At 50.8% G+C, this 69,780-nt stretch overlaps 1 protein-coding gene across 1 annotated transcript; it reads left to right on the top strand.

The window, feature by feature from the left end:
* The first annotated feature begins 31,928 nt into the window (after window positions 1-31,928).
* On the top strand, window positions 31,929-53,057 carry LOC141915818 (ATPase family AAA domain-containing protein 2-like). Its single transcript, XM_074807693.1, has 13 exons — window positions 31,929-31,999; window positions 32,290-32,381; window positions 32,768-32,840; window positions 33,283-33,391; window positions 33,616-33,731; window positions 34,986-35,160; window positions 35,851-35,939; window positions 36,405-36,564; window positions 40,218-40,463; window positions 41,024-41,042; window positions 46,163-46,343; window positions 51,504-51,630; window positions 52,964-53,057. Exons 1-13 carry the CDS (start codon window positions 31,929-31,931, stop codon window positions 52,970-52,972), a joined length of 1,467 nt encoding a protein of 488 aa, XP_074663794.1. The 3' UTR covers window positions 52,973-53,057.
* The last annotated feature ends 16,723 nt before the right edge of the window (window positions 53,058-69,780 follow it).

Raw genomic sequence — 69,780 nt, 5'->3', positions numbered from 1 at the left:
GCTTTATTAATGAAGGGAATGCACGAGCTGATGCTCTTGCAGCCCCAGCTTGGGCTGCTCCCCTTCTGGACAAATTTCAACAAGCTGTGACTTCTCATGCTTTTTTCCACCAAGGTGCCAGACAACAACAGTTTGAATTGACTCCTTCTGTTGCCAAAGACATTACAGCTTCGTGTCCAGACTGCCAACAACACATATCTGTGCCTCAGCTAGGAGTTAACCCTAGAGTTCTACAGAGCCTCCAGTTGTGGCAAACAGATGTTACTCATATACCTGAATTTGGGAGCTTGAAATATGTACATGTTTCTGTTGACACCTTTTCCACAGCAGTATGGGCCACCGCCCATTCAGGAGAGAAAAGTCGAGATGTTTCCTCGCACTGGAGATCTGCCTTTGCAGCTTTAGGCATCCCTCATCACATTAAAACAGACAACAGTCCAGGATATGCGGCAGCCCGCACCCACGCATTTTTATACCAATGGGGTGTATCTCATGTAACTGGCATTCCCTATTCCCCCACAGGACAAGCCATTGTCGAACGTACCCATGCTACTCTCAAGCAACTGCTTGAAAAACAAAGAGAGTGAATGCAAGGAGAGATGCCACACAGCCATCTTGCTAAAGCAATATATACTTTGAATCATCTTACTATCCCACAATATTCCAATAACCCTGTGATATTAACACATTTTTTGTCATTACAGAGCTCGAACAAAGTATCTGTTCCTCATGCCAAAGTCCTAGTGCGGGATCTTATTTCCCGCAAGTGGGAAGGCCCATGGGACCTTGTTACTTGGGGACGTGGGTATGCTTGTGTCTCTACAGATTGTGGTCTGCAATGGATACCAGCACGAAAGGTGTGACCGTTTTTATCGCCCTCCTCAGAAGTATCACCTCTGCAGTCTGGGTGCTAGCACAACTAAAAACAAATGTCTGGCTCTAACTTGTACCCTTTGCAGGAACCAAGGGAGGTGAATCGATATTATGGTCTGCACAAACTGTAAATGCTTTGATTGATGCTGAAGCAGAGGCTTCCTTAATATATGGGAACTCCAAGAAAAGCTGTACAAACACAAATAGAAAGGGAAATAGAAGACCTCCCTGGACAATTGTATTCAGTCATGTTTCCCTCTTTTCTGAATATATAATAGGTATACACATTCTGAAAGGACTAACTTTAAATCTTTCTGTTGGTCAGTACACTAAAGGCCTTGATTTTAAAACAAAGAAGGGGGAATTCTCAGGACACACCACATAACCAACTGGCAATGGCTTTATATACTCTTAATTTCTTTAACAGAAATCATTCTGCTTTGACAGCAGCAGAATGTCATTTTATTACTACAACAGACTCTGCAATTAAACTACGGGTGTTGCATAAGGATCCCGAAGGAGATCCGATCTGGAGAGTGGATCTGTTAGTATGGGGGAGGGGGTATGTTTGTGGTTTATCTCCCACAGGTCCCCGGTGGATACCAGCAAGGAACGTTAAGTCATATCGTGAGCTGGAAGGAACAACCCTCCAACCCGATGCCACAGACCCCTCAACTAATGAGAATTTGATCATTAATGAAATATATAGGTTTATTAGTTACTAGTGAAAGATGTAGATTAGACAATTCTATGTTTAGCAATATCAAGATTTAAGAACCCAAGTGTTTAACCTTATTAGAAACTCCCTTGGTTTTCCCCCTTGAGTGGTGGCCAGGCTCTGGGTGGAACCCAACAGGAGGATGAAATCAGATGTTTCCACTCAAAGAAAATTACCAGTTATTTTGGCCTGTTGATTTAGATATATGAAGCTGGACCTGCTTGCAGCAACTTTGGATGCCTCACCTACGGATGGATGCATTGCGTAGGATTTCCAATTTGCAAGGAAAGGTACTCCAAATCATCAGTGCAACCAGGGTTCCCCAGCAATAGCAGATCTGAATATTACTACCCCATTAAGTAAGTGTGCTATTCTGTATTTTCCTTATTTTGTAATACTTAGTCATATGCTCTAATTATTGGCAGTGAAACCAGCCTATTCTTTTCAACTAGTAACTGTGACTGCTGTATTGTTTTTAGCCTCTTGTAGAACTATTTTATGCATACCGTATTTTTTGAAGTTTGTCTAAACTTTAATTGTTAAAGCTTTGCGGGTGCAGCTATAAAACAAAGAAGTGGGAGATGTAGGAGAGGCATTGGCCTGTCAGCGCAGCCCCTGAGAAGCAGTAGGGCTTTGACGAGAAACAGGCCTTTGATGAAAAACAGGCCTTGGAAGAAAGATAAGAAAGTGCTGAGCTGTGCCGAAGTGTCAGGGAAAAACAGAATCACAGAATGCAGAATCATCTAGGTTGGAAAAGACCTTGAAGATCATCTAGTCCAACCATTAACCTAGCACTGACAGTTCCTGACTACACCATATCCCTCAGTGCTATGTCAACCTGACTCTTAAACACCTCCAGGGATGGGGACTCCACCACCTCCCTGGGCAGCCCATTCCAACGCCTAACAACCTGTTCTGTAAAAAAATGATTCCTAATATCTAGTCTAAACCTTCCCTGGCGCAACTTGAGGCCATTACCTCTTGTCCTATCACTTATTACTTGGTTAAAGAGACTCATCCCCAGTTCTCTGCAACCTCCTTCCAGGTAGTTGTAGAGGGCAATGAGGTCTCCTCTCAGCCTCCTCTTCTCCAGACTAAACAACCCCAGTTCCCTCAGCTGCTCCCCATCAGACCTGTGCTCCAGACCCTGCACCAGCTCCATTGCCCTTCTCTGGACACGCTCGAGTCATTCAATGGCCTTTTTGGAGTGAGCGGCCCAAAACTGAACCCACTCATCGAGGGGCGGCCTCACCAGTGCCAAGTACAGGGATGAGATCCCTTCTGGGGATCCCTGCTGGCCACGCTATTGCTGATACAAGCCAGGATACCATTGGCCTTCTTGGCCACCTGGGCACACTGCTGGCTCCTGTTCATCCTGCTATCAATCAACCCCCCCAGGTCCCTCTCTGACTGGCAGCTCTCCAGCCACTCCTCCCCAGGCCTGTAGCGCTGCTGGAGGTTGTTGTGGCCCAAGTGCAGCACCCGGCATTTGGTCTTATTGAAACTCCTCCAGCTGGCCTTAGCCCATTGCTCCAGCCTGTACAACGGCTATACAACATCCCTAACAACGGATAGCTGCAACAGTGAACTGTGGAAAAGTACCTAACTGTGAGAAGTTACCGCCATGTGAACAGCGCGTGAACAAGGAGGTGATTGGTCTGCACAGCGCGTGTTAGAGTGGTCTTATGCTGATAGGTGAAAAGGTTGATAACTGTCTAATTGCTGATCTGCTAATGATGAAGTAAGAGCTTTAACGAGAGCATAAGTCTGTACTATTGTAAGAACAACTGGCCCCTGCCCTGCAGAAAAAAAAAAAAAAAAAAAAAAGAGAACACTCTGACTCATTATTTCAGCTGCTACAGGCCAGAGGTACCTTGTTAGCCCAAAGGTCAAGGCTTTGGGAAGAAACCTACAAAGCTCAAATGTTTCCTTTTATATCTGGGTCCAGAACTTGGAGAAAGAGAACCTCTCTATCTGGATATTTCCATCAAGATTTAGTTTTAACTCCCACTATCTAATTCTCTTAAAACACTGTGTTTCTCCAGACTATTTCTTTTATCCATGATTGCCTTAGAAAAGAAAGACAAGCGACAAATTGGCAAGAACCGTGAAAGCGAACTTAGGAACCCTGCTTATTTCTTCATGTCCTCTGTTGTTTGAACCATTTCAAGGGATGTTTCTCCACCCCCAAATGCACCCTGCACCCAGCTGGGCTGGGGGTTGTATATGGGGCAGTGGGGCTGGACTGGGTCAGGGGCAGGAAGGCAAATGGGAGCCACAGTGCTCCAGGAAGCTGCCACACTTGTGGGATATCAGAATTACCTTCGGTGTGCAGCCAGGCAGGGGTGCCAGCCTAGACATGCCGTGAGTGGGCAGTGCAGGGTGCGCACCGTCCCCCCCAGCCCTGCCAGCTGCCCTTCTGCAGCCAGAGCAGCTCCCCACAGTCAGGACAGGACTTGCTGCTGCTCACAGTCAGGGCTCAGGGGGGAATGCTGCGGGAAGATCTCATCGTGAACACGTCAGGGAAGACCCTGCCTCTGGCTCCTGGCACCAGTTGAAGTGCTGAACCTCCCTTTTCCCCCCCATGGGGACGCCTTTGGGTAAGATCCGGACTATTCCAAGTGTTTGCTCAGAAAACTTAGAAATCTCTCTATAGAGTTGATTTTGAATTTTGCGTGCTGTATTTATCGTCTCGGTATCTGCACGTGCTTTTGCAGACAGTATATTTATCACCGGCGATCCATAAGAACCTGTACTTCTGTTGATATAATAAACCAATGGGCTCCTGGCCCCGCCCCTCCCCTCAGGCCGATCCGCAGCCACGGAGGTGGCGGCAGCAGCTGCAGAGGTGCCCGCCGGGGCTGGCGCTGGTGGGGGGGGCTCGGCCGGCACTGGCAGCGGGGCCAGGGGAGTGGCAGGGCCGGGAGGGCCCAGTGGGGCGGGCGGGGGGTGCCCCAGGGCAGGCGGGCAGGGATGGGACGCTGAGCCCCGGGCGCCGGCGGGGGGAGTAGAGCGGGGGGAGCGGAGCAGCTCTCTCGGTGCTGGCGGCGGTGAACCAGCCGCCTTTGCCGGGCAGAAACTGCATCCCGGCCGAGAACCGCCCCCCCTGCTGCCCCCACAGCCCCAGCCGCGGGAGGGGGCAGCAGGGAAACTGCCCCCCCCACGCCCGGCGCCTTCCAAGAGAGCGAAGCGCCGCTCTGTCCTGCCCCCCCCCCAGGCCCCGCTGCCTCCGACCCCCCCGTGGGGACCCCCGGGAGAAGGGAGCCTCGCCTGGCCCCTGCAAGGGAGCAGCCGCTCTGGGTGAGTACAGCGGGACCCTGAAACGGCAGGAGGTTTTTGGGGGAAAAGGGAAAAAAACAGAAAAGGGCTTCCCCCCCCTCAGGCTGTCCAGTGGCTCTTGGTGCTGAATTCCCAGGGGAAGCTGAAATGGGGGGGGGGGGGGGGGGAGCAGCAGTTTGGGGCTGGAAAGGCAATGTCCTTCAGCACTCTCCTGGTGGAGGAGCGAGCCAGCCTCATTTGGCTGTTTTAATTACATTTTGCCTCTCTCACGGTAAATCCCTGAGCCCGTGAGGTATCTCCAGCAGGTACCTTTAATTACAAACTGCTTCCGATGGATTTCAGAATGAGACTGGGATTGCTGGGAAAGGCCTAAAGAAAACTGTTCTGCTGCCAGATGGCCTTGGCTGGGCACTGGGAGCAGCTTCCCATCCCTACTCCGGCACGGGGTGAGATATTTGTGTGGGGGAAGGAACCATTTTATGGTTGAATCCCATCGCTGATGGCAGACAGAGCCCAAGGGAAAAACTGCCTGGGCTGCTTCTCCTGCCAGAGCTTAGGGCAGAGTTTGTCTAATTTTTTATGGCATTATAAAATTTTTATGGCATCAAAGCCTAATTAAAAGTTTGAATTTATTTCTAGAATATAAAAAACCCAGAGGAAAGGAATAACAAAATCCCTGCCAATGTAACTGTGACAGGTGTATATATTTTCTTCCCATTGGCGATCCAAAACAACAACACAAGAGTATTTCACTCTTGTAAAAAGTGCCAATAGCACTTTGCTCCTTACCTGTGCAGCAGAGTTCCATTATCAGCTTGTTGAGGTTCAAATGTTTCCTCTCAGGGTCCCAGGATCACACCCAGCCCTGGCTGGCTGGATGCACAGTGTGTCGCTGTCCCAGCTTCAGCCGCTCACGGACTGAGGGGCAACTTTCACTTCAGACCCTAAAAAACAGGCACTTATTAAGCTTCCAGTGAAGGTGAAGCTCAGAACATGGAGTCTGTCCATGAGCTCAGTAGCATTTGTGCACCAAACAAGTGAATTTAGTACTTAAAGTCCAGGCTTCTGCAGTCCCTTCTTTGGACCCAAATTGCGTGAGAGAATTTATGGTGTGTGGGTGAGTGGAGTCAGAGGTGGGGATTTGTGGATGGCTGTGACAGAAATGAGAAGAAGGAATTCTGCTGGGGTGTCTGAAGAGCTGTTGGGAGGCCTGTGCTGATAGGGGTCTGGATGGCAGGACTGCTGCATCTGATCTGCCTCCACGAGGAGCTGAGGCTTTACTCACCTGCAGGGGTTTGTCTCTGCAACAAGTGTCTCAAGTGTGTGTGTGAAAGAGAATGACGGGGTGTTCTTGTGTCGGTAATACTGGAGATAGAGAGAGAAGCAGTACAACCTGGATAGCATTATAGAAATGATTTTTTTGGAGCTCTACATCCTTAAGCAGGTTTTGTTCATGTCAGAAAATAAATAAAAGCAGAGCCTTGCTCCTCTGGCCCAGAGAAGCCGCTCCTCCCTTACGAGGTGACCAAAAGGGAGGGTGGAACTTTCTTGGTAACTTGAGGAAATTACCTGCAGCTTCCTTACTAGATATAATTTGCCCTGGGGAAATAATTTGGGAATGACTGTGGTTCACTCAGGTCAGTACTTTGTATTTGCGAGTGACTGGAAGTTTGTGTTTCTGAGGAGGGGACAAAACCCCTCTGAGGCCAGTTATGGAGCAATTGTAGAGATGGGAAGATTTTTTTCTTGACTAGAGCACTCAGCTTGTCCCTGTGCTTTGCAGTACTTTCTATCTCTTCCATTAAAGATGTGTAGCAAGTGTTTGGGGATATTTCTTCTCTTCCTGAAGATAACTGCATTAGAATTCATATTTCGCCCATGCTCTGTTATGTGTAGAAATAGGTAAACTGGTGAATGTTAATTTTTCTACTGAAAACTCTCAGGAAGAAGATAACCCAAACATGCTTTTTCTTGTTTGGAAAAGACCTCTAATCTTTATGAAGATGAGATTGCTCTCTTTACTGGTGTAGTGCAGTTTGCTGTGTTACAAACACAGACAGATTGATACAGGTCTCGTGTCTGACTGCAGTGACACTACGGTTGTTGCTGCTGTTCCTGTTTGTGGCTTCTGGTGGCGGATGCTGCACAGGCAGGTTGGTATCACTGGTTTGATGTGTCTGTGCTCTTGGCCAGTCTGTGCTGCCCAGCGCAGGTGTGATCTCTGCTGGAACTGGAAGAAAATGTTGCAGCTGGACGGTGGTGGTGGTGAAGGAAATAAAGCAGCAACTGCACAGTGCCTGTGCTGCCTCAGAAGTGGTGGTGGGGAAGGTAAAAGAAAATGCAAAAGACTGAAAGTGAATCTACCAGCAGCATATGTGGGTTTTGGGGGTCCTCTATAGACACCATCCTGTGTTGTGGAGACTTTGCAGACAGTTGCAGAAACCAAGTGCTGAAGCTGGGTGTCTCCCCGGCTCCATTCTGACCGAGAAGCAAACCCAAGAAATGGAAGAACACCTGCCTTCAGTTCTCTCTGTCATGTGTTTCGGCCTTCTCTCAGCCTGGCAACAAATGCCCAAGCTGCCATCCTCTGGCATCTGTCTGTGAGCTTTCCTCTCCCACATTCCCTGTGCCCGCTGAATTATCTCTGTCCACACGCCTTCCACAGCCACCCGCTGCTGGGGTGCCTGATGCTTGACGTGACAAACCAGAGCTCTTCAGTATCAGAATACTTTCTTTTGTAATATCTCTGCGGTATTTTGCTCATCTCAAAGGGAAGAAACAATTGTCTGGTTTATACTGACCTGGTTCATCTGCCTTTGTCGTGCTCCCTGTTAGATAGAAGCTCTCTCAACTTTTGGTGCCAGGCTTCTTTTTCCTTCTCTTTTCAATTCAAAAATCTTTATTCCCTCAAATCATATTCAGTGCTTGAAATCCTTTTAGATTTCTTGTTCTTTTCTTCCTCAGGATGATGCCGTGGAATTAATTTGTTATACATTCCCTTGCGAAGTAGAATATTTTGGGTTCTCTCATAGACATAACATTGAAAGAGAATTCGGAATTCCTCTGATGGGGATCTCCCAGAGGATTAGTGTACAAGCATGGTGTGTAGGAACAACTTCCAAGAGCTGAGGCACTATTTGCTCATTTCATTCCTTCCTTTATTTAACTCTCTTTTTCAGCTGTGATTGTTACTTTCTTCAGTATTATTTTCTGATTAATTTTCATAATTACTAGGAATTACCATATGATTTCTTTGTGAATCCAGACAAGGAGGTGCAGATGGTAAAGCTGAAGAGTGCTTTCTGTGACACTGTCAGGAATTACAGGAGAATATTGTTAATATTGTTAATAACCCAATAAACTCCCAGTGCCCCCTAGTTTGTCCCAGTTCATCCCAGTACTCCCCAGAGCTGCCCAGTGCCCAGCAGTTCATCCCAGTGCCCCCCAGTGCTCTGCGGTGTATCCCTGCTCTCCCATGTCCCAGGGCTCTTGGACACACACCAGGGCTTGCACAGGGCTTTGCACAAGTCCCAGGTGTTGCACCTGCATTTGCACCATCCCCAAACATGGCATGTGCGTTTGTACAAGCCTGAGCATTGCACAGGCCTTTGCAGAAGCTCCAAACTTTGCACAGGCCTTTGTACACACATTTGTACAAGTCCCAAACGTTGCACGAGCATTTCCCCAGCCCCAGAGCTCGCACAAGCCTTTACACAAGCCCCAGCCTTTGCACACCCACTTGCACAAGCCCCACCATTATCCAACCCTTTGATCCCCACCCAGGGGAGGGCAGGGGTTGGGGTGGACACAGGGTGGGACCAGCTCCACTAAAAGCAGCAGCTCCTAGTTCCCCACCCCTCTTTCTCCAGCTCCCAGTGCCCCTCCCTGCTGCCACTGCCCCCCCCCCCCCCCCCAGTCTCAGTGCCCCCCGGCCATGCCTCTTCACTTGGCCCTGCTCCGGCTCTCCCTTTGTCGGCAGCTGCAGACTGCGGTGGTGCTGCAGTGGGTCTGCTCCTGCCTCGCCCTCGGTGAGCAGCAGGGGGGGTGGAATTTGGCAATTTGGGGAGAGGGATTATGCCCCAAATCCCCCTGACCCCCCTTGGCCACCCCCTCCTCCCTCCCAGAGGCCTGGGTCCCTTAGGGCAGCGCTGGGTACAACACCCCTCCCCCCCCTCCGATGGGAGTTTTGGGGTGCTGGGGGGAATGGGGACCCTGGGAAAGGGGGTGCTGAGGGGGTGGGTAGCCCCAAGTGGAGGCCCCCTTCCCCCCTCTTCCTGGGTGTGGGGGTCCTGCGGTGCAGCGCTGCGCCTGCAGCAACCTCCCCTCACTCGAGATGTAGTTTAAGCGGGCACCCAAGAGGTGGCAAAATATTCTAATCAGTCACTATACGTGTATGAATCACCACATAACGCATTAATTCTCGTTTGGGGACAGAGATGTCGTCTAGATTTTCACACATCACTGAATTTCAGAGACCCTTTCCTACTGGTACTCTGCTCGTTACCAATAGGATTGCTTTTGTTTGTGCCTTCTGTGCTCTTTCCCCGAGGAAAAGAAGGGACCCGCATGTGGTGGGTTGATCTCAGCCAGGAAAAACCCGACCCGGGGATGGAACAGCTGATTTCAGCGGCGACCTTTGGAACAAGGACAGAGGTGGTCGGGGCTGTGGGAAAGGAGGCGGGGAGGAGGGGATGTGGGGAACACCAGGAGAGGAGAGAGAAGAGAAGGAGGCACTAAACGTCTGAGTGTAACCACTGCAAACGTAAAGTCAACAACAAACTTCATCTGTTTGTTACAGGGCGGAGAGGGAGCCAAGGGGTGACATTGCCCAGCACAGTGCTGCCCAGACACTCACGGACACGGGATTGCTTAAAACAAGCCCATTTATTGGGTATTTACTTCAGGTAGGTCCCTCCTGCGCTCCAAGCAGAAGCAGCATCACAGCTGTGAGTGGGTGCAGAGGCTGCACGGGAAGCGGGGACCCGGCTGGTGTCCAGCTCGTCACACTGAGGGGCAGAGGAGGAGGCACAGCACGTTCCCCATCAGGTGCTCCACGGTCTGGGGGAGAAGGGAGAGAAGGGGCGGCCGGTAGGTTCCGGGGAGACTATTGGAATCTTGGGGGGAAAAATGGAGAACTGGGGGGCCAGTAGGATCTGGGTGGGGGCTAAGGGGGTTTTGGAGGGACCAGGGCAGGGGGCAGCAAATGGGGTTTGGAGAGGTCACAGAGGTGATTTGGGGTCCCTGAGGGTCCCAGGAGTACCTGACCCCCCCTCCACGTGTCCCCCCTCAGCAGATGCTGCTGCCTCAGGTGTACCCCGAGAGGGTCAGCCCTGACTACCTCCAGTACCAGTGCTGGGAGGCACTCCAGGTGCTACTGGAAGTACTGGGAGGAGCTGGGAGGGGGCTGGGGGTCACCAGAAGGGGTGCTGGGAGGGGACTGCAGGGTGCTGGGAGGCAGCTGGGGGCTACTAGGAGGGACCTGGGGGGATTGAGAGGTAACTGGGAGGGAGGCAGTGTGGGCATGGGGTACTGGGAGGTAAGTGGGAGTACTGGGATGGGTTGGGGGTTACTAGGAGGTAATTGGGAGGCAGCTGAGGGCTACTGGGAGGGAACTCAGGGGCACTGGGATGACCTGGGAGCAACAGGAGAGGCTGGAGACACTGGAAGGTTGTTGGGGGCCACTGGGAAGAGCCGGGGCAGTGCTGGGAGAGACTGGGAGGTAACTGGGAGGGAGGTGGTGTAGGTGGGGGTAACTGGGTGGTAACTGGGAGCACTGGGATGGGCTGGGGGTCACTGGTAATTGAATGTGGTGGGGGACTACTGGGAGGTGTCTGGGGGTTAAGGAGAAGGACTGGGAAGTAGCTGGGAGGGAGGTGGGGCAGGTGGGGGTAACTGGGAGGCAACTGGGGGTGACTGGGAGCACTGGGCAGGTGCTGTGCAGACCCCGATGGGTGCCCTGGCCACCCGGGTGGTCCTCCAGGCCGTGGGGGTGGGGGACAGCGCTGCCACCATCACCAGGGCCAACCTCACTTGGGTGCTGTGGGGTGAGACCCCCAAACCCCCTTTTTACCCCCAAATCATCCATGGCCCCAGGATCCATGTTTCACCATCAAATCCCCCAATTTTATCACAAAATTTCCATGTTTGACCCCCAAATCTCCCATTTTTGAATCCCAAATCTCCAATTTTTGATCCCAGAATTTCCCACTTTGACACCAAGTCAGCTTCAGCATCCCCAAAAATCCTATTTTTCATCCCAAAATCTATCTTGAATCTCAAAATTCCACAGTTTTACCTCAAAATCTCCACCAGCACCCCCAAAAGCCCCCCACTTTTGCCCCAAAATTCTCTTTGGACCCCAGAATCCCCCAGTTTGACCCCAGAATGTTCTAGCAACTAACCAGTGCCCAGTCAAAACCAGCCCAGCTCCCCAGTGCAAGAGAGGATTTTGGTGCTGGGACAAATGGGGACGTGCCAGCTTGGCGCACGGGTGCCTTTTTGTGCCCTGAGGTGTCTCGGGATGGGCTAAAGCTTCCCTCCTCCTCCTCCTCTCCGGGCTGGGTCTGGGTGTGCAGTCCTGGGGGCAGCAGCAGAGGCCGGGAGGGACCCTGCTCAGCACACTCAGGGTGGTGCCCGTGGGAAGGACACTATGGAGTCCCAGCGGCTTGTGGCTCTGGCTTTATTTAAAAAAAAATAATTATTCCAGTACAGCCTTTTTCAAGAGAATTTCGTCTCTCCGAGGCTCACCAGAGCCAGCAGCACAGCAACCGCAGGCTCCATCTTGATATCGGAATCTGCTCTGTTGTCAGGATGCAGACGGTCTCGGCTGCCAGGGACCCGATGGAGAGTTCAGAGTCTTTCCCCAAGGGCAGGAGCGCTGCGAGAGAAGGGAGCAGAGCAGACGTGAACCCCCACTGCCCGCAGGGACCCCCAGGACCCCCCTCCAGCCCATGCCAGTCCCATCCATCTCCTTCCATGGCCAGGAGGAGCCGGTGAGACAACCAGAGTGGCTGAAGCTGCTGCTCAGGAATGACCCGTGTGCCCCCGACACACAAAAGAGCTCAGGACTGGGCCAGGCCACAGAGTCATTTTTTCGTTTGCCATATGAGCTAGTCTAGAGTTGTGTGTGCCCTCAACGAGCCCGTGTATTGAGCTGAGCATCACAATGTGGAGTCTGGACATCAACAGCCTCCTGGCAAGGAGCAGGACAGAGACGGCTGTTCTTTCCCTGCAAATTCCCTTCTTTTTTGGTGAGAAAACAAAATTCCTCCAATTTCAAGACCTTGCTAAAGAGACATGCTAACCTATGTGTTAAGACACAAACAACTTTGTGAAACTGCTCTTGAAAAAAAGCTTCTGAAACTGCCCGTCTGCCCCCGGAACGTTTTCCTGGAGCGGGGCCGGGCACGGCAGCACCTGCCCGGGCTCTGTCCCCTACTCACCGTCGCAGATCTGCCACAGCTTCTCCTGGCTGAGGATCCTCTGGCGCCGCACAGCAAGCCCTGGGGCACAGAGCTAATGTCAGAGCCCTGCTCCCCCTCGGCAGGGCTGTCCCCCAGCAAGGACAACTCCCGAGGGCTCTGGGACCCAGCAAGACCCCCAGCGAGCCCCACCACTGGGGACTGGGGCCGGGCGGCCAGAAATGGGTCCCCGGGGACTCACCGATGAACCTGACGGCCGCCTCTCGCACGGTGGCGTGACGGTCCTTCAGGTAGGGCAGGCTCTGGAGCAGATACTCATCCACCCTGCTCCTGTTGTGCGTTATCTGAGGGAGCACAAGGGCACGGGGCTGGTACGGACCCTCCGCAGCCGTCCGGACCAGTCCCTCCTGCCAGCACCCCCACTCCCTCTCAGTGATTCCCGTCTCCCAGCCAGGAGCCCCATGGGGCTGAGGGTCAGAGAGCGCTGCGGGCAGAGGGGGCTGGGGGTGCTGAGACCCCTGCGTCCCGCTGCCAGGGCCCAGATGGGCTGGGGTCTCCTGGAGAAGAGCCCTTGGGGGCTGCATGCTGGAGGGCAGGGAAGGAGGATGCAGCTGGAGCAGCGGGGCTGGAGCAGGGCAGCGATGCAGAGCGGCACAGCCCCCCCACGGCATGGCTGCAGCCCCCGTCCAGCCTGGCCCTGGGCTTTGGGGGTTGTCCTCACCAAGCACTCTCCGATCAGGAGTGTCTGCCCTGTCTTGGCCACGGAGCTGAGTCTCCTCCGGCCCAGGAACTCTGCACAGGTGCTGAGGGTGTCCCGGGAAGCCTGTGGAGAAGCAGAGGCTGGGAGATGGCACCAGAGCCCAGGGAAGGAGACCTGGCATCCTCCTCCTCTTCTGGGCCTGGCTTTGAGCTGGGGGGAAGGGGTGATCCCGGGATTGGATCCCCCTTCATTCCTGGGGCCATGCCGCGCTCTGGGAGCTGGCCCCGACTGAGCAGGGAACTGTCTGTGCCAGGTCCTCTGGCTCTGCTCATGCTGGGGCTGCAGGGACCCTTCCTGTGGGCTGGGGGTACCCCACCTCCCCCTCCAGCTCTGCAGCAGTGGGACCAGTGCAGTGGGACCCTGTGGTGACACACAGTCCCATTTTCCCTCACGCCCAGGCCACCCCCGTGGTGTCAGCACACCCTTCCCCACGACACTGATCGCTGGTCGCTGCACCTTGGCCACGCTCTCGACCTGGTCACTCATATGGAAGAACAGTGGGAGCAGGACACTCTGCACCGTCTTCACCATTTTTTTCTTGTTTCTGCCCACCGCAGTCTTCATCACGTCTTTGAAGAGGCAGATAGAGACCTCCCGCAGCCGGCTGGACTCCTGTGGGAAGAGGACGGAGGGAGCTCAGCATCCTGCCCACGGGGAGCAAGGGCGTTAGCGTGGCTGATGGGAGAGGAGCTGCTCCGGGGTCGGATCCTGAACGCAGGAGCCGTCGGCCAGACCTGCAGCTGTGGCTCAACGGCCCCAGAGCCCTGAAAGGCCCCGGGAGAGGGAGGGGAAGAGCCCCAAAAAGCTACACAAGAGGAGCAAGGGGGGGACCCCTGCCCAAATGCTTCCCACATGGCCACACTGAACGGCAGCCATCTTGCAGCCATCGCCTAGGCTCAGGCTCCCATGGCAGCCTTACATCATCGAAGAGAGGCCGGAGCTTCTCCGCCACCCTCAGGGAGATGAGGTTGGCCTCTTCCCTCTCCATGTGACCCATCACGTTGATGAACAACACCAGAGCCTTCATCTTCACATCGGCGTTGGCATCCGTCAGGGTCTCCAGTACATCAGGCAGCAGCACTGGCAGTTTTCTGGCCTGTACGAAACACACCGTTGCCTTTTTGTGAAGCGGTGAAAGACACCCCGCCCCACCCTAGCCCCCGGCTGCCGATGTGGCTCCCCTTGCCGACCCCCTGCTCACCGTTTCGGGTGTTTTCGAGAGTGTCACGAGGCCTGTTAGCACCAGTGAGAGCATCACCGGGCTGGGACGCCTCAGGTACCTCTGGGTTTTGTAGAGGGCAGCAAACTCCTTGTCATCAATGTCAGCGCTGGCCAGCAGCTAAAATGGAGACAGTGGTGAGAGACCAGCAGAGCTGCGGGGCTCCCTCCCCCATGCTAGCACGGCCCGTGGCAAGTGTCTCCTCTCCCCTTGAAGCCACCTCCGAGTTCCCACGTCTCTGTCCTGGGGCCAGAGCTGGGCAGGGGGATGCAGGCAGGGGGGAAGGCAGAGCACTGCCTGTGCTGGGACAGGCTTGGTGGGGCCAAACCAGCATCAGGTGGGCCAGAGCATGTGGCACGGGGGTCTGGGAGGAGGAGGAGGAGGAGGAGGAGGACGAGGAGGAGGAGGAGGAGGATGAGGAAGGCAGAGTGCTGGGACTGGGCGTGGGTTACTCACAGCCAAGGGGTAGATGCAGGCATCCTCCGTGGCAGAGCTGAACACCCTGCGCAGCTGCCAGTCCTGCAGCACGTCGAGCAGCTCTGACACGACTCTCCCCAAAGCCCAGGGCACGGAGATCATCGCCTCCCACATGGCCACGGCAGCACTGTGGAGCCAGAGCCAACTCAGTCAGCAGAGCTGCCTCGGCTCCTCCGGACCCCAGCCCTGCCCACCCCCCTCATTTTGGGGTGCCCAGGGAGGCAGAGGGGGGTGAGGTTCTGTTCCCATGGGGCAGGGGCTCCGCTTGGGCTATCTATGGCTGATGGGGGAAGCGTGGTGGGATGGAGAGCCCTGCTCCTTGGGGATATCCCACAGTTTTCCGTGGGTCTGGCAGCCAGAGAGTCTCTGGGCCACTCTCCCCATGGGAACAAGCGCTCAAGGCTGTCGGGGCCAGTACCTGTCACACGTTGGAGAGATGCCCAACAGGCTCCTGACCACCTCCCTGGGATGCCACTTGGTCAGCAGCAGCAGCAGCGAGTCCAGGCTGCACCGGGCCGGCTCCGTGCGAATCTGCTCCATGTTTTTGTGGATGCATCTCAGGACTTCTGGCACCTGGAGGGGACACGGGTGAGGATGGTGCTGCCTTTCCAATCCTTCCCTGCTGCCTTGACATGGCTTTGGGTGCCCGAGAGAGCCGGGTTAGGGCAGGAGGGAAGAACAAGACTTGACACGTCTTGACATGGAAGGACAATCCAGCCACGGGGCACTTACATCCGTCAGCCAGGATGCGGGGTCCCTCACGGCCATGTCCACGACGTCGCTGCCCATCTGCCTGTCATGGACATCGTCTGCCGTCAAGGCCTCGACGGCCACGAGGAGAACGTCCATCTTCTGAGAAGGCCGGAGGTATTCGCCATACACCTACAGGAGAAAGGACAGGGGCAAGATGTGCCATGCTGAGCTTGGCTGATCAGCTCGACCACCTCTGGGTCCCCTTTGCTCACACAAGCCGATGCCACGGACAAGGGTCCTGGCAAGGGAGGAGCTCGTTACCGTTGTCTCATTGCTGTCGAGTGTAGAAAGCAACCAGGTGCTCTCAGAATCCCATCCCAGTTCCTCTGGAATCTCCTCCGGCAGGGTCTCGTCTACATGGAAACACGGAAGAGTCAGTAAGACAATGGCCATCTTGGCCAACCAGCCTCCCAAAGGGTGAAAAGGGCTTGAAACGGGGGAAACGGAGTCCTGGCGTCGGCCCCCTCACTCACCGATCTGCAGCGGCAGGACCATGGACACCTCGCAGGGTTCCGGCGGAGAGCTGCTCTCCTGGGGAGCCCCCACCTCCTCCCAAACCACCCTGGGGCAGCTGGGGGGTCTCTCCGCCATCCTCAAAAATGGGTGAGGGACAGTGGGGGGGTTCAGCTTTAGGGAGTGATGGGAAAAGATGTGGGCTGTGCTCAGCAGTCTCCTCGCTGTGCTCCTGCCCTGTCCCTTCCCCGTCTTGTCAGACACTGTGGGGTCGCGTTGCTTAGATACGGTGCCGTGGGGTGACACGGAGGGGTGTCACAATGGATTGTCACAAAGGGGGGTCACATTGTGACCCGTCACCCAGGCTGGGTGGGGCAGGGGTTCCGCTGCAGGGGGTAGGGACCCAGCTCACCACTGGGCCACGCCTCCTCTCGGGGTTCCCCCAGGCCCCCATCATGTCCCCTCAGCACCTTCCTGTACCCCCCGGCTCGTCCCAGAGGGTTCACACACCCCGGCACGGCCCCCGGACATTCTGCTTCGATCCCGACAGAAACACTCCAGACTGCCCCATCTCTACTTTGCGGTCACCTGAAGCATTTGCTCGCCTGTGTCCAGTTCACTCCCACACTCCCAGAGTAGCTTTAATCTGCTACAACAGTGTCCTGGTTTCAGCTGGGATAGTTCATTTTCTCGAGCTGGGAGGGAGCACAGCCGCAGTGCTGTGTTTTGTGACGGCGGGATCATCGTTCTGTCGGGATCGCTGGCCGGAAGCGGGCTGTTGGTCAGTGGGTGGTGATCAGTCGCCTTGTGCATTACCCATTTGTACTTTCCATTGTTATTTTGTTTTACTACAATCACTAAACTGCTTTTTTTAATCTCAACCTACGAGTTTTCCTTGTGTCCTTCCACTCTCTTCCCCCATTCCCCCGACAGGGGCAGGGGGAGCGACCGGCTGCGTGTGTTTGGCTCCGACCGAGTTCAAACCACAAGAGTCCTTTTTGGTGCCCAGCGTGGGGCTCGAAGGGTTGAGATAACGGCAGATCGGGTCAGTGTGACATAACCATTTGTTAGAAGCATTCATTATATTGGCTTATCAATTGCTGGTCATAATGTTGATCACTTGGCTCCTTAGAATTTCCTCTCATCATTTGCTGTATATAGTCCCCGTGCTGCTGCTCACCACCCGTGGGAACTGGATTAACATTTTTGTTTTGCTGTACTGTGTAACACTGATTGATGGCACGATGAAGTTGTTGGTCCTGAGGCTACTTACAACCGTGTTTGGGAATTTGGGGAATTTTGAATATCCTCGGAATGCTGAGACTAACGTGGTCGTCTTACCGCTGGGAGCCAGCGTGTTCCTGCATGGGTTCAGGCTTTGTTCAGGGTTAAGCAACTATTTAAGAGTATCCCCCAGAGATCTACCCCAAGGATGGAGAATTATGAGTGGCTGGGGGTGTGGGACAGCATGGGCAAGTGCCTAGGACAGTGGGCACCTCCGGTGTATTGGAAGTTCACTCCCGAACAGGTGCAGTATCCCAAAAAACTAGTAAAATATTGGGAAAACGTATGGTGTCACCCGGGTAATTCCAGAGAGACACAGCTCACTGCAACGTGCTGGCGCCTGGCCCGTGCCTGCCGAGTCAGTGTGCAGAGGTGAAAGCCGTCCAGCTGGCCTTGGCTATCGCCGAGCGAGAAAGGTGGCCAGTGCTCTGTCTCTGCACTGACTCATGGGTGGTGGCAAATGCGCTGTGGGGTGGTTACAGCAGTGGAAACGGAGCCACTGGCAGCGCAGAGGCAAACCCGTCTGGGCTGCTGCATGATGGCGAGATACTGCTGCTGGGGTAGAGAACCTGGCTGTGAAAGTACCTCGTGTAGATGCTCACGTACCCAAGAGCCGGTCCACTGAAGAACATCAGAACAACCAACAGGTGGATTAAGATTAAGGTGGCTCGAGTGGATCTGGACTGGCAGCATAAGGGTGAACAATTTATGGCTCGCTGGGCCCTTGACTCCTCAGGCCCTCAGGGAAGAGATGGAACATAGAGATGGGCTCGTGACCGAGGGCTGCACTTAACCGTGGATGCTATTGCACAGGTGATCCATGAATGTGAGACATGTGCTGCGATCAAGCAACCAAACGGTTAAAGCCCCTTTGGCACAGGGGACAATGGTTAAAATATAAATATGGGGAGGCCTGGCAGATTGATTATATCACGCTCCCACAAACTCGACATGGCAAACACTATGTGCTTACAATGGTGGAAGCAGCCACCGGTTGGTTGGAAACTTATGCCGTGTGCCATGCCACTGCCTGGAACACCATTTTAGGCCTTGAGGAGAAAGTCTTATGGCGGCATGGCACGCCAGAAAGAATTGAGTCAGATAATGGGACACATTTCTGAAACAACCTCATAGACGCCTGGGCCAAAGAACATGGCACTGAGGGGGTGTATCACATCCCCGATCCCACACCAGCCTCTGGGAAAATTGAGCAGCACAAGGGGTTGCTAAAAACTACACTGAGAGCAATGGGGGGTGGAACTTTCAAACACTGGGACGTGCATTTAGCAAAAGCCACCTGGTTAGTCAGTCCCAGAGGATCTGCCAAGCAGGCTGGCCCTGCTCAGTCAAACCTCCTACGTACTGTAGATGGGGATAAAGTCCCTGCAGTGCGCATTAAAAATATGCTGGGGCAGACAGTCTGAGTTATTCCTGCCTCGCGTAAAGGTAAACCCATGCGTGGGATTACTTTTGCCCAAGGACCTGGGTGCACTTGGTGGGTGATGCAGAAGGACGGGCAAGTCCTGTGTGTGCCTCGAGGGGATTGGATTTTAGGTGAAAAGAGCTGATAAAAACATTTTTGGTTCTTCAAACACAGCATTTTTTTCCCTTTCTCCTATCACAGTTCTCATCAGGGGAAGTGCTGACCGAGAGCACAGTGTTACCCAAACAGTTTTAAAACTCTCAGTACCGATACTGTATGTCTTAGCTGCAAGACCTCACACAGCAGTCTATCTCTGCACTAGCAGCACGTGCACTACCCGGGAAAAATTGCTTTGCTTACTTGTGACAAAAAGAAGATCTTTTGCTTCCAGCAGCAGACACGTGGACTTCAGGCGCTAAAATACTGTGCATGCCTCTTGAAGAGCTGAAATCAGCTTCACTCCCTGGAAAGAAGGGAAGAGTAAAAACATGACGGAAATTAGAACTCAAAGACTCTTTGCAAATCCCAGTGAATCATAAGCATCCTTTTTTCGTCCGTCCTCCCGCTGCAGAAGCCACGTTAGGACTTGGCTGGGAACATTTGCTGTGATGACCTGTTTGCCTTCTCCCAGCCACCAACGCATGTGGCTGGATTAGGCTCAGAATACTTTAACCAGGGAATCAGAAAGCTGTTGTAAACATTGATCAATAATACAGATTGTATTTATTTCTGTGGAGGTAAAGCAAGCTGAAAACCACAGGAAACAGCCAGGAAGAGCAGAAAATTCGCTGCAGTAAATACACAAATTGCAAAGCATGTCCTAGCTTGACCTCACACATATTTTAAAACAAAGACTTAAGAGTGTGCAGTGTGTACAGCGCCGGCTTCTTGCTTTGGCTCATATTCCATACTGGATTAGCAGAGGAGAAAAAAAACCAGCTTGAATATACAAAATTTTTTTCTGATTAAAGATCACAGCTATTGCCATCTTCCATACCTGCCTCAACCCTGACCTCTAAACCCCAGCGCCCTTCTCAACCCAGAACTCATGCTCCAGAGGTAGGAGCACGTCCCCACTGCCCCCAGGAGACCGGCATCTCTGCCAAAAGGCATTTGGGGCTAAAAGGCGAATTGGCTGGCACGGGTCTGCCCCCGCCCAGCACCCGGCGGCTCAGGCGCTCCCTGCACAAGCCCCACACCCGCATCCCCCCCTCACTGGGGTTTGCAGCCGGAGCCGCGGCTCCTCACGGGCCAAGCGCAGGGCGAAGCGCGGGGCTGCGGCGTCCTGAGGCGAGAATCTCCCGTTAGCGGTGGGCGTCCCACTGGCTGCACATCTGGAGCAGTACCGGGACAATCAGCGGGCAGAGAGAGCAAGGAGTTATGGTGTGCCTGCTGGGAACTGGCTTCTGACCCCCAATAACAGCGACTGAGCTACACACAGTGGCGCAGCTCCCCGGGGAGCAGACTCCCCGCATGCCCTCAGCCTGCCCAGCAGCTGCTGTCAGGGCACTCTTCTCCTTCGGGCTCGGGCCCGTCCTCCAAAAGAGGCAAACAGACCTCAAGAGAAGTTGCTTTTCCCTTCACTGAACTAAGGAACAGGCGTCTCCTTTTACTGGTTTATGTTTAGTTTGTGAGGAAGGAGGGAAGTACAGACCTGCAGAAGATTTGTGCCCAAGACCTTGAACTGCAGGAGGCCTGTGCGGCCAGCCCGGAGCTGAGCAGTTCGTTATTTAGGACAGACAGGATTCAGGCTCCTGCCTTTTTCTTGCCCATTCCTCCTTTGTGTCTTGCTGACTTCTCTTTTGGATCATCCGTGTTCGCTGTGACATCTGGGCGCTTGCTGCAGCCTGAGAGTCTTCTGAACAAAAGGAGATCTGTGTCCTGAGAGGCCACAGCCCAACCACTGATCGCCTGCGTCTCTACCACACAACTTCGACAAAAATGTTTTAGAAGGGGGTGGATCATAACATTTGTGACACAGAATTAAAAGATCGCTTTTCTAGGCCACTTTGATTTAACAGGAACTTGTAGATTTGGCTTCAAAAATACAAAACGCTTTACAACCAAAACACTCTTTGTAGCTGCTACTTTGCTTATTCTCGTTTGAAAGAAATACTTGGTGATTTGAACGTGTTTTCCACATCAATTCAACTAAGCTTGTTTAAATTCAAACTTTATAACAGATAAAAATACAAACTAAAAAAAATAGTGCTGCACTCATAATTTTTACCTAACCTTTGAAGCATCTTTTGCTCAAGATATTTATATCCCACTGTTCTCTCTCAGAAGTTACAGAGAAGTTATGAGATGCAGAATCTCCCCGGGCAATGCCAGGCGCCTCGGGCAGCGGTCCTCAGAAACAGGACAGAGAGGGCCTGGGCTTATCAGGGATGAACAGAAGAGGAAAAGGCATCTAATTAGACCTGCCTGGAGATCCAAGCGTGATCTTCAAACAGAAGCTTCTGCAACTGAATGTCTAAGAATCGCCTTTCTGTTAAAAACAAACATACAGAGAAAAAAAGATGCAAATAAATGAGACAGAGACTGTACTTGGCTTCAGTGAGGGCCAACAGCAGAGTGGTCAGAGACCTGGTGAGGAACACAGGAGCCTGCGGTGGGATTCATCTGCCTCAACGTGGATGTCTCTAATGGAGGCACCCACGTCCCAGCCAGCCCTGGTCCCATTTTAGGCAACGGGGAGTTAGTCAGTATAACCAGTGAGTTCAAGGAACTGTTTATCTTACCCTAAAGTAAATGCTTATGCGTTTGGTCAGAGAGACCGTGCCCTGGATTCACTGAGTTTATTCATTATATCTCCTTTAAAACAAAATAGGCCCCCAGGCCACTCGTGCAGGCAGAGACGATTACAGCTACAGCACAGACACACCGCTGAGGTCAGAGAAATTACAGCCCATCTCTGCTCTACCCAGTCTGGCTCAACCGGTGAATTTACACCTCCCTCACCCCCAGAACAGCTCCTGTAACCCCCAGAAGAAGGGAAATGGCACATTCACCTGTTAAAGCTCTCCCCTTCCTGTGAGCAATGGGACCAGCCACTGGACCAGAGACAGAGAGCCTGTCCCCCCGCAGCCCCCAGCTCCTGAAGGTCGTCTAAGGAGACCTGGGGGTTCAAATTTTGCCTCTTCTGAATCACAAGTACCGAGGGATTTCTGCCAGGCCGAGCAGCTCCCACCACATCTCCTGGCTGCACTGGGTCCATTGACCCAACTGGGAGGGACCGTTCAAAACCTGCCCCAGGGACCCAGAGATTCCCCAGCGGGCAGGGGCGGGGCTGTGCAAATGAGGGACCCCAACAGCCGCTGCCACCCCGCTGCCATCCCCCAGCCCTCACAGCGCTGGTCGCCTGCCAGCCCTCACAGCACCGACTGCTGCAACACACCAACCCCTTGCGGGGTGACGCCCTCCCTGCTCACCTCGAGGACACAAGCTCTGGAGACAGCACGGGCTGCAACCCGGACACGGCATCCTGGCTCCTGGAGGTGAGATGTGCACGGTCATCTCCCGCTGAGAGAGGAAAAAATGGCATTAGAAACCCTCCACCTGACACAACAACAGCTTTACCTCATTTAAACCAGGCACAGATGTTTCTTATGAACTTCTGACCCTAGTTTTTAAGAACAATACACACTTTACACTACTATGACTAATTGGAAGAAATCACACTAGATAATCTGAATGGCACTTGAAAGAGGGTTTAATGTTTAAGCAAGCTGGGAGGGGATTTTGTCAGCCTGGAACCCATCAGCAAGCACTTGGATCTTTAAGGGAACCCCTTTTTGTAACATTGAATGGAGATTTTTAATTACAAAGACATTTACTCCATGTAGGAGGAGATTACTCACTGTATACTAGCACGCAGCTATTCATACGCACACTATTTTTATTTTTAAAACAAGTGCCACTAAGCAGTATTCCAGATGGAAGGCAGATGTGGGTAATCCTTCCAGGAATATTGGCAGCTCAAAGCAATTGTCCTCCTGTCCCACAGAGCATCCCCAAAGAAGACTGAGCTCCCCAACAGGTCTTGCCCGGCTGCAGTCCTTCCCCAGGAAGCCCAAAGACAAACATGATGCTGTCATGACACACGGGGACACAGTGGGACACGGGGGGGACATGGGGATGGCCCCACATCAGGACACTGGGAGAGCTGGTGGCTCCCGATGCGTGTCGTTATGATGGGGATGAACTGGTGGAGACTGGGGACATGGCAGGACACGGAGGGGGACACAGGGGGGTTTACAGCAGCCCTGGGCGACCAGGACAGGCTGGTGACATCCCCCAGGGGGTCCCAGGGGAGGGGACAGTCTGGGGGGTGGTGTTCCCCAGACTCACGTATTTCTCCAGGGAGAGGGTGGAGTTGTCCATCAGAGCCTTCACCATCCCCATGAGGTAGATGAGCAGCACCAGGTTGTTCTGCACCATGTTGACATGGACCTGGGGGAAAGGGGGACCCCAAAAAATGTGGGGGGGTTGTCACAAGGGACACCCCACCTTTGGGGACACACCTGTGTCACCCTACATGTTGGGAACACCCATGGGACTCACCCCCTCCCAGATGAAGGTGCTGAAATGTGAAACCTGGTAGAGACCAGGGTCAGCGGCAACGCTCTGGAGAGCTTGATGGGGGGGACACATGGGGGTGTCCCCCCAGGGACAAGGGGACACTCCAAGTGACGTGGCAGGGGGGTGGGGACATGGTGGGGGGGCAAGAGGGACCCATAAATATGATATTAAAGGTGGGAGGAGAGAGGGAGGCCACCAACCCAAGAGGTCAGTGTCGAGTTGGAGAAACCAGGATGTCCCCAAAAAAGGGGCTGGAGACCCCCTGAGATTTTGGGGACACCGCGGGGACACTCACGGCGCATTTGGCCTGGCAGGAGACCACGCAGGCCTCGGGGATCTCCTTGTAGCAGAGCTGCTGCTCCACCCAGAGCTCGTGGGCGCGGCGGGGTTTGAGGCACAGTGGGGTCCCCTCCAGCAAGGGCCCCTCCTTCTCCTGCCCTGGGGGCACCGAAAGGGGAGACACGGTCACCAGGGGCGTGGGGAGACCCCAAAATCTCAACAGACACCCCAAGTGTGCTGCAGACCCCTCCGGAGCTCCCTGATCGCCTACAGACAAGGGAGTTTTGGGGAGAAATTGGTGGATTTTGGACAGAAAAGTTTTGGGATGAAATCGGAGGATTTGGGGTATGGCAGGAATTTTGGGGTGAAATGGAGGGATTTTGGGAACATGGGTTTTGGGATGAAATTGAGGGATTTGGGCCATGGTGGAGTTTGTGGTGAAAAGGGGCAATTGCAGGTATGGGGGGATTTGCGGTGACATGGGGGAATTTGGGGTACAGGGGGGAAAAAGGGATTTTGCATACAGGGATGTTTTGGGGTCAAACTGAGGGATTTGGGGATGAAACTGGGGGGTTTTGGGAGCACTGGAGTAATTTCTGGGGTTAAACTGGGGAATTCTATGGATCCAAGAGAGATTTTGGGGTGAGTGTGGCAGATTTGACAGTCAAACTAGAACACTTTGGGGTAAAACAGGGGGATTCTGGGGTCCAAGGAAGATTTTGGGGTGAAACTGGAAGGCTTCTGGGGTTGCTAGAACAGAGTTTGGAGTAAAACTGTGGGGTTTTGAGTTTCAGGATAGATTTGGGGGATGAAATATAAGAGTTTTGAGGGTGCTGAGGATGATTTGGGGGTCAAAGTGGGAACACTTGGGTTCAAAGTGGGAGATTTGGGGGTGGAAAAATGGCTTTGGGGGTCAAATGGAGAAATTTTGGGGTAAAACTGGGGGTTTGGGGATCAAACAAGGATCTGGGGACCAAGAGCCATTTTGGGGTGAAAATGGGGGTTTGGGATCTGGGGAACTCACCCCACAGCACCCAGGTGAGGGTGTCCCTGGTGATGGTGGAGGCACCGTCCCCCACCCCCACGACATCCCAGCACTGGTACTGGAGGTAGTCGGGGCTGATGCTCTCGGGGTACCCCTGGGGCAGCAGCACCTGCTGGGGGGGGACAGGTACCCCTGGGAACCCCAGGAATCCCAAATCCCCCCTGCAACTGTAAGAGTCGGTCAGAAGATCAGCATTGTCTCAACATTGTCATCAGGGACATGGACAGTGAGGTACCCGACAACGGCCTGTTTGGAGCGCAGCTGCCGACCCCTGGAATGGAATATGGTGCAAAGGCTCCTGAATGCAGAACTGTGTGGCACAGCCAGTGCTGTGCTGTTCTCCTGAGTACTGAACCGTGTGGTGCAGGCAGTGCAGTGCTGTTCTTTGGTGCCTGAGCCGTGCAGTACAAAGAGTGTTGTGCTATTGTTCGGTACCTGGGCCTAGCCAGAGCAGTTAGTGGTAATTGCATAGCCATTGTCAAAAAGATGGATCGTGACTGTTGCCATAACACCGATGAAGAAATCATGAACCTCAGATGAACTTTGCTTCATTATAATACCAAAACACACCTCCTGGTTGAAGGTTACCCGCCTCTGAGACTGACCACACCTCGGACACTCCCCCCCGCGCACGCGCGATGGCCTTGCTCGAGAGGGGTGGAGATATGGTAATTTAATTCTGAGAAGGGCGGAGACCCCTGAGGCAGAGGTGGAGCAAGGTGTGTTACTAAGCATAAAAGATTACTTCTGGACAACGAAAATTGGAAGCTTCCCCACCAAGGACCACGACAACGACGCAGCATCAGCTGGACCCGGGACCGTTAGGACGTCGTGAGATCAGCGGTGGTAGCTATAACCTCTCTCCTTCTTCTCTCTAAAACTTAACTTTACTTTTTTCCTTTCTTTCACCCATCTCTAACTATCGCGTGCCTCTTCACAGGCAACCCAATAAAGTTTCACTGTTTGATTACTGCTATCCCCTTTGGTGTTGGTCACCTTAATTTTGCACTTTCGAGATCGTAGCAAACGAATCATCACGAGTCCACCGAGTGGACCGTGACATTAAACTGGCGTCACGGACAGGATCCTGAGAGACAGGGGGGTGCAGGCTGTGTGTGGTCTGTAACAGGGGAAGAACTTTTCGCTCCAGCCGCACCTGGCCCTACACCCGAAAGGGTGAGAGGTGTCCAGAAAGCAAGGGGGGTGATTTGAGATTCCCGCACACCACACACACCTCGGTGTATTGCACCCCAAACTCGAATTGAGGGCTCTGTCTATCAGGATCAAGTGCAAGGATCTCTTAGTGCAAAAGGGGGAACTGCCCTCAATAAATGAGGTCGACTACCTGGGGAAGTGAAAGGGACAAACTGAGAAAGTCTGCAACTAAGTTTAACCTCCCCGTGGTAGATCTTGGTCCCTTCAGCCACTCGGGGAAGAGAAGGGCGACGCAGCAGCTGTTGCGTCTGTGGTGTAACTAAGTTTTCCTCCCCGAAGTGAGTTCAGCCCCTTCGTAATAAGAATGACTGAAAAAGATGTTTATCAAAACCCTCCATTAGTAAAAAATCTTGACTCGTTCTATGCACTCTTGGCAAAGTATGGAGCTCGACCCTCCCCGCCCGGGGAAGAGTGGGCTCGAGACAATTGGGCAAATTTACAGAGTGTAACAGACCGAGTGATTTCCATACATAATGAGGCTAGATTATGGTCAGGTAAAGGCAAAGCGATAATCTGTGCAGTCCTTGGAGCCTGCCTGGTTGCAGCAATTGAAGACCGCTCTAAGCGGCGTAGCCATGAAAAACAAATCATAGAATCCCTTGAAAATTTAGCACAACTTTTGCAGAAAACAATCTCCAACCTGGAAGAGCAATTAGCAGAGAAAGAAGAGCAGTTAGCAAAAAAGGAGAAAGTAATTTGTTTGTTAAAACAGCAGATAGAAGAAAAGGAAGAGATAGAGGAAGAAAATCACTTGTTAAAAGATGCCCTTAAAGAAAGGGGATGGAAGGGTTCAGAAGGATTGTTGTGGACTCTTGGGACACCGCAGCTGAATATCGGGCTACCTCAAACTGCACCCCCTTTGCCGCTTAACAAAGTAACTAATGTCAAACAATATCCCCTCCCCCTGGGAACAAAAGAAGGTATCAAACCAGTTATGCAGGAAATTCAGGAGCAAGGAGTGGTGATAAATACTCATTCTCCTTTCAACTCGCCGGTGTGTCCAGTGAAAAAACCTAAGGAGAAGTGGAAGCTTACAGTAGATTTTAGAAGACTGAATGCTGACACAGACCCTCTAACTGCCGCAGTCCCTAACATGGCTGAACTGGTAATAACAATTCAGGAGAAAGCTCATCCAATCATGGCAATCACAGATGTTAAAGATATGTTTTTCATGATACCTTTGCGACCAGAAGACAGAGATCGTTTTGCTTTTACGTGGGAGGGTCAACAATTTACCTTTATCCATCTGCCTCAGGAATACAAACATTCCCCTACACTATCTCACCACGCTTTGGCCCAAAAACTGGAGAAAATACCAAAAGCTGAAGGCATAGCAACCCAACAGATCATAATCTCTCATTTGGAGAACTTGGGATTGCAAACTCCCCTAGAAAAGATCCAAAAGCCCTCACAAGAAGTGGAGATGATCACACGTCAACAACCAATCGTGCTAAGAGGCCCGTTTAAAGTTATTAAAGCAGTCACTAGCGGGACCCCCCCTCCTGACGGGGTGGCCCAGAGAGCCTCAGTACGAAAGTGGTATTCCCAGATTGAACACTATTGTAACCTTTTCCCAGTGACTGAAGGAGCTTTAAAAAACTTAGCTGTCCAAGAAACAGAGAGCCTGGACAGCAGCCAAGACAAACCTATCTCAGTTATTCGGGTGGCCCCTCCTTTCCCCTGCAACCCACCCAAACCTCATTTGACACCCCCAGGTCCCTCCAAAACACTCTCAGCCCCTCAACACCCCCCCAACCTCATTAGTGCCCCCACAGATTCTATTGGCCCCCCAGTTCTCCATTTTACCCCCCAAGACCCCAAATATCTCCCTGGGACCCTACCAGCCCACCCCCAGGACTCCCCTAAGCCCCAGGAGACCCCCCAGGAGACCCCCCAGGACCACAAGATCCCCCACAAGATCCCCCCCAGGACCCCAGTAGCCTCCACTGGACCCTTCTTGCACCCCATTACTGTCCCCCAGGACCCCAATATCTCCCCCAGAAACCAGCCCCAGGAGCCCATTAGATATCGCCCCCCCCACACACACACACACTAATAACCCCCTCAACTCCCCCAGGACCTCAATATCTCCCCCAGAACCCCCTCCAGGACGTCACCAATCCCCCCACCTCACTCAAGACCCCCCCCGAGGACCCCAATAACCCTCCCAAACTCCTCCAGGACACCTCTCACCCGACTCCATTACACTCCCTCTAGGACCCAAATAAACTCCCAGGACCCCAATAACCCCCACAACTCCCACAGAACCCCAATAACACCCCTCCAATAATCCCCCCAGGTCCCCAATCCCCCCTCACGGCACAGGCAGAAGTGTGGGCAGATGCTGGGGGGGGGGTCAACGTGCTGGAGCCCCCCCCGGGGGTCCTCCTGGCCCCCACAGGGCCTACCTCCTGCCGACAGTCTGCCAGGGCTCCATGGTCTGCAGTGAGGTGGCCTAGGCAGGAGGTCCTCCAGCTCTCTGGGGTCTGCACTGAGGGATGTTCCAGGCAGAGATTTGGTTCACCCAGCAAGTGGGAATTCCTCCTTTTCAAACACTCGCTTTGTTCTGGATGGCTGAATGAATTTTTCTCCTGCAAAGGTGGCACCAGCCCCAGCCCCAGCCCCAGCACTAGTGGTGGTGTCCCCGGCCTAGCAGTGGGTGAGCGCAGGGGCTGGGGCCGATTTCCCTGGAGGGAGTGGTGGGATCGCCGGGGAAGGGGAAAGCTTTCATCTAAAAACCCCAACTTTTTCATGGTTCTGATTTTTTTTTCAAAGAAAAGGTTTGTTGTCACAGTTCAGGCTGTTCAGACGTTCTGATGTGTGACTGTGCTTGTCCTTTTACCTTGAACTTGGTGGGTTTTTGCTGTCTGTAAGGGTCTGTTGTGTCTGCGGGGTTTATCTGTCAGGTTACCCCAGGGAAAGTGAATTTTAGCCCTTTATTTTTACTTCAAGTGTGAAAGAAGTGACACATTTAATATTTTCTGCTCTCTGTGGTGATTTGGGCTGGGTGGGTTCAATCTGCTGAAACCCCTCAGAGTGGTGCTTCAGAGGGTGCCAGTCACCAGAGCCAAGAGGTGCTGATCACAAACCGGCATTAAGCCCGAGGGCGAGCGCTGGCCCAGGCGGGCTCTTGCCTTTTCCCAGCTCAGAGGTGCTGGGAGCCATGTGGGGGGTGAGCAGGGGGGTGTGCTGGAGCCCAGCCCCTTTGCAGAGCCCTGCTGCTCCTCTGGCTTTCTGGACAAAGTTCAGTTTCTGAGCTGAGCTTCTCATTTGCACCTTTGCCAAAAGACAAATCCTGTTTGTTTCAAGTTGGAACGACCTGCTCCACTTTCAGAAAAGTATCTCTTGACGTCTGCAGGCAGAGCAGAAATCTCACACCGTTCAGGTACAAGAAGTAATTGAAAAGCAATTAAAGGACAAGTTTCTGTGTGCTGGGATCCTGGGAGTGCTTCTGGTTGGGAAATCCGGCAGCACCACCTGCTCTGAGGCTGCAAACAGCCGGCAGAGCTCCTGCCGTGGGTGGCACTGCTTCAGCCTCCCCCGTCAGCTGCTGCTTCACCTCCACCTCTCTGCTCTGCACCAGCTCTGCAGAAAATAGTCGCTTTTCACTGCATGTGGCTGTGGATTGCTGGAAACGTGATGTAACCGGTTGCCACCGTGTTTCTTTGCCAGCTTGTCCCGCCCGATGTGCTGTCAGTCTGCAGATCGTCACCTCGTTCCTGGGTGAGTGTTGGGGCTTCTCCTGGGGTCTCCTGTGCATCTGCTTAAATGTTGACAAAATGCCCATGTGAAAATGGAATTAATCATCAGAATAACTGATAGGGAAGAATTAATCGAGACCTAACCAAAACCAGGCTCCTGTCCAGAACACCTGTGTAGTTCATCTTGCCTGTTTTTTCTTCCTGTCACCTTCAAGCTCCTGTTCAGTTCTGCTGTGCCCTGCATCTCTGCTTGTTCTCATCCCCATTTCATGTAGCCAGGCAGACCGACTTCCTCCTCCTCCTTTTCCCTGGTTTTCTCCCTGTGGAATCTCTTTTCTGTAACTGCCTGGTCTTTGTGGAAACACATTTAAAAACTGCTGTCGCAGGTTCCCCCCTTTCAGGAGGTGCCTGTGGCTGCAGGGATGCCGTGTGAAGCAGGTGGGACAGGGCTGGTGTCTGCTCCGGGTCGGGGTTTGCACCCCTCGGGTGCTGCGGAGAGGCAGGGTGCTGTGGGCTCGCGGCGGTCGCTCGGGTTCGGAGCAGAACCGGGTCTTTGGGGAAGAGGTGAGTTTTCCTGAAGTGACTCCCTGTCCCTAAGGCTGGCTGGCGGCCTGCAGCCGGCGTGTGCCCTGTGCCGGGGAGCTGGCCGGGGGGCTGTCAGGGGAGCGGAGAGGTCTGACAGCACCTTCCTGGGGCGCTGGCTGGGACAGGCTCGGGAGGGCTTGAGCTTTGTGTGTGGAGGTCTGTGGGAGACAGGCGGGTCGGCATCGGCCTGTCAGCTCTGCACAGCCCCGGAGAAGCAGCAAGGCTTTGGTGAGAAACAGGCCTTGGGAGAGAGAGAAGAAACTGCCGAGTTGTGCCGAGGTGTCAGGGAAAAACAACGGAGAGCTGCAACACTGAGCTGTGGGAAAGTGCTGAGCTGTGAGAAGTTACCGCCGCGTGAACAGCGCGTGAACGAGAGGTGATTGGTCTGCACAGCCGTGTTAGAGGGGTCTGATGCTGGTAGGAGAAAAGGTTGAGAGCTGTCTAATTGCTGATTTGCTAATTATGAAGTAAGAGCTTTGGCGAGAGCATAAGATTGCCCGGTGCAGAGACACCTTCATAGTCGAGCGTCTCTGGTGTGTGGGCTGGTGGATTTATGTGTTGTCTTGTGAACCAGAATGATCACTTCGTGTTGTGACTTTAACTTGCCCTCTGACTTAACCTGAAATTACGGTTAAGAGAAGAACAAGCAACCTGTTTTCTGACTGCTTTGTGCGTACCATATTAAAATGACATACTCATTATGTGTATATTTTTGGAATGAAAATATACACACACGCTCAACTTCTTACCTTCACTCTGCAGGTAAATGTTATGAAATGCATGGATCATGTACACGTTATCTTTCTTTGCCCTTTGGCACACTTACTGTTGATTTTTGGTCAAAAAATGACCTACGTATCCTTCAAAGAACAGTAATTAAACATGCTTGATAATCTTACTCTTGTGTTTTTCAGTTCTCCTTAAAAAGCAGGGGGGTGTTTTTTCACTTCTACTGTGCACTGATTTAAAAAAAAAAAAAACAAATCCCCTTCCCCAAATCCCTTGAAACTTCTTTGAAATTAGAGATGGGTGAAACACATCCCGTTTTCTGCCTCCTCCACTATCCTGCTTTCTCTTAAACTTGTTTGTAGCAGTGTTGTAAATTCTTTGCTTTCAACAGAACCAAAACAACGTAGGATGTCTTTTTCGGGCCAGTCTTCACCTGACAGACGTTCCTTTAGAAACAGTCAGTCACGAGGGGCTTCCGGAAGAACTAACAGGTTGGTGTCTAGTTCTTCTGTCGAATAGTGATAGTTCTTCTTTATCAATAGTGCCCTCAGTCACGTCACTGAATAAAGCTTTCGAGGGTTTCTGTACTGGTGGTAATTACAGGTGAATAGTGGGGTTATTGCTGTGGTCTGAGGGTATAAAGACAACGAATGTTGGCGGGGAGGCTCTGCTTTTTATTAGCCGTTAGATTTTTTAAAAGGCAGTTTTCCTGCCTTTTCACTGATGCTGCCTTATCACTGATAAGGTGGTTGTGGAGGTTGTGGCTGAGATTGTGGAACTGAGATTCTTTTATTCTGGAATTGAAGCCAGAATATCTGTCTGAAAATCGTAGACTATTGAACCTTGAGGGATACAAATTATTTTCTTAAAATTGAAGATAATTGAGTTAGAGGGAGAACCTGTATGGAAGTTTTAATTTTTGTTTTCATCTCCCAAGTACTGATTCTGGTTTCTCTCTGGAATCAGTTAATGTTTCTGTATGAAACTATCCTTAAACAAGAAAAATGCTAAATGAGATTATAAATTGCAATAGTAAAGACAGAGAGATTTTGAGCCAGTTAGAGCATGGAGAATGGGGTCTCTTGCTAGATAGGAAGCACTTTGTTTTGCATCCCTGAAAGCAGACAGTTATGGAAGGAAGGGTTTTTGAAGCCAAATTTTTAAATAAGTTGAAAAGGTTTCTGTTTCCTGGGGTGGATACGTAATGCCAGGTGAAGCTCTGTCTGTGTGTGTGTGTGAGAGAGAAAGAGATTGCACACAACGAGTGATCTGTTGATGAAATTTTGCAAACTGGTTAAACATTTTACCTTCCTAAGAAAAACTAAATTTTGCTGTCACAAGGAAAATCACGTAATGTAACTTGAAATCAGACTCATAAGAGTGCAATGATCTGGAAACTTCATAGATCTCAAAGTAAATTCTGAGATCGAATTCACTTAGATTTCGATGTGACTTAGGGCGTACCTCAGTTTTGTTACTTGCTTGTTTCAGTGTCTGCAGACGGAGCCGGGCAGCCCACAAGAGTGATTCCGCATCCTCATCTGATGATGGAGGGCAGCTTGAGAGGTGTGGGAAGCGCAGCCGTAACAGAGATTTAAGAAAGTTAATGAAATTGGAGAGTCTGGCAGGGGTTTGCAGCTGCCTACCTGTGAAGTCACCTTGTCACTTTCTAAACAGTGGCAATATCTAATCGTATCTGTTGGTACTGACAACTGTAACCGGACTCTCTAAAATGGGATTTTTAGAATTGGTTTTTAATAAGCAGTTTGGTTTCTAGGCAGGCATGGGGGGAGGAACATGTAATGTTTTAATTACTGTGCTTTACAGGGGTTTCTTCAGAAAGAAAAGCACCGTAACAGAAAATGTTATAAATAGAGGAAATGACCGAGGTTTTGTTTCATAACAAATGCTCTAGAAGAACTATTTTAAGGACAATCTAACAGATGAGTTTCAGCCTGATGTCTTTCAGACATGTGTGTCTTCTGGCACGTGTATCCCAAAGTCCTCAGCAAGTACCAGCAGTGGGGGGCAGCCTTTAGAATGTAATGTCAGTAAATTATAATTTATAAATAGATTTCAGCCACACTGAAATAAGTATCCCCTCGGGCTGTGACTTTTTGAATGTAAAATCTTTGCAAGATGTCAGTGTGTTTTGGGGGGTTCTTCCATCACACAGGTCAAGGTCGGTTGATGGTCTCCCTGTGCAGAATAACTGTTTCTTGCATTCGTACTGGCATGGGTATTCGTAAGTGCAAAGAGTTGTTAAAATAATTAACGGCTTAATGTCTGGAGTGACCATTTTCCTTTATTGACTCACGGATATTAAATGTAAACCCATTTGAAGGAATCTTTAAGGATTTAGGAAGTTTATGGTCATTCGTTTATGGTTTTCTGCATTCACTTGCCATCGTTATAAAAGCAAAAACCTTCTAGCTGCACCCTAAGTTAGAAAGCGCCTTTCTCTTTCTCCTTCATTCAAACCAGGTGTCTTCCACTCAACTTTGGGAAAGACGAGTTAAAGGGAATTCGCAAGAATCAAATGAACATTGGAGCAAGTCTGTCTGATGGTGCTCCAGTGCAGACAGATTGTTCGGTGAGTATTTTTAGTTCATTGTCTCAGCGAGGTGTTTCCAGGGTTTATCAAAGCTTTCAGTAACGTGCTGCCTACAACTACCTCGGTTTACGGTTTTCTCTCGAGCAATTTGAGAATTGCCCAGAACGTTCCCCTTGTGCTGACGTGTGGTTCCTGATGGAACCTCACTGAGGACGCAGCTTTCTTTAACACGCAAAAATGTGTTGTGTTGACTTTCTCTTTAGGTCCGATGTGATGGTGTGGGTGGTCTTTCTGACCACATCGCATCTTTAAAAGGGATGGTCATTTTTCCGTTGCTGTACCCAGAAGTCTTTGAGAGATTGAAAGTCCAACCACCAAGGTAACAGATGTTGTTTAAAACTACAATTCACTTGTGTTCTGGAGAATATTTGACTGAGGTATCGATCCATTTTCATGCTTCAAACTTTTCAGCAGCGTTGATGGGGGTTTTTAGCAGTAGCAAAAAGTAATTTCTTAAAAATGGATAGAAACCAGAATATAGGTGGGTTCAAAGATTGAGTGTGTGGTGAGAATACACTTTAAAGGTGTCTTGCCTATAAAAGGTGGGGTTGTGTTGTTTTTAGTTGGAGTTCTATGTGCAAGTCAACTTGATTAGTTTGTAAGCAGGAAGGAATTACCTACTGGCAGTCACCTGTCGTTTGTTGCTTGGAAGTCCACTTGTCTCTCCCACTGACTCTTTTTCTCCAAGTGCTCAAGTAGACATTTTACAACCGATAGGACTTGCAACTAGAACCTTGCAGTGGGTGTTTGTGCTTGGGCTAAAATAAGAATGTGTCCACTTCTTACACAGCTGAATTAGTTCTGCGTTATAAGATGAAATTATTAGAGATTTAATTGTTAGCTTTATATATTCTTGGTCATCAAAACTCGATCATGGATATTGAAATATGACTTTAAATTCTTTGCTTGCAGTAACTTAAAATATTACGAATCATGAAAATAAAATCTTTCAGTGTTTTACTTCTTTATTCATTGGCATTCTCTTTGAAAGAGCAGTGTATTGGTTTTTTTAGATGAAGAGTAAGTTTATCTGGAAATGCAGAATACCCTCCCAGCTTTAGACTTCCTCCTCATTTATCATCAGCAAAGGATGGTCTGGGAGACCAAATCCAGTAACTCAAAGCTTTTTGAAGGAGAATGAAATGCTTCACTGTCAAACCTTGCTTCTTGTGAAAACAAGCATGAATACGCAGTGCGTCACTGAAACATGAACTGGTGATTCATGTTAGAGCCCAGTCTCATCCTTCACTGGAGTTGTTCTTGTTTGGCTCCCCCGTGCTGTAACCACCCTGTTGGTTTGTCAGCAGTTTTGGAAGTGTCCTTCTGGGACACTGTGATCTTTTCTCAAGGTTTTGTACATCTGTGTTATCCTCTTTGTTCATGTTGTTTGCTGCCTTGTTGAATTGTGTAGGAACACAGAACTTCCACCCGTTTTGTCTTTTCTCACACTTGAGCTGTTCCCGCTGTTGTAGAGATGAAGTCTTTTGTTTAGGAGAGAGGAGTTGTGTGTTTTAAGGTGGGGGTTGTAACGGGTTTTTTTCTTACTTAATTTTTTTTTTTGTTGTTGTTGCAGAGGCTGCCTATTCTGTGGTCCACCAGGGACTGGAAAGACACTGGTGGCTCGTGCACTGGCTAAAGAATGTAGCCAGGGTGACAGGAGAGTAGCCTTTTTTATGAGAAAAGGTGCTGACTGCCTGAGCAAATGGGTGGGGGAATCCGAACGAGAGCTTCGTTTATTATCTGATCAGGTAAGGTTGAAATGTGCCATGTGTTCTGTCCGAGTTGGCACTGTAATTTTCTGTGGTCAGTATTTTTAAGGACAGTTCACTTCTTTTCGTGTTTTGTCAGCTCCTTCCACTGAAATGGGATTGCCAGTGTTTCCTTTTTCAGTGGGTTTTTTAGGGGCTTGAAATCTTGAGATGTACTGGGAAAGATTAATAAACAAGAAAACCTCGCAAAGCAAACCCCCACCCTCCACCACAAAAAAAAAAAAAAAAAAAAAAAAAAAAAAGAAACAACACACAAAAAAAACCCCCACATAAAACAGCCACAAAAAGGGTTTCAAGAGGCAAGAGATATGGTGGCTTTAGATCAGAGGGAAGGAGATGCAGGCTAAAAGCACGGTCATTTAAATTCATAATGGCAGCTTGCTTCCAGAACCTGTAGTTGAATTAAGTCCCGGCTCTGTTCTCAGGGGCTGCCAAAGAGCTGTAAAAATGCCTGGTGTGATTTGTGTCCTGCCACCCGGTCTCGGGGGTTGACAGAGGCTGCTGTCTTCTGTTACTCGTGCCTCTTCATTCACCCAACTACTAGAGATCCCTGATGCTGGTCTGAAAAATCTAGTTGCAGTGACTTTCCAACCATAACGTTTTTCATGCATTTTCCCTTTCAAATAGTGCTGGTTTAGTTCTGTCAATATTCCTGTGTTTTCATTCCAGGCCCACCAGATGCGACCTTCGATTATTTTCTTTGATGAGATAGATGGTCTCGCTCCTGTGCGGTCCAGTAAGCAAGACCAAATTTATAGGTAGTACATTTTTTGTACCTACGTAGAAGCTGCTTGATCTTTGTGAAAAGACCACAACCTATTTAACTTTGTGACACATTCATTTATCCTGAAAACTAGTAATTCCATGCTACTAAATTTCCAATGATTTTTAAACAAGAATTGAAAACAATTCGCTAAGCTTGAGATTAGCACAAGGCTTGTGTTACCTAGTCTGTTTTTTTTTCTGTCTTCAAATGAGCCACTAATCTGTTAAAAAATCAATTAAAAGCTTGTCCTTTCTGAGTGATCATTGGAGAAGGTCATGTAGAACGTAACAAAATTTTGGGCTGACCCAGCGCTGAGGGGTATGGTGGAGTTGGGAACTGTCGGTGTGAGGTTAATGGTTGGACTTAGTGACCTTCAAGGTCTTTGCCAACCGAGATGATGCTGTGATTCTGTGAAAATTTGCTAAACCAGTGAATGAAAATGCTATTTTCCTGTTAGCTCTGTTGTTTCAACACTTCTGGCACTCATGGATGGCTTGGTCAGCAGAGGAGAGGTTGCGGTGATCGGAGCCACCAACAGGCCGGATGCCGTAGATCCTGCTTTGCGAAGACCCGGACGCTTTGATCGAGAGCTCCTCTTCAGCCTGCCAAATCAAGAGGTAAGAACTTAAACTCAGTCTTAACGCTAATGTGGCAGAGTCCATCTTTATAACAAAACCACGTAACGATGCAGCGTCACAGAGCTGTGAAAGTCAAAACCAGTGTTGTACAACTGGGACAGAAGAGGGATATCTGGAGAGACTGTGCTGTGCTGTGAGGGCAGGTCTGGTCCTGAGTATATATGATTAAGGTGACTTCACCAAAGCTCTAGAGTTAGTTTTGGTTTCAGTGTGACCAGCCAAGAAAATGGGATGCTTCTAGTCAAATGTTTAAGGAAGATTGAATGCATGAATTAGCTATAAATCACTGCTCTCTCATCTTGGAAACGAAAGAAATGTTTCCAGGCCCAGCGCCCAGCCCCAGCTCAGGCTCTCCTGGCTGTGCCCCAGCTGCCCTGCTGCAACACAGCCCGTCCCTCTGCACATCCGAACTGCAGGCGAGGCAAGCTGGGAACAGGACGGAGGGGCGGTGCTTCAGGGAAACAGTCCTCCAGCCAAGGCAGAGAGCGGCCGCCTGCCTTTGGTCTGTCCGCGAGTAGGCAACCAAGGCTCAGGACCGTTTATTTCCAGAATTATTGCTGGATTGTTGAACAAAAGCTCCATTTCAAATATCCTACCACTATTTCTTATGGTTGCAAAATGCTGAAGACCTGTTTCTGGAGGATTAGCAATATGTTAATCTCTCTGTAGAAAGAATTAAGTCTGTACACTCGCGGGATGTCTATACAAACTACTGAAGGGAAGAATTCAAAAAGGGGAAGAGCCTTAGGCTAAATTTGAAAAGATATTTAAATGCCATAACTAGACTTCCTTGATTATTGTTAATGGATCACAGAAGATAATAAAAGACAGCTGAAGTTAAATTTAAATGGCAGAGAAATGGAAAATTCTGTTGGCCTGGAATTCATTGATTTGATAATAACCTGAGACCCGATGGAAGTAAGACTTGAGATGGCAACAGATAAACCTGTCTAATCTCTGGAAGAGCCTCTGAGAAATACACCCTCTGACAGATGAATCGGGGCTTCAGGACAAGCTGTGGTAGACACTGTGGAAGTTGCAGCAGCCTCATGAGGGGGAAGGTGAGCACAGCCCCAGGAGGAGGAGGAGAAAGCATCACGGGTGGCGACGAGAGCAATGCCAGCCGCACTGCGTGTAAGGAGAGACTGAGACTTCTCATGAAGTTTTCATCGTTTTATTTTCCTTCTTTCATGATGAGGCTCTAACAAGCACCTCCAAGTCCCCTTGGGGGCTGGCGCGCACCCCAGCTGCTGGCCCGGCCCTGGTTTCGCTGGCTTCTGGCCACCCTAGCGTCGCCGGCGGCGTGGCCGCTTGTGGGCTGAAGAGTCCTGGGAGCAGCTGGCCTTCCTCTTGGGGCTGCGCCGGGGCCCCCCGGGTGAGCAGTCTGTGCCCTGGCCAGCAGCGGAGGGACCTGCCACCGCCTGCCCCAGCTCCTCACGGGGCTCCTCCTGCGCTCTGGGGTCGGGGACAGGAGTGTCCCCCGGGGCGGCGGTAGGGCCAGGGGTGGCCGCGGGGCTGTGCTCCTGCTCCTCGGCAACATGGGAGTCCCAGGGCTCCAGCTGCCGCATGAAGCGCTCCCTGCACCGCTCTGCCACGACGGCGACCAGCTGGCGCACAAACGTCACCGTCCGGTGCTCCAGGAAGGGCTGCAGCTTCCGCACCAAGGCCTCCTCGTCCGGCCCGTAGCGGCACAGATGTGCGATGATGGTGGCCTGCGCCAAATCCGCCACCCACCAGCCCTCCCTGTACATCTCCAGGAGCTGCTGCCTCAGCCAGGGCATCAGGGGCTCCAGGATCTCCGTGCGGTCCCGGAAAAGGCGCGCCCAGACACGGGGCAGAAAGCCACCCACGGGCACTGGGTCCGCAGCCCGCTGCTCGTCCTGGTGGCCGGCAACCGATGGACGGGAGGAGTGCTGCCGGATAGTCATCTCCAGAAAATCTTCCTCTGCCCGCACAGAGTAGACGACGGACTTGGCAGTCTGCCTGCAAAGGGGGCACGACGCTTTCCTCTTGGCCCACCGCACAATGCAGCCCAGGCAGAACCGGTGCAGACAGGGGGTCGCATAAGCGGCGCCATCTCGGGTCTCGCCGCAGATGGGGCAGCTCCACTCGCTCTCTTCAGCCATGTTGGCTTGTTGCGGCAGGCTGGGGAGAGCTGAGGACGAGGAGCTGCTCCCCCTCGCTGGCATCACATGCTGCAAAATGGAGACAGGCCCCGGTCACTCACTCTCCCGGCGAGGGGAGGAAGAAATGCCCAGGCCCCTGGCGAAGGACACCCTCGGGCTCCCTGAGCCCCTTCGCCCGCCCCGGGGGGACGATCCCCCGCACAGCTCACCTCCGCTGCCGCGAGCGCGCCCGGCGGTGCCCGGCTGCCTGACCCAGGCAGGGCCAGGGAAACACAGGGGATGGCTCCGGGACGGGCACCGAGAGCTGCTGCCGGCAGCCCCCAAAGCACCACCCAGCACCCGGAGCAGCCTCGCTCGACCCTCCAGACCTCGCAGACACGCTCGGCAGGAGTCCAGGCAGGAGCCAGACTGGGCGGGGCGCAGGCAGAGCCTGCAGGGAGGGACGTGAGGTCACATTCCATCGCTCGCTGACGTCACAGCCCACCGCACGGTGACGTGGCAGTGGGCCGCCTGTCTCCATGGCGCTTGCCCGTGTCGGGGCCTGGCTGGCACTGGCACTTGTGCAGGTGGAAAATGTAACCGTTCCCCTGTTCCTTGGACGTAGAAACGAGCCACTCTTCTATGGCTTGTACCTGTTCCACTGCAAGCACAAGGGCTCTAGAGAAGACACAGCTGAAGCGCGGCAGATGAGAAGGAGCCGTCAGTAATCCATGTGAGGAAGCTCGAAAGCAGAGGCACAGTTTGCACAGAAAATGCCCTGGTTATGGCCGAAACACAGTTCTCACTGTCAGAGATTTGTGGAGAGTTGCTCATTACAGGGAACTGACGCCCAAAAAGGGTTTCTCTGCGTTCCTTTCCCTGGTCATCACATACAGCTTAAGTTAAATTTAAATGGCAGCACAATGGAAAGTTCTGATGCCTGGAATTCCTCCATTTGATAAGCTGAGAGACACGTTGGAAGTGGCCTTGAGATGGCAATAGCTGGAATAGTAAAATCTCCTGAAAAACCTGTGAGAAATCGACTCTGATGAGTCGGGGCTTCAGGGGAAGCTGTGATGGACAATGTGGGAGTTTCAAAGCTGTTTGTAAGAGGGTTTAGCACCAAGTATAGAAGAATACTTTTTAAAAAATGGTGGGTTTGAAAAGGATTATTGGATTTGCCAAGTTATGCCAAGGTTTGAAAAACAGTTAAAGCCTGGCTTTAAAACCCTGCTTTGTGCATTTCCAACCTCTGGCCCGTGGATCACACCACCCACCTCCAGCTCGCAGAGGGAGAGATCCTGGTGCTCCTTTTTGGGGTAACACTGGCTGTGAAACCAGTGCTGGCACCTGTGAGATCTGAAACCTTGCCACGGCACCACATTCCATAAACAGATTAAAGCCTTTGTTTTACGAGGCAACAACGTTTCGGCTTACCATTTCCCCCACACCTCGAATTAACCCCCTCCAGAATTTGCTCTGCTTTCCTGCATTTTCTGCGTTGGTCACGATTTGCTCCTGTCCCAGAGCAGGCAGAAACACCCCGCAGAGACACAGTCCCGGTGTTGTGAGCTAACGGCATGCCAGCAGGGCCAGGAACGTTTGGATAACAGATTTCCCCGAACGGCCCGAGCCTCCGCTCCCTTCTTCCCCACGCGCTGCCCTCTGACCCACGCTAGCTGCTGCCGCGTCTCCCACTCGTGGCACTTGCCTCACCTCAGCCACCTACGGCCGATTCGGCTTTCCCGTGTGGGCCAAAACGCGGTGCGCAGAGTAATGAGGTGAAGGACAGCACAAGTGTGTGCACCTGGAGTCGCGTGCCACAGCAGCTCTGAGCTGATATGCCAGCAGATGTCACAGCCTCCCCTGACATTCTTGGTCATGCCCAGTACATTCCTCCAACTTCTCCTTCCTTTAGCTTCCAATTTCTTTGCTCTTAGAAAAACACTTTGTGCAGCACAACCAGAGCTCCTGACTAGTTTTTCCTTTATTCGATCTATATCACTCTACAGGAGATCAACCCTGACTTCTGAGCTCTCCTCACCTTCTGAAGACCCACGGTAAGAACGTCGCTGTCTGAACAGGGAAAAGTGCTCCACAATGACACATCCTTTGCACTGCTGTGAAAGAGTTGGGTTCAGTCAGAGCAGTTGTGAGCACCAAAGGACACGGCAGTATAGAAAATTTCCTTCTAGGTAATAAGGAAATAACAGAATAGTCTGCTAAAAGGACAGACATAAATGCTAATGAGCAGGAGAGAGCAGCCGTTACCAGTAAGACACAAGGAGAAGGTTGTGTGCAGAGAAGCAAAAGATGATTGTGTTTGTTGACAGCAAAAGAACATTGAACCAGGTAAAGGTAGCAAAGAACTAGGAAATTAAAGAAGAATTCAGGAAACTATTATATTGTCCTTTAGGTTTTTATCTTTAAATATAAATCCCTTTCTTTTTTTTTTTTTTTTTCCTTTTTTCACAAGGCAGTGAATTCCTTGCCCCAGTTGTTGCTTTTGAGCCCAAAAGCTCTCTAAATGGATATTTCTGAGCCCAATATCTCCCCAAACAGGTGTTTCTGAGCACAAAAGCTCCCTAAAAGGTTGTTTTGGAGGCCCAAAAGCTGCCCAAGTGGGTGTTTCTCGGGCCCAAGACCTCCGTAAATTGCCGCTTTTGGCCCCAGGGCTTCCTAAATTGCTCTTTCTCACCTAAAAACCACCCGAAGTTGCAGTTTCTGAGCCCAAAAACTCCCTCAATGGGTGTTTTGGAGCCCAAAGGCTCCCTAAAAGGCTGTTTTGGAGGCCCAAAAGCTGCCAAAGTGGGTGTTTCTCGGGCCAAGAGCTCCCTAAATTGCTGCTTTGGAGCCAAAAACCTCCCTAAGTCACTGTTTCTGAGCCCAAAATCTCCCTAAGTCGGTCTTTGGAGCCCCAAAGCTCCCTAAATTGCTGGTTCTTACCCCAAAAGCTCCCTAGGTGGGTGTTTCTGAGCCCCAAAGCCCCCAAATTGGTGTTCCTGAGCCCAAAGGCTCCCTAGCTGGGGGGTTCTGAGGCCCAGAAGCCCCATAACTGGGTATTTCTTGGCCCAAAACCTACCTAAATTGCTCCTGCTGAGCTCCAGAGCTCCCTGCATTGTTTTTGCTGAGCTCAAATGCTGCCTCAACACATGTTTTGGAGGCCCAAAAGCTGATTAAGTGCCTGTTTCTGAGCCCCAGAGCTCCCTACATTGCTGTTTCTGAGCCCAAAAGCTCCCTAGGTGGGGGTTTCTGACCCCCAGATATCATTAAATTGCTGCGTTTGAACCCAAAAGCTCCCTCCATGGGTCTTTTTGAGCCCCAAACCTCCATAAACAGGGGTTTCTGAGCCCAAAAGCTCCATAAATGGGTGTTTTGGAGGCCCAAAAGCTGCCGAAGGTGGTGTTGCTCAGGCCAAGAGCTCCCTAAATTGCTCGTTTTGAGCCAAGAACCTCCCTAAACCACTGTTTCCGAGCACAAAAGCTCCCTAAATCGACATTTTGGAGCCCCAGAGCTCCCTACATTGCTCGCTCTTAGTGCAAAAGCTCCCCAGCTGGGTGTTTCTGAGCCCCAGATCTCATTCAATTGCTCGTTTTGAGCCCCAAGGTTCCTGAAATTGCTCTTACTCAGCTGAAAACCACCCTAAGGTGCTGTTTCTGAGCCCAAAAGCTCCCTAAGTTGGTCTTCTGGAGCCCCAAAACTCCCTCCGTTGCTGTTTCTTAGCACAAAAGCTTCCTAAGTCGCTCCCTGTCTTGGCTTTTCTGAGCCTCAAAGCTCCAAAATGGATGTTCCTTAGCCACAAAGCTCCCTGCAGAGTTTTTCCTGAGCTCAAAAGCTCCCTAAAAGGCTGTTTTGGAGGCCCAAAAGCTGCCCAAGTGGGTGTTTCTCAGGCCCAAGACCTCCCTAAATTGCTGCTTTTGGGCCCCAGAGCTCCCTACACTGCTGTTTCTCAGCTGAAAACCACCTTAAGTCGTTGTTTCTGAGCCCAAAAGCTCCCTCAATGGGTCTTTCTGAGCCCAAAAGCTCCCTAAAAGGGTGTTTTGGAGGCCCAAAAGCTGCCCAAGTGGGTGTTTCTCAGGCCAAGCGCTCCCTGAGTCGCTGGTTTGGAGTCCCAAAGCTCCCTACATTGCTGGTTCTTAGCCCAAAAGTTCCCTAGGTGGGTGTTTCTGAGCCTCAAATCTATTTAAATTGCTGCTTTGGAACTCCAAAGCTCCCTAAACTGCTGTTTCTTAGCGGAAATCCACCCTAAGTTGCTGTTTCGGAGCCCAAAATCTCCCAAAAAGGCTGTTTTGGAGGCCCAAAAGCTGCCAAAGTGGGTGTTTCCTGGGCCAAGAGCTCCATAAGTTGCTGGTTTGGAGCCCCAGAGCTCCCTAAAGTGCTGTTTCTCAGCTGAAAACAACCCTAACTTGCTGATTCCGAGCCCAAAATCTCCCTCAATGGGACTTTCTGAGGCCAAAATCTCCCCAGACAGGTGTTTCTGAGCACAGAAGCTGCCTAAAAGGTTGTTTTGGAGGCCCAAAAGCTGCCCAAGTGGGTGTTTCTCGGGCCCAAGACCTCCGTAAATTGCCGCTTTTGGCCCCAGGGCTTCCTAAATTGCTCTTTCTCACCTAAAAACCACCCGAAGTTGCAGTTTCTGAGCCCAAAAACTCCCTCAATGGGTGTTTTGGAGCCCAAAGGCTCCCTAAAAGGCTGTTTTGGAGGCCCAAAACCTGCCAAAGTGGGTGTTTCTCGGGCCAAGAGCTCCCTAAATTGCTGCTTTGGAGCCAAAAACCTCCCTAAGTCACTGTTTCTGAGCCCAAAATCTCCCTAAGTCGGTCTTTTGAGCCCCAAAGCTCCCTAAATTGCTGGTTCTTACCCCAAAAGCTCCCTAGGTGGGTGTTTCTGAGCCCCAAAGCCCCCAAATTGGTGTTCCTGAGCCCAAAGGCTCCCTAGCTGGGGGGTTCTGAGGCCCAGAAGCCCCATAACTGGGTATTTCTTGGCCCAAAACCTACCTAAATTGCTCCTGCTGAGCTCCAGAGCTCCCTGCATTGTTTTTGCTGAGCTCAAATGCTGCCTCAACACATGTTTTGGAGGCCCAAAAGCTGATTAAGTGCCTGTTTCTGAGCCCCAGAGCTCCCTACATTGCTGTTTCTGAGCCCAAAAGCTCCCTAGGTGGGGGTTTCTGACCCCCAGATATCATTAAATTGCTGCGTTTGAACCCAAAAGCTCCCTCCATGGGTCTTTTTGAGCCCCAAACCTCCATAAACAGGGGTTTCTGAGCCCAAAAGCTCCATAAATGGGTGTTTTGGAGGCCCAAAAGCTGCCGAAGGTGGTGTTGCTCAGGCCAAGAGCTCCCTAAATTGCTCGTTTTGAGCCAAGAACCTCCCTAAACCACTGTTTCCGAGCACAAAAGCTCCCTAAATCGACATTTTGGAGCCCCAGAGCTCCCTACATTGCTCGCTCTTAGTGCAAAAGCTCCCCAGCTGGGTGTTTCTGAGCCCCAGATCTCATTCAATTGCTCGTTTTGAGCCCCAAGGTTCCTGAAATTGCTCTTACTCAGCTGAAAACCACCCTAAGGTGCTGTTTCTGAGCCCAAAAGCTCCCTAAGTTGGTCTTCTGGAGCCCCAAAACTCCCTCCGTTGCTGTTTCTTAGCACAAAAGCTTCCTAAGTCGCTCCCTGTCTTGGCTTTTCTGAGCCTCAAAGCTCCAAAATGGATGTTCCTTAGCCACAAAGCTCCCTGCAGAGTTTTTCCTGAGCTCAAAAGCTCCCTAAAAGGCTGTTTTGGAGGCCCAAAAGCTGCCCAAGTGGGTGTTTCTCAGGCCCAAGACCTCCCTAAATTGCTGCTTTTGGGCCCCAGAGCTCCCTACACTGCTGTTTCTCAGCTGAAAACCACCTTAAGTCGTTGTTTCTGAGCCCAAAAGCTCCCTCAATGGGTCTTTCTGAGCCCAAAAGCTCCCTAAAAGGGTGTTTTGGAGGCCCAAAAGCTGCCCAAGTGGGTGTTTCTCAGGCCAAGCGCTCCCTGAGTCGCTGGTTTGGAGTCCCAAAGCTCCCTACATTGCTGGTTCTTAGCCCAAAAGTTCCCTAGGTGGGTGTTTCTGAGCCTCAAATCTATTTAAATTGCTGCTTTGGAACTCCAAAGCTCCCTAAACTGCTGTTTCTTAGCGGAAATCCACCCTAAGTTGCTGTTTCGGAGCCCAAAATCTCCCAAAAAGGCTGTTTTGGAGGCCCAAAAGCTGCCAAAGTGGGTGTTTCCTGGGCCAAGAGCTCCATAAGTTGCTGGTTTGGAGCCCCAGAGCTCCCTAAAGTGCTGTTTCTCAGCTGAAAACAACCCTAACTTGCTGATTCCGAGCCCAAAATCTCCCTCAATGGGACTTTCTGAGGCCAAAATCTCCCCAGACAGGTGTTTCTGAGCACAGAAGCTGCCTAAAAGGGTGTTTTGGAGGCCCAAAAGCTGCCCAAGTGGGTGTTTCTCAGGCCCAAGACCTCCCTAAACTGCCGCTTTTGGCCCCAGAGCTCCCTACATTGCTGTTTCTCACCTAAAAACCACCCGCAGTCGCAGTTTCTGAGCCCAAAAGCTCCCTCAATGGGTCTTTTGGAGCCCAAAGGCTCCCTAAAAGGCTGTTTTGGAGGCCCAAAAGCTGCCAAAGTGGGTGTTTCTCGGGCCAAGAGCTCCCTAAATTGCTGCTTTGGAGCCAAAAACCTCCCTAAGTCACTGTTTCTGAGCCCAAAAGCTCCCTATATTGACATTTTGGAGCCCCAGAGCTCCCTAAATTGCTGTTTCTTAGCACAAAAGCTCCCCGGGTGGGGGTTTCTGAGCCCCAAATCTCTTTAAATTGCTGGTTTTGAGCCCAAAAGATCCCTAAAGAGGTGTTTCTGAGCCCCAAAGCTCCCAAAAAGGCTGTTTTGGAGGCCCAAAAGCTGCCTAAGTGGGTGTTTCTCAGGCTAAGAGCTCCCTAAATTGCTGCTTTGGAGCCAAAAACCTCCCTAAGTCACTGTTTCTGAGCCCAAAATCTCCCTAAGTCGGTCTTTTGAGCCCCAAAGCTCCCTAAATTGCTGGTTCTTACCCCAAAAGCTCCCTAGGTGGGTGTTTCTTGTGGAATGGCTGGAAAATAACAGACATATTATGAGCGATCCAAACCGAGGGGCCTCACTGTAACAACAAGCTGCAGCTGTGTTCAAGGACAAAAACAAGGCCGAGACGGCCTGAGAATCTACATTCCTTCCCAAGAGATAAAGATGTTGGAATGTCGAAAACAGGGGGTCTACCTGGGGGGAGAGCATCGCGTGGACGCCACACCGGGATCAATCATAGGGGGCAAAAGGGCGCGTGAACAAGTAGCTTTAGCCTATTAGCAATAAGATAGCGGCGCGTGAAGTTTGAGATAGAGTATAAATTGCTGTGTAACCTTTAATAAAGTGGCATCAACTTGATCACATTGGTCATCTAAGTTGTGTCCGAGACTTCCGCGTCGGCAACTGGCGCCTGAAACAGGGACCCGAGGGAGCCTCATCGAATACGCGGGACTCAAGCCCTGGGGAATCGGGACCCTCCCGTCGGTGCTCGCCCGAGCAAGAGAAGACGGTCCGGAGGGGGCGGAAGCCAGCCGTAGCAGGCGCTGCCCCGGCGCCTGGGAAGACGCGCGCGAAATCGTCGGGAATCTCGCCCTGATCAGGTGAGCGGCTGGGGAGGAGATGGGGTCCACGCTGAGTAAAGAAGAAGCGGCAGTGGTTAAGCTCCTCCAACACATACTCGCTAAGAGAGGAGTTTCTTATGATGAGGGGAACCTGAGGAGGTTGCTGTTGTGGGCTCGGCAGCACGAACTAATTGCTTCAGAGACCGCAGCCTTCGAGTTAACTACTTGGGAAAAGATTGGCGCGGCACTGTGGGATGACATTAGTTCAGGTTCCAAAGACAGTAGGAAACTTTCCACCGTGTGGAGAGTGGTCCTAGACACTCTGAAAGAAATGAAAGCGGAACGGCAGACCCCCGCCTCCGCTTTCGCTGCCTTGTCAGCAGAGGCAGAAAGTGCTGGTGCCAAGGATTCCGCTACCGCTATGACGTTCGCGGGATCCCTGTTCCCTAAGGTGGCTCCAAAAAGGAGGGACGGGGACGCTGCACGCGCGGCACCCGTACGGCACGAGCAAAAATCAGCCGATTTGCTCCAGCTCGACTCCCCTCCCTCAAGCCCAAAAGATCAATCACCGGAGCGCACGGGCCGGCCCCGCTCTCGCCGGCCCCCGCCCGACCCCCCCGCTGCCGCCGCCGCCGCCGCAGCCGCCGCAGCTGCTTCCTCTTTAGAGGACGGCGCCTACCCACCCCTGCCCCCGTCCTCGCCCCCGACACCTCAGTCGCCGCAAGAACAATCTCGTTACGGTTTACAAGATCAGCACTTGCAAGAGTTAACGAGAAAGTTAGAGCAACTTGAAATCCGAATGCAGCAAGCGGCTCAGCCCACCCCCACAGCACCGCCGCCTCTTCCTTTTAACCCCTTCTTCCGCGACACGGGGGGGGGCGTTGGTCAGAGGGAAACAGTGGCTATCGGGTCTCCGCCACCACTGGCCCAAATGGGAGGGGGGGCACTGGCTCAAAGGGGAGGGGGGGCACTGGGACGCGCGAGTGGTAATAATAATCCGGCAAATCATTGGCGGGGAGTTATTCGGGATGCTATAATAGAGGGGCAGTTTAACGAACTTGGCCCAATGACGTTCCCGGTAATAGTGACCCCACAGGGCAATGAGTGGGAAGCCTTAGATTGGAAAATGATTAAAGAAGCAAAATTAGCCGTAACACAATATGGGTTGAAATCACCATATACAAATTCGGTAATTCAGCATATCTTTACAGCACATTTATTGACTCCGTATGATGTGCGCATGATTGTACAAACCTTACTAACAGCTTCACAACAATTGCAGTTTTTCCAGCGCTGGCAAGTGGCCTGCGACGCTGCCGCAGCCACACCCCGTCAGCAAGGAGACCCTCTATATGGGGTGCAAGCTCAGATGCTGATGGGGGCAGGTCCTTTTGCTAGCCCAGATTGGCAAGTGGGATTTCAACCAGAAGTGTTACGGTTAACCCAGGAATTGGCTCTCAAAATCATTCTAGCCGTACATGATGAAAAAGCGGCGCCAGCGTTTACAGGCGTGAGACAGGGGCCCACGGAGCCCTACCCAAAATTCATCGACAGATTGCATGCCGCCATTAATAGCAATCCTGATTTAAGTGATGAAATGAAAGTTAAATTCCTTGATATGCTTGCTTATGACAATGCTAACGACAAAACTAAGAAAGCTTTAAGCCTTCTCCCACGACAATCTACTGCAGGTCAGCTGCTGGAGGCAGCAGAGCGAATGCTTGATCAGGAGAAAGCTGCCTTTATGGCTGCTGCGGTAGGAGCTGCAGTAACACCAATTGTCAGAGGCAAACACATCAAAGGCAAGCGAGATAAGAAGTGCTTTAACTGTGGACAAATGGGTCATTTTAAATCAGAATGTCGCGCTCACGTGTCTCGTAAGAGGGGAAACGGGAGGCAGAGCGCGCCCCACCCTCGCGCGACGACACAAGTCCAGGGTGCTTGGACCGCTGCTCCGCTGCCACCTCAGGAAGCGCAGGAGTGGACTTGGCAACAGCAGTAGCTATTACACTTACAGACACTACAATACATCTGGTTGATTCTAATCTGGTGGGACCTCTGGGACATGGTTTAAGTGCCTTATTAATTGGACGTTCCTCAGAATCTAAAAAAGGTATTTTTGTCATCTCAGGACTTATTGATGCTGACTTTGAGGGAACAATTAAAATCATGGTATACACACTTACTCCTCCTTTGACTATCATGGAGGGATTGAAAATTGCTCAGCTAATTCCATTTGAATCAAAAGTGCCTAATGCAGAACAAAAGAAGAGAGGTGAAAAAGGCTTTGGGTCCACCGGACAACCAGATGTTTTGTTAGCCCTGGACATTAGTCGGGGGAAGCCAGAGGAGCAGATGGAGATGAGACACCCTAATGGACAGACGAGTAAATTACGAATGCTCGTTGACACTGGAGCAGATGTCACAATTGTACCACTTTATCTATGGCCTAGTCAGTGGCCTTTACTGCCTGCTAATACAGGAATTCTAGGGGTTGGAGGAACTCAAGTCACATCCATCAGCAGAGACACAATAGCATTTATGTTTCCGGATGGCAAGCTAGTAACCACACATCCCTGTGTGATGCACTCACCTGTGGCACTGGTGGGCAGAGATCTGCTCAGTCAAATGGGAGCTCGATTGATTACTTCGCCTTTTTAGGTGCGGCCACGGTAGAGCAGCCAATCGTACAATTAACCTGGAAAACTGATGATCCCATATGAATCGACCAGTGGCCGCTAAAACTGGACCGGCTGCAAATTATTAAGGATTTGGTACAGGAACAGCTAGATGCCGGACATATCCTGCCTTCAACTAGCCCATGGAACACACCAATTTTTACAATCCAGAAAAAGTCTGGGAAATGGCGTCTGTTACATGATTTGAGAGCGATTAATGCGGTTATCTCTGACATGGGCACCTTACAACCTGGTTTGCCTTCCCCAGTAATGTTACCTGAAGGCTGGGATCTGGTAGTTATCGATCTAAAAGATTGCTTCTTTACAATCCCCTTACATCCAGAGGATGCTGAAAGGTTTGCCTTTACAGTGCCATCGATTAATAAGGCCGAACCAGCAAAGAGGTATCACTGGGTGGTGCTACCGCAAGGGATGAAAAATTCACCCACGATCTGTCAGTCTTTCGTTGCGTGAGCTCTGGAACCCATCCGAAAACAGTATCCTCATTTACTCATTTATCATTACATGGATGATATCTTAGTAGCAGGAAAACAACTAGACTGCGAGACAATATTGGGCCAGCTAACATGCAGTCTCAGGGAGAGGGGATTAGAGATAGCACCAGAGAAAATTCAGAAGCAGGGACCATGGCTGTATCTGGGCTGGATTATTACAAACGCAGTGATTCGCCCTCAAAAGGTTAAAATCAACACAAAAATAGAAACATTGTCTGATGCGCAGAGATTAATTGGGGATATCCAGTGGGTTCGTAATATCTGTGGAATTACGAACGATGATCTGAAACCTTTGATGCCACTCCTGGGCACGTCTGTACAAGCTCAGGAGCGCCGTCAACTGGATGAGGATCAACAGTAAGCTTTACAAGTAATTAGCAACAAAATCATGACGACTTATACTCACAGGCGACTGGATGATAAAGCTCTTTCTTTTATGATAGTTAACTCTGGGGGTAAACGTGAACACCCATTGGGGCTTATTATTCAGTTGAGTGAAACAAAACCAAATTTACGAATTTTGGAATGGATTTTTCTCTCTTTTCAGCCCAGAAACACAGTAGTTACACGTCCTGAATTATTTTCACAGCTTGTCATAAAAGGAAGGCAGCGAATTTCAGATATTTCAGGCATCGAACCAGAAGTCATCTACATACCTGTATCTCAGTTTTATTTAGATTGGTTATTATCTGCTTCAACTGTCTTTCAAATAGCAATTGCTGATTTCTTAGGTACTATCACCAATAGTTATCCATCGGATAAGCTTTTGTCATTATTATGCCATCAGCGGTTTGTACATTTACCCTTGCGATCAGAGGTTCCAGTAGAAGGGATAACTGTCTTCACTGATGCTGGACGAAAATCTCGAAGGGCTGCAGTCACTTGGAAGGAAGGGGACACCTGGAAACATCAATTACTCCCTGGAGCGCCTGGTGACTCTTTACAGACTTTAGAACTTCGAGCTGTTATCTGGACATTTCAACGCTGGTCTCAAGAACCTCTTAATATAGTATCAGACTCATTGTATGTGGTACGTACAGTACAACGTCTGGAAAACAGCATGGTGAAACCTGTGCGAAATCCTGTATTACATACTTTGTTGTTACAATTGCTGACACTTTTGAACCAACGTCAGGATGAATATTTTATTATGCACATCCGCAGTCATCAACAATGTGGAGGCCTTGCGTTGGGAAACGCTCAAGCCGATCAACTTGTCGCTCCAGCCTGGACGGGCCCTGCCGTTAACACCTTTGAACAGGCCAGGCTGTCACACCAGTTTTTTCACCAATCAGCAAAAATGTTAGCCAGACAATTTCACATTCCTGTGGCTGATGCTACAGGAATTGTGCAATCCTGTCCCGATTGCCAGAAGGTGGGAGTAGGCCTCGGTTTGGGAGTAAACCCCCGAGGACTCCAACCTTTACAACTCTGGCAAATGGATGTGACCCATATCCCAGAATTTGGCAGGCTTAAATATGTGCATGTTTCTATTGATACCTTTTCTCTAGCCCTTTGGGCAACAGCGCAAACAGGTGAAACAGCACGGCATGTCATCAAACATATGCATGCTGCAATTATGGCACTGGGCGTGCCTGCAGAGATCAAAACTGACAATGGTCCGGCCTACACTTCCCGGAAATTTACTCATTTTTGCCAACTCTGGGGTATACGTCACATCACAGGAATACCGCATTCCCCCACGGGACAAGCCATCGTGGACAGAGCGCATCAAACCTTGAAAGCGCTTTTGCAAAAACAAAAAGGGGGAGAAGTCTTGGCTGCTGCAGAGCGACTTGCAAAAGCGGTGTATGTGTTAAATTTTTTGCGGTTCACAGGTGATAGAAATGAACCACCAGTAATAATACATAGTTTGGGTTTGAAATCTGGTACAAACCAATGTGACAGTAATGTTTTTGTTCAATACAGGGATGTCGTTACAGGAGAATGGAGAGGACCTGCAGAACTAAGAATGACCGGTCAGGGATATGCTTGTGTTGTTACAGATACCGGCGTCAGATGGGTACCGAGTCGATGGGTGCGGCCCTGGAAAGGGGAAGTCAGGAAGAACGACGCAGAGCACTAGGCTCACTCACAGGTCCTAGGCAGGGGTTCCTGCTTGTGTTTTTACAGGTAATAATTCATCTACGTAGGTCTCTGCAAACTGGACGGAGGACCCTGTGTTTTGAGGCACTTCAGAGACATGAACATCGACTGCACCTGGTTCTGACCTCGTTGCTGACAGCACTACATCCAGCAAACAGAGAAGCCTTTTGTCTTTTCCTGGGCTTGCAGTCGTTTTGCACGGCTGTTCGAATACAGCCGCTTATCACAGTTCAGAAGTTTATACTGAAGCAAGCTGGTTGTCTGAATTTGCCAACGAGCCAACATATCAGCAATCCACTTTTAGTTACAGAAAGGCAGGCTTAATTTTTTAGAAAACAGCGGTAGTTTGTTAAAGTTATAGGCTTAATTGAAAACCTTAGATAAAGGATTCTAGCAGAAATTGAGTTTGAAGCTTTGTAGACGTTTGGCTTTGCAGTGTGTTAATTAGAACAATAAGATAGTAGATAAGAGTTGTGGTGTTGGGAAAGAATGGCTCTCAAAGCTGGCAGGTGTACCAGGACACCTGAGAAAGGAAAGTGAAATGATGACTACACGTCAAATGTGGGCCACATTTGTTCTAGTTTGGCTCACATTAAGCCATGAAGGGATTCTTGACATCGAACCCAGAGCAACCATTTGGGTAACCTGGGCAAACGCATCTGGGATAAAGGATTTCTGTTTGAGTCTACAACAAGCAGATGATCCTTTTAGGACCTGTTTAATTGGCATTCCGTTGCAGGAAAATGAAACTGATTTTGAAGGATATTGGAAACAACAGAGAGTGGACCTGATTGGCAGACCAGATGATGATAGTTGTTTCATTTTAAATTGGCCCTCCATGCGTAATGCAGCTTGGCAAAAGACAGTCATTGAGAATCTAAACCAGTTAACTTCTTTACCCTTGCAAGAATTGGATTTGTTGGCCAGTGTTACACCTGTTAAGTATGTTGATGTTACGGAGACGCCAAATGGCCATAATGTGGTTCCTCAGCTGCAGCCAGTGAATGGCACAGGAGTGGTTTGGTTTGGTGACCCATGACATATTTGGTTAGCTCAGAATGGTCACCGAGATTTATTTGTAGGTTGTCAAAATGTGACAGGGCATTCTTCTTGGAATAATTTGAAAACAGGAGGATTCTCCGTAGAAACCACCGGAGGCTTTAAACTTCCACCTGGAGTGTTTTCTGATTTGTGGGGATAGAGCATGGCCTGGTATTCCTGTACGACCTGTCAGTGGTCCTTGTTATCTTGGACGACTAGACTCGGGATGAGGGGCTGGTTGCAGACCTTGGTCAAAAGAGTATTGATAGTGCTAGTAGGTTTACTAATCTTGATGTTGCTTCTTCCCTGTCTGTTTCAGTGTTTGTGACGGATGTTGAATAGTCTGGGTGAACAAATGTTTAAGAAAAGAGAAGTCTGGATCGCTCAAAAACAAAAAGGGGGATTTGTGGAATGGCTGGAAGATAACGGACATATTATGAGCGATCCAAACCGAGGGGCCTCACTGTAACAACAAGCTGCAGCTGTGTTCAAGGACAAAAACAAGGCCGAGACGGCCTGAGAAACTACATTCCTTCCCAAGAGATAAAGATGTTGGAATGTCGAAAACAGGGGGTCTACCTGGGGGGAGACCATCGCGTGGACACCACACCGGGACCAATCATAGGGGGCAAAAGGGCACGTGAACAAGTAGCTTTAGCTTTTAGCAATAAGATAGCGGTGCGTGAAGTTTGAGATAGAGTATAAATTGCTGTGTAACCTTTAATAAAGTGGCATTAACTTGATCACATTGGTCGTCTAAGTTGTGTCCGAGACTTCCACGTCGGCAGTTTCTGAGCCCCAAAGCCCCCAAATTGGTGTTCCTGAGCCCAAAGGCTCCCTAGCTGGGGGGTTCTGAGGCCCAGAAGCCCCATAAATGGGTATTTCTCGGCCCAAAACCTACCTAAATTGCTCCTGCTGAGCTCCAGAGCTCCCTGCATTGTTTTTGCTGAGCTCAAATGCTGCCTCAACAGATGTTTTGGAGGCCCAAAAGCTGATTAAGTGCCTGTTTCTGAGCCCCAGAGCTCCCTACATTGCTGTTTCTGAGCCCAAAAGCTCCCTAGGTGGGGGTTTCTGACCCCCAGATATCATTAAATTGCTGCGTTTGAACCCAAAAGCTCCCTCCATGGGTCTTTTTGAGCCCCAAACCTCCATAAACAGGGGTTTCTGAGCCCAAAAGCTCCATAAATGGGTGTTTTGGAGGCCCAAAAGCTGCCGAAGGTGGTGTTGCTCAGGCCAAGAGCTCCCTAAATTGCTCGTTTTGAGCCAAGAACCTCCCTAAACCACTTTTTCCGAGCACAAAAGCTCCCTAAATCGACATTTTGGAGCCCCAGAGCTCCCTACATTGCTCGCTCTTAGTGCAAAAGCTCCCCAGCTGGGTGTTTCTGAGCCCCAGATCTCATTCAATTGCTCGTTTTGAGCCCCAAGGTTCCTGAAATTGCTCTTACTCAGCTGAAAACCACCCTAAGGTGCTGTTTCTGAGCCCAAAAGCTCCCTAAGTTGGTCTTCTGGAGCCCCAAAACTCCCTCCGTTGCTGTTTCTTAGCACAAAAGCTTCCTAAGTCGCTCCCTGTCTTGGCTTTTCTGAGCCTCAAAGCTCCAAAATGGATGTTCCTTAGCCACAAAGCTCCCTGCAGAGTTTTTCCTGAGCTCAAAAGCTCCCTAAAAGGCTGTTTTGGAGGCCCAAAAGCTGCCCAAGTGGGTGTTTCTCAGGCCCAAGACCTCCCTAAATTGCTGCTTTTGGGCCCCAGAGCTCCCTACACTGCTGTTTCTCAGCTGAAAACCACCTTAAGTCGTTGTTTCTGGGCCCAAAATCTCCCTCAATGGGTCTTTCTGAGCCCAAAAGCTCCCTAAAAGGGTGTTTTGGAGGCCCAAAAGCTGCCCAAGTGGGTGTTTCTCAGGCCAAGCGCTCCCTGAGTCACTGGTTTGGAGTCCCAAAGCTCCCTACATTGCTGTTTCTTAGCCCAAAAGTTCCCTAGGTGGGTGTTTCTGAGCCTCAAATCTATTTAAATTGCTGCTTTGGAACCCCAAAGCTCCCTAAACTGCTGTTTCTTAGCGGAAATCCACCCTAAGTTGCTGTTTCGGAGCCCAAAATCTCCCAAAAAGGCTGTTTTGGAGGCCCAAAAGCTGCCTAAGTGGGTGTTTCCTGGGCCAAGAGCTCCATAAGTTGCTGGTTTGGAGCCCCAGAGCTCCCTAAAGTGCTGTTTCTCAGCTGAAAACAACCCTAACTTGCTGATTCCGAGCCCAAAATCTCCCTCAATGGGACTTTCTGAGGCCAAAATCTCCCCAGACAGGTGTTTCTGAGCACAGAAGCTGCCTAAAAGGGTGTTTTGGAGGCCCAAAAGCTGCCCAAGTGGGTGTTTCTCAGGCCCAAGACCTCCCTAAACTGCCGCTTTTGGCCCCAGAGCTCCCTACATTGCTGTTTCTCACCTAAAAACCACCCGCAGTCGCAGTTTCTGAGCCCAAAAGCTCCCTCAATGGGTCTTTTGGAGCCCAAAGGCTCCCTAAAAGGCTGTTTTGGAGGCCCAAAAGCTGCCAAAGTGGGTGTTTCTCGGGCCAAGAGCTCCCTAAATTGCTGCTTTGGAGCCAAAAACCTCCCTAAGTCACTGTTTCTGAGCCCAAAAGCTCCCTATATTGACATTTTGGAGCCCCAGAGCTCCCTAAATTGCTGTTTCTTAGCACAAAAGCTCCCCGGGTGGGGGTTTCTGAGCCCCAAATCTCTTTAAATTGCTGGTTTTGAGCCCAAAAGATCCCTAAAGAGGTGTTTCTGAGCCCCAAAGCTCCCAAAAAGGCTGTTTTGGAGGCCCAAAAGCTGCCTAAGTGGGTGTTTCTCAGGCTAAGAGCTCCCTAAATTGCTGCTTTGGAGCCAAAAACCTCCCTAAGTCACTGTTTCTGAGCCCAAAATCTCCCTAAGTCTGTCTTTTGAGCCCCAAAGCTCCCTAAATTGCTGGTTCTTACCCCAAAAGCTCCCTACGTGGGTGTTTCTGAGCCCCAAAGCCCCCAAATTGGTGTTCCTGAGCCCAAAGGCTCCCTAGCTGGGGGGTTCTGAGGCCCAGAAGCCCCATAAATGGGTATTTCTTGGCCCAAAACCTACCTAAATTGCTCCTGCTGAGCTCCAGAGCTCCCTGCATTGTTTTTGCTGAGCTCAAATGCTGCCTCAACAGATGTTTTGGAGGCCCAAAAGCTGATTAAGTGCCTGTTTCTGAGCCCCAGAGCTCCCTACATTGCTGTTTCTGAGCCCAAAAGCTCCCTAGGTGGGGGTTTCTGACCCCCAGATATCATTAAATTGCTGCGTTTGAACCCAAAAGCTCCCTCCATGGGTCTTTTTGAGCCCAAAACCTCCATAAACAGGGGTTTCTGAGCCCAAAAGCTCCATAAATGGGTGTTTTGGAGGCCCAAAAGCTGCCGAAGGTGGTGTTGCTCAGGCCAAGAGCTCCCTAAATTGCTCGTTTTGAGCCAAGAACCTCCCTAAACCACTGTTTCCGAGCACAAAAGCTCCCTAAATCGACATTTTGGAGCCCCAGAGCTCCCTACATTGCTCGCTCTTAGTGCAAAAGCTCCCCAGCTGGGTGTTTCTGAGCCCCAGATCTCATTCAATTGCTCGTTTTGAGCCCCAAGGTTCCTGAAATTGCTCTTACTCAGCTGAAAACCACCCTAAGGTGCTGTTTCTGAGCCCAAAAGCTCCCTAAGTTGGTCTTCTGGAGCCCCAAAACTCCCTCCGTTGCTGTTTCTTAGCACAAAAGCTTCCTAAGTCGCTCCCTGTCTTGGCTTTTCTGAGCCTCAAAGCTCCAAAATGGATGTTCCTTAGCCACAAAGCTCCCTGCAGAGTTTTTCCTGAGCTCAAAAGCTCCCTAAAAGGCTGTTTTGGAGGCCCAAAAGCTGCCCAAGTGGGTGTTTCTCAGGCCCAAGACCTCCCTAAATTGCTGCTTTTGGGCCCCAGAGCTCCCTACACTGCTGTTTCTCAGCTGAAAACCACCTTAAGTCGTTGTTTCTGAGCCCAAAAGCTCCCTCAATGGGTCTTTCTGAGCCCAAAAGCTCCCTAAAAGGGTGTTTTGGAGGCCCAAAAGCTGCCCAAGTGGGTGTTTCTCAGGCCAAGCGCTCCCTGAGTCGCTGGTTTGGAGTCCCAAAGCTCCCTACATTGCTGTTTCTTAGCCCAAAAGTTCCCTAGGTGGGTGTTTCTGAGCCTCAAATCTATTTAAATTGCTGCTTTGGAACCCCAAAGCTCCCTAAACTGCTGTTTCTTAGCGGAAATCCACCCTAAGTTGCTGTTTCGGAGCCCAAAATCTCCCAAAAAGGCTGTTTTGGAGGCCCAAAAGCTGCCTAAGTGGGTGTTTCCTGGGCCAAGAGCTCCATAAGTTGCTGGTTTGGAGCCCCAGAGCTCCCTAAGGTGCTGTTTCTCAGCTGAAAACAACCCTAACTTGCTGATTCCGAGCCCAAAATCTCCCTCAATGGGACTTTCTGAGGCCAAAATCTCCCCAGAGAGGTGTTTCTGAGCACAGAAGCTCCCTAAAAGGTTGTTTTGGAGGCCCAAAAGCTGCCCAAGTGGGTGTTTCTCGGGCCCAAGACCTCCGTAAATTGCCGCTTTTGGCCCCAGGGCTTCCTAAATTGCTCTTTCTCACCTAAAAACCACCCGAAGTTGCAGTTTCTGAGCCCAAAAACTCCCTCAATGGGTGTTTTGGAGCCCAAAGGCTCCCTAAAAGGCTGTTTTGGAGGCCCAAAAGCTGCCAAAGTGGGTGTTTCTCGGGCCAAGAGCTCCCTAAATTGCTGCTTTGGAGCCAAAAACCTCCCTAAGTCACTGTTTCTGAGCCCAAAAGCTCCCTATATTGACATTTTGGAGCCCCAGAGCTCCCTAAATTGCTGTTTCTTAGCACAAAAGCTCCCCGGGTGGGGGTTTCTGAGCCCCAAATCTCTTTAAATTGCTGGTTTTGAGCCCAAAAGATCCCTAAATAGGTGTTTCTGAGCCCCAAAGCTCCCAAAAAGGGTGGTTAGGAGGCCCAAAAGCTGCCTAAGTGGGTGTTTCTCAGGCTAAGAGCTCCCTAAATTGCTGCTTTGGAGCCAAAAACCTCCCTAAGTCACTGTTTCTGAGCCCAAAATCTCCCTAAGTCGGTCTTTTGAGCCCCAAAGCTCCCTAAATTGCTGGTTCTTACCCCAAAAGCTCCCTACGTGGGTGTTTCTGAGCCCCAAAGCCCCCAAATTGGTGTTCCTGAGCCCAAAGGCTCCCTAGCTGGGGGGTTCTGAGGCCCAGAAGCCCCATAAATGGGTATTTCTTGGCCCAAAACCTACCTAAATTGCTCCTGCTGAGCTCCAGAGCTCCCTGCATTGTTTTTGCTGAGCTCAAATGCTGCCTCAACAGATGTTTTGGAGGCCCAAAAGCTGATTAAGTGCCTGTTTCTGAGCCCCAGAGCTCCCTACATTGCTGTTTCTGAGCCCAAAAGCTCCCTAGGTGGGGGTTTCTGACCCCCAGATATCATTAAATTGCTGCGTTTGAACCCAAAAGCTCCCTCCATGGGTCTTTTTGAGCCCAAAACCTCCATAAACAGGGGTTTCTGAGCCCAAAAGCTCCATAAATGGGTGTTTTGGAGGCCCAAAAGCTGCCGAAGGTGGTGTTGCTCAGGCCAAGAGCTCCCTAAATTGCTCGTTTTGAGCCAAGAACCTCCCTAAACCACTGTTTCCGAGCACAAAAGCTCCCTAAATCGACATTTTGGAGCCCCAGAGCTCCCTACATTGCTCGCTCTTAGTGCAAAAGCTCCCCAGCTGGGTGTTTCTGAGCCCCAGATCTCATTCAATTGCTCGTTTTGAGCCCCAAAGCTCCTGAAATTGCTCTTACTCAGCTGAAAACCACCCTAAGGTGCTGTTTCTGAGCCCAAAAGCTCCCTAAGTTGGTCTTTTGGAGCCCCAAAACTCCCTCCGTTGCTGTTTCTTAGCACAAAAGCTTCCTAAGTCGCTCCCTGTCTTGGCTTTTCTGAGCCTCAAAGCTCCAAAATGGATGTTCCTTAGCCACAAAGCTCCCTGCAGAGTTTTTCCTGAGCTCAAAAGCTCCCTAAAAGGCTGTTTTGGAGGCCCAAAAGCTGCCCAAGTGGGTGTTTCTCAGGCCCAAGACCTCCCTAAATTGCTGCTTTTGGGCCCCAGAGCTCCCTACACTGCTGTTTCTCAGCTGAAAACCACCTTAAGTCGTTGTTTCTGGGCCCAAAATCTCCCTCAATGGGTCTTTCTGAGCCCAAAAGCTCCCTAAAAGGGTGTTTTGGAGGCCCAAAAGCTGCCCAAGTGGGTGTTTCTCAGGCCAAGCGCTCCCTGAGTCGCTGGTTTGGAGTCCCAAAGCTCCCTACATTGCTGTTTCTTAGCCCAAAAGTTCCCTAGGTGGGTGTTTCTGAGCCTCAAATCTATTTAAATTGCTGCTTTTGAACCCCAAAGCTCCCTAAACTGCTGTTTCTTAGCGGAAATCCACCCTAAGTTGCTGTTTCGGAGCCCAAAATCTCCCAAAAAGGCTGTTTTGGAGGCCCAAAAGCTGCCAAAGTGGGTGTTTCCTGGGCCAAGAGCTCCATAAGTTGCTGGTTTGGAGCCCCAGAGCTCCCTAAAGTGCTGTTTCTCAGCTGAAAACAACCCTAACTTGCTGATTCCGAGCCCAAAATCTCCCTCAATGGGACTTTCTGAGGCCAAAATCTCCCCAGACAGGTGTTTCTGAGCACAGAAGCTGCCTAAAAGGGTGTTTTGGAGGCCCAAAAGCTGCCCAAGTGGGTGTTTCTCAGGCCCAAGACCTCCCTAAACTGCCGCTTTTGGCCCCAGGGCTCCCTACATTGCTGTTTCTCACCTAAAAACCACCCGCAGTCGCAGTTTCTGAGCCCAAAAGCTCCCTCAATGGGTCTTTTGGAGCCCAAAGGCTCCCTAAAAGGCTGTTTTGGAGGCCCCAAAGCTGCCAAAGTGGGTGTTTCTCGGGCCAAGAGCTCCCTAAATTGCTGCTTTGGAGCCAAAAACCTCCCTAAGTCACTGTTTCTGAGCCCAAAAGCTCCCTATATTGACATTTTGGAGCCCCAGAGCTCCCTAAATTGCTGTTTCTTAGCACAAAAGCTCCCCGGGTGGGGGTTTCTGAGCCCCAAATCTCTTTAAATTGCTGGTTTTGAGCCCAAAAGATCCCTAAAGAGGTGTTTCTGAGCCCCAAAGCTCCCAAAAAGGCTGTTTTGGAGGCCCAAAAGCTGCCTAAGTGGGTGTTTCTCAGGCTAAGAGCTCCCTAAATTGCTGCTTTGGAGCCAAAAACCTCCCTAAGTCACTGTTTCTGAGCCCAAAATCTCCCTAAGTCGGTCTTTTGAGCCCCAAAGCTCCCTAAATTGCTGGTTCTTACCCCAAAAGCTCCCTACGTGGGTGTTTCTGAGCCCCAAAGCCCCCAAATTGGTGTTCCTGAGCCCAAAGGCTCCCTAGCTGGGGGGTTCTGAGGCCCAGAAGCCCCATAAATGGGTATTTCTTGGCCCAAAACCTACCTAAATTGCTCCTGCTGAGCTCCAGAGCTCCCTGCATTGTTTTTGCTGAGCTCAAATGCTGCCTCAACAGATGTTTTGGAGGCCCAAAAGCTGATTAAGTGCCTGTTTCTGAGCCCCAGAGCTCCCTACATTGCTGTTTCTGAGCCCAAAAGCTCCCTAGGTGGGGGTTTCTGACCCCCAGATATCATTAAATTGCTGCGTTTGAACCCAAAAGCTCCCTCCATGGGTCTTTTTGAGCCCAAAACCTCCATAAACAGGGGTTTCTGAGCCCAAAAGCTCCATAAATGGGTGTTTTGGAGGCCCAAAAGCTGCCGAAGGTGGTGTTGCTCAGGCCAAGAGCTCCCTAAATTGCTCGTTTTGAGCCAAGAACCTCCCTAAACCACTGTTTCCGAGCACAAAAGCTCCCTAAATCGACATTTTGGAGCCCCAGAGCTCCCTACATTGCTCGCTCTTAGTGCAAAAGCTCCCCAGCTGGGTGTTTCTGAGCCCCAGATCTCATTCAATTGCTCGTTTTGAGCCCCAAAGCTCCTGAAATTGCTCTTACTCAGCTGAAAACCACCCTAAGGTGCTGTTTCTGAGCCCAAAAGCTCCCTAAGTTGGTCTTTTGGAGCCCCAAAACTCCCTCCGTTGCTGTTTCTTAGCACAAAAGCTTCCTAAGTCGCTCCCTGTCTTGGCTTTTCTGAGCCTCAAAGCTCCAAAATGGATGTTCCTTAGCCACAAAGCTCCCTGCAGAGTTTTTCCTGAGCTCAAAAGCTCCCTAAAAGGCTGTTTTGGAGGCCCAAAAGCTGCCCAAGTGGGTGTTTCTCAGGCCCAAGACCTCCCTAAATTGCTGCTTTTGGGCCCCAGAGCTCCCTACACTGCTGTTTCTCAGCTGAAAACCACCTTAAGTCGTTGTTTCTGGGCCCAAAATCTCCCTCAATGGGTCTTTCTGAGCCCAAAAGCTCCCTAAAAGGGTGTTTTGGAGGCCCAAAAGCTGCCCAAGTGGGTGTTTCTCAGGCCAAGCGCTCCCTGAGTCGCTGGTTTGGAGTCCCAAAGCTCCCTACATTGCTGTTTCTTAGCCCAAAAGTTCCCTAGGTGGGTGTTTCTGAGCCTCAAATCTATTTAAATTGCTGCTTTTGAACCCCAAAGCTCCCTAAACTGCTGTTTCTTAGCGGAAATCCACCCTAAGTTGCTGTTTCGGAGCCCAAAATCTCCCAAAAAGGCTGTTTTGGAGGCCCAAAAGCTGCCAAAGTGGGTGTTTCCTGGGCCAAGAGCTCCATAAGTTGCTGGTTTGGAGCCCCAGAGCTCCCTAAAGTGCTGTTTCTCAGCTGAAAACAACCCTAACTTGCTGATTCCGAGCCCAAAATCTCCCTCAATGGGACTTTCTGAGGCCAAAATCTCCCCAGACAGGTGTTTCTGAGCACAGAAGCTGCCTAAAAGGGTGTTTTGGAGGCCCAAAAGCTGCCCAAGTGGGTGTTTCTCAGGCCCAAGACCTCCCTAAACTGCCGCTTTTGGCCCCAGAGCTCCCTACATTGCTGTTTCTCACCTAAAAACCACCCGCAGTCGCAGTTTCTGAGCCCAAAAGCTCCCTCAATGGGTCTTTTGGAGCCCAAAGGCTCCCTAAAAGGCTGTTTTGGAGGCCCCAAAGCTGCCAAAGTGGGTGTTTCTCGGGCCAAGAGCTCCCTAAATTGCTGCTTTGGAGCCAAAAACCTCCCTAAGTCACTGTTTCTGAGCCCAAAAGCTCCCTATATTGACATTTTGGAGCCCCAGAGCTCCCTAAATTGCTGTTTCTTAGCACAAAAGCTCCCCGGGTGGGGGTTTCTGAGCCCCAAATCTCTTTAAATTGCTGGTTTTGAGCCCAAAAGATCCCTAAAGAGGTGTTTCTGAGCCCCAAAGCTCCCAAAAAGGCTGTTTTGGAGGCCCAAAAGCTGCCTAAGTGGGTGTTTCTCAGGCTAAGAGCTCCCTAAATTGCTGCTTTGGAGCCAAAAACCTCCCTAAGTCACTGTTTCTGAGCCCAAAATCTCCCTAAGTCGGTCTTTTGAGCCCCAAAGCTCCCTAAATTGCTGGTTCTTACCCCAAAAGCTCCCTACGTGGGTGTTTCTGAGCCCCAAAGCCCCCAAATTGGTGTTCCTGAGCCCAAAGGCTCCCTAGCTGGGGGGTTCTGAGGCCCAGAAGCCCCATAAATGGGTATTTCTTGGCCCAAAACCTACCTAAATTGCTCCTGCTGAGCTCCAGAGCTCCCTGCATTGTTTTTGCTGAGCTCAAATGCTGCCTCAACAGATGTTTTGGAGGCCCAAAAGCTGATTAAGTGCCTGTTTCTGAGCCCCAGAGCTCCCTACATTGCTGTTTCTGAGCCCAAAAGCTCCCTAGGTGGGGGTTTCTGACCCCCAGATATCATTAAATTGCTGCGTTTGAACCCAAAAGCTCCCTCCATGGGTCTTTTTGAGCCCAAAACCTCCATAAACAGGGGTTTCTGAGCCCAAAAGCTCCATAAATGGGTGTTTTGGAGGCCCAAAAGCTGCCGAAGGTGGTGTTGCTCAGGCCAAGAGCTCCCTAAATTGCTCGTTTTGAGCCAAGAACCTCCCTAAACCACTGTTTCCGAGCACAAAAGCTCCCTAAATCGACATTTTGGAGCCCCAGAGCTCCCTACATTGCTCGCTCTTAGTGCAAAAGCTCCCCAGCTGGGTGTTTCTGAGCCCCAGATCTCATTCAATTGCTCGTTTTGAGCCCCAAAGCTCCTGAAATTGCTCTTACTCAGCTGAAAACCACCCTAAGGTGCTGTTTCTGAGCCCAAAAGCTCCCTAAGTTGGTCTTTTGGAGCCCCAAAACTCCCTCCGTTGCTGTTTCTTAGCACAAAAGCTTCCTAAGTCGCTCCCTGTCTTGGCTTTTCTGAGCCTCAAAGCTCCAAAATGGATGTTCCTTAGCCACAAAGCTCCCTGCAGAGTTTTTCCTGAGCTCAAAAGCTCCCTAAAAGGCTGTTTTGGAGGCCCAAAAGCTGCCCAAGTGGGTGTTTCTCAGGCCCAAGACCTCCCTAAATTGCTGCTTTTGGGCCCCAGAGCTCCCTACACTGCTGTTTCTCAGCTGAAAACCACCTTAAGTCGTTGTTTCTGGGCCCAAAATCTCCCTCAATGGGTCTTTCTGAGCCCAAAAGCTCCCTAAAAGGGTGTTTTGGAGGCCCAAAAGCTGCCCAAGTGGGTGTTTCTCAGGCCAAGCGCTCCCTGAGTCGCTGGTTTGGAGTCCCAAAGCTCCCTACATTGCTGTTTCTTAGCCCAAAAGTTCCCTAGGTGGGTGTTTCTGAGCCTCAAATCTATTTAAATTGCTGCTTTTGAACCCCAAAGCTCCCTAAACTGCTGTTTCTTAGCGGAAATCCACCCTAAGTTGCTGTTTCGGAGCCCAAAATCTCCCAAAAAGGCTGTTTTGGAGGCCCAAAAGCTGCCAAAGTGGGTGTTTCCTGGGCCAAGAGCTCCATAAGTTGCTGGTTTGGAGCCCCAGAGCTCCCTAAAGTGCTGTTTCTCAGCTGAAAACAACCCTAACTTGCTGATTCCGAGCCCAAAATCTCCCTCAATGGGACTTTCTGAGGCCAAAATCTCCCCAGACAGGTGTTTCTGAGCACAGAAGCTGCCTAAAAGGGTGTTTTGGAGGCCCAAAAGCTGCCCAAGTGGGTGTTTCTCAGGCCCAAGACCTCCCTAAACTGCCGCTTTTGGCCCCAGGGCTCCCTACATTGCTGTTTCTCACCTAAAAACCACCCGCAGTCGCAGTTTCTGAGCCCAAAAGCTCCCTCAATGGGTCTTTTGGAGCCCAAAGGCTCCCTAAAAGGCTGTTTTGGAGGCCCCAAAGCTGCCAAAGTGGGTGTTTCTCGGGCCAAGAGCTCCCTAAATTGCTGCTTTGGAGCCAAAAACCTCCCTAAGTCACTGTTTCTGAGCCCAAAAGCTCCCTATATTGACATTTTGGAGCCCCAGAGCTCCCTAAATTGCTGTTTCTTAGCACAAAAGCTCCCCGGGTGGGGGTTTCTGAGCCCCAAATCTCTTTAAATTGCTGGTTTTGAGCCCAAAAGATCCCTAAAGAGGTGTTTCTGAGCCCCAAAGCTCCCAAAAAGGCTGTTTTGGAGGCCCAAAAGCTGCCTAAGTGGGTGTTTCTCAGGCTAAGAGCTCCCTAAATTGCTGCTTTGGAGCCAAAAACCTCCCTAAGTCACTGTTTCTGAGCCCAAAATCTCCCTAAGTCGGTCTTTTGAGCCCCAAAGCTCCCTAAATTGCTGGTTCTTACCCCAAAAGCTCCCTACGTGGGTGTTTCTGAGCCCCAAAGCCCCCAAATTGGTGTTCCTGAGCCCAAAGGCTCCCTAGCTGGGGGGTTCTGAGGCCCAGAAGCCCCATAAATGGGTATTTCTTGGCCCAAAACCTACCTAAATTGCTCCTGCTGAGCTCCAGAGCTCCCTGCATTGTTTTTGCTGAGCTCAAATGCTGCCTCAACAGATGTTTTGGAGGCCCAAAAGCTGATTAAGTGCCTGTTTCTGAGCCCCAGAGCTCCCTACATTGCTGTTTCTGAGCCCAAAAGCTCCCTAGGTGGGGGTTTCTGACCCCCAGATATCATTAAATTGCTGCGTTTGAACCCAAAAGCTCCCTCCATGGGTCTTTTTGAGCCCAAAACCTCCATAAACAGGGGTTTCTGAGCCCAAAAGCTCCATAAATGGGTGTTTTGGAGGCCCAAAAGCTGCCGAAGGTGGTGTTGCTCAGGCCAAGAGCTCCCTAAATTGCTCGTTTTGAGCCAAGAACCTCCCTAAACCACTGTTTCCGAGCACAAAAGCTCCCTAAATCGACATTTTGGAGCCCCAGAGCTCCCTACATTGCTCGCTCTTAGTGCAAAAGCTCCCCAGCTGGGTGTTTCTGAGCCCCAGATCTCATTCAATTGCTCGTTTTGAGCCCCAAAGCTCCTGAAATTGCTCTTACTCAGCTGAAAACCACCCTAAGGTGCTGTTTCTGAGCCCAAAAGCTCCCTAAGTTGGTCTTTTGGAGCCCCAAAACTCCCTCCGTTGCTGTTTCTTAGCACAAAAGCTTCCTAAGTCGCTCCCTGTCTTGGCTTTTCTGAGCCTCAAAGCTCCAAAATGGATGTTCCTTAGCCACAAAGCTCCCTGCAGAGTTTTTCCTGAGCTCAAAAGCTCCCTAAAAGGCTGTTTTGGAGGCCCAAAAGCTGCCCAAGTGGGTGTTTCTCAGGCCCAAGACCTCCCTAAATTGCTGCTTTTGGGCCCCAGAGCTCCCTACACTGCTGTTTCTCAGCTGAAAACCACCTTAAGTCGTTGTTTCTGGGCCCAAAATCTCCCTCAATGGGTCTTTCTGAGCCCAAAAGCTCCCTAAAAGGGTGTTTTGGAGGCCCAAAAGCTGCCCAAGTGGGTGTTTCTCAGGCCAAGCGCTCCCTGAGTCGCTGGTTTGGAGTCCCAAAGCTCCCTACATTGCTGTTTCTTAGCCCAAAAGTTCCCTAGGTGGGTGTTTCTGAGCCTCAAATCTATTTAAATTGCTGCTTTTGAACCCCAAAGCTCCCTAAACTGCTGTTTCTTAGCGGAAATCCACCCTAAGTTGCTGTTTCGGAGCCCAAAATCTCCCAAAAAGGCTGTTTTGGAGGCCCAAAAGCTGCCAAAGTGGGTGTTTCCTGGGCCAAGAGCTCCATAAGTTGCTGGTTTGGAGCCCCAGAGCTCCCTAAAGTGCTGTTTCTCAGCTGAAAACAACCCTAACTTGCTGATTCCGAGCCCAAAATCTCCCTCAATGGGACTTTCTGAGGCCAAAATCTCCCCAGACAGGTGTTTCTGAGCACAGAAGCTGCCTAAAAGGGTGTTTTGGAGGCCCAAAAGCTGCCCAAGTGGGTGTTTCTCAGGCCCAAGACCTCCCTAAACTGCCGCTTTTGGCCCCAGGGCTCCCTACATTGCTGTTTCTCACCTAAAAACCACCCGCAGTCGCAGTTTCTGAGCCCAAAAGCTCCCTCAATGGGTCTTTTGGAGCCCAAAGGCTCCCTAAAAGGCTGTTTTGGAGGCCCCAAAGCTGCCAAAGTGGGTGTTTCTCGGGCCAAGAGCTCCCTAAATTGCTGCTTTGGAGCCAAAAACCTCCCTAAGTCACTGTTTCTGAGCCCAAAAGCTCCCTATATTGACATTTTGGAGCCCCAGAGCTCCCTAAATTGCTGTTTCTTAGCACAAAAGCTCCCCGGGTGGGGGTTTCTGAGCCCCAAATCTCTTTAAATTGCTGGTTTTGAGCCCAAAAGATCCCTAAAGAGGTGTTTCTGAGCCCCAAAGCTCCCAAAAAGGCTGTTTTGGAGGCCCAAAAGCTGCCTAAGTGGGTGTTTCTCAGGCTAAGAGCTCCCTAAATTGCTGCTTTGGAGCCAAAAACCTCCCTAAGTCACTGTTTCTGAGCCCAAAATCTCCCTAAGTCGGTCTTTTGAGCCCCAAAGCTCCCTAAATTGCTGGTTCTTACCCCAAAAGCTCCCTACGTGGGTGTTTCTGAGCCCCAAAGCCCCCAAATTGGTGTTCCTGAGCCCAAAGGCTCCCTAGCTGGGGGGTTCTGAGGCCCAGAAGCCCCATAAATGGGTATTTCTTGGCCCAAAACCTACCTAAATTGCTCCTGCTGAGCTCCAGAGCTCCCTGCATTGTTTTTGCTGAGCTCAAATGCTGCCTCAACAGATGTTTTGGAGGCCCAAAAGCTGATTAAGTGCCTGTTTCTGAGCCCCAGAGCTCCCTACATTGCTGTTTCTGAGCCCAAAAGCTCCCTAGGTGGGGGTTTCTGACCCCCAGATATCATTAAATTGCTGCGTTTGAACCCAAAAGCTCCCTCCATGGGTCTTTTTGAGCCCAAAACCTCCATAAACAGGGGTTTCTGAGCCCAAAAGCTCCATAAATGGGTGTTTTGGAGGCCCAAAAGCTGCCGAAGGTGGTGTTGCTCAGGCCAAGAGCTCCCTAAATTGCTCGTTTTGAGCCAAGAACCTCCCTAAACCACTGTTTCCGAGCACAAAAGCTCCCTAAATCGACATTTTGGAGCCCCAGAGCTCCCTACATTGCTCGCTCTTAGTGCAAAAGCTCCCCAGCTGGGTGTTTCTGAGCCCCAGATCTCATTCAATTGCTCGTTTTGAGCCCCAAAGCTCCTGAAATTGCTCTTACTCAGCTGAAAACCACCCTAAGGTGCTGTTTCTGAGCCCAAAAGCTCCCTAAGTTGGTCTTTTGGAGCCCCAAAACTCCCTCCGTTGCTGTTTCTTAGCACAAAAGCTTCCTAAGTCGCTCCCTGTCTTGGCTTTTCTGAGCCTCAAAGCTCCAAAATGGATGTTCCTTAGCCACAAAGCTCCCTGCAGAGTTTTTCCTGAGCTCAAAAGCTCCCTAAAAGGCTGTTTTGGAGGCCCAAAAGCTGCCCAAGTGGGTGTTTCTCAGGCCCAAGACCTCCCTAAATTGCTGCTTTTGGGCCCCAGAGCTCCCTACACTGCTGTTTCTCAGCTGAAAACCACCTTAAGTCGTTGTTTCTGGGCCCAAAATCTCCCTCAATGGGTCTTTCTGAGCCCAAAAGCTCCCTAAAAGGGTGTTTTGGAGGCCCAAAAGCTGCCCAAGTGGGTGTTTCTCAGGCCAAGCGCTCCCTGAGTCGCTGGTTTGGAGTCCCAAAGCTCCCTACATTGCTGTTTCTTAGCCCAAAAGTTCCCTAGGTGGGTGTTTCTGAGCCTCAAATCTATTTAAATTGCTGCTTTTGAACCCCAAAGCTCCCTAAACTGCTGTTTCTTAGCGGAAATCCACCCTAAGTTGCTGTTTCGGAGCCCAAAATCTCCCAAAAAGGCTGTTTTGGAGGCCCAAAAGCTGCCAAAGTGGGTGTTTCCTGGGCCAAGAGCTCCATAAGTTGCTGGTTTGGAGCCCCAGAGCTCCCTAAAGTGCTGTTTCTCAGCTGAAAACAACCCTAACTTGCTGATTCCGAGCCCAAAATCTCCCTCAATGGGACTTTCTGAGGCCAAAATCTCCCCAGACAGGTGTTTCTGAGCACAGAAGCTGCCTAAAAGGGTGTTTTGGAGGCCCAAAAGCTGCCCAAGTGGGTGTTTCTCAGGCCCAAGACCTCCCTAAACTGCCGCTTTTGGCCCCAGAGCTCCCTACATTGCTGTTTCTCACCTAAAAACCACCCGCAGTCGCAGTTTCTGAGCCCAAAAGCTCCCTCAATGGGTCTTTTGGAGCCCAAAGGCTCCCTAAAAGGCTGTTTTGGAGGCCCCAAAGCTGCCAAAGTGGGTGTTTCTCGGGCCAAGAGCTCCCTAAATTGCTGCTTTGGAGCCAAAAACCTCCCTAAGTCACTGTTTCTGAGCCCAAAAGCTCCCTATATTGACATTTTGGAGCCCCAGAGCTCCCTAAATTGCTGTTTCTTAGCACAAAAGCTCCCCGGGTGGGGGTTTCTGAGCCCCAAATCTCTTTAAATTGCTGGTTTTGAGCCCAAAAGATCCCTAAAGAGGTGTTTCTGAGCCCCAAAGCTCCCAAAAAGGCTGTTTTGGAGGCCCAAAAGCTGCCTAAGTGGGTGTTTCTCAGGCTAAGAGCTCCCTAAATTGCTGCTTTGGAGCCAAAAACCTCCCTAAGTCACTGTTTCTGAGCCCAAAATCTCCCTAAGTCGGTCTTTTGAGCCCCAAAGCTCCCTAAATTGCTGGTTCTTACCCCAAAAGCTCCCTACGTGGGTGTTTCTGAGCCCCAAAGCCCCCAAATTGGTGTTCCTGAGCCCAAAGGCTCCCTAGCTGGGGGGTTCTGAGGCCCAGAAGCCCCATAAATGGGTATTTCTTGGCCCAAAACCTACCTAAATTGCTCCTGCTGAGCTCCAGAGCTCCCTGCATTGTTTTTGCTGAGCTCAAATGCTGCCTCAACAGATGTTTTGGAGGCCCAAAAGCTGATTAAGTGCCTGTTTCTGAGCCCCAGAGCTCCCTACATTGCTGTTTCTGAGCCCCAGAGCTCCCTACATTGCTGTTTCTGAGCCCAAAAGCTCCCTAGGTGGGGGTTTCTGACCCCCAGATATCATTAAATTGCTGCGTTTGAACCCAAAAGCTCCCTCCATGGGTCTTTTTGAGCCCCAAACCTCCATAAACAGGGGTTTCTGAGCCCAAAAGCTCCATAAATGGGTGTTTTGGAGGCCCAAAAGCTGCCGAAGGTGGTGTTGCTCAGGCCAAGAGCTCCCTAAATTGCTCGTTTTGAGCCAAGAACCTCCCTAAACCACTGTTTCCGAGCACAAAAGCTCCCTAAATCGACATTTTGGAGCCCCAGAGCTCCCTACATTGCTCGCTCTTAGTGCAAAAGCTCCCCAGCTGGGTGTTTCTGAGCCCCAGATCTCATTCAATTGCTCGTTTTGAGCCCCAAAGCTCCTGAAATTGCTCTTACTCAGCTGAAAACCACCCTAAGGTGCTGTTTCTGAGCCCAAAAGCTCCCTAAGTTGGTCTTTTGGAGCCCCAAAACTCCCTCCGTTGCTGTTTCTTAGCACAAAAGCTTCCTAAGTCGCTCCCTGTCTTGGCTTTTCTGAGCCTCAAAGCTCCAAAATGGATGTTCCTTAGCCACAAAGCTCCCTGCAGAGTTTTTCCTGAGCTCAAAAGCTCCCTAAAAGGCTGTTTTGGAGGCCCAAAAGCTGCCCAAGTGGGTGTTTCTCAGGCCCAAGACCTCCCTAAATTGCTGCTTTTGGGCCCCAGAGCTCCCTACACTGCTGTTTCTCAGCTGAAAACCA

This window comes from Strix aluco, chromosome 27 (genome assembly GCF_031877795.1).
Source record: "Strix aluco isolate bStrAlu1 chromosome 27, bStrAlu1.hap1, whole genome shotgun sequence".
Lineage (NCBI taxonomy): Eukaryota > Metazoa > Chordata > Aves > Strigiformes > Strigidae > Strix > Strix aluco.
Note: the sequence above shows the minus strand (reverse complement) of the source record. Positions and strands in the feature narration are given on the sequence as shown.

Excerpts from the sequence above, each read along its gene's own strand:
- LOC141915818 (XM_074807693.1), top strand. The coding sequence starts at position 31,929 with ATGGAAGGAAGGGTTTTTGAAGCCAAATTTTTAAATAAGTTGAAAAGG. Across the intron at positions 32,841-33,282 it reads TGGGGGGCAGCCTTTAGAAT|GTGTCTTCCACTCAACTTTG; the intron begins GTAATGTCAGTA and ends CATTCAAACCAG. Across the intron at positions 33,392-33,615 it reads CAGTGCAGACAGATTGTTCG|GTCCGATGTGATGGTGTGGG; the intron begins GTGAGTATTTTT and ends CTTTCTCTTTAG.